The following is a 72,089-nucleotide window of genomic DNA, read 5'->3' on the forward strand; positions in this document are numbered from 1 at the left end:
TAAAGTGACGACATCTTCAACCATGACGGTAAATTCACCAAATGCACCCACGAATGTGAGGGTACAGTAACACAAGTGCTCCAAACGAGGTTTGACATACTTCACCCCCTCCCTACCCGAAAGGTCCGTGTAGCAATCCATGAACCGAAGAAAACCAGAGTCTTGCAGCATCCGACAATACATCAGATTCTCCAATATGTATTGTGCCCAGGCGTATAGCTATTGGGCGACTTCGAGCTATCAGTCCTACACTCCTGACATTTGGACGAGACCGACCGGTCTGGCAGGCCATAGAGGCACAATAGTTCAGAACCATCAATGGCATCGAATGTGCCACCCTCACCCCAGGCCACTGGCATTGGAGGCCAAAACCCCATACCACCGTCAGCCACCATGGCTGCTTCCCGCTTCGATAGCATCTCTATCGTATCAACCTCCCTAACGAAATCAGAAAAGAAACACTCAGCCTTCTTCTAGTGAGGAGCCATCATGGACAAACAAAAACTCCGTTGAGAAACAAGAAAAGTAGTGCAAAGAGGGTTGTAGGACAAACAAAGAAGAGATAGAAAGCGAATAGAGAGATGATAACAAGAAGGTCAAGTAGAGTCAATGAGGCTTGCTATCCTTTTATAGACAGCTCTCACTTGTCAGGAATGAAAAACGGTTCCAAGGAAGATGAACAAACATGGGTACAGGCCTTCAGCTGACAATTAACGAAAAAGCAAGGTAGAGAAATTTACAAGTATACCCTCTAAAAGGCAGTGCAAAATGGTGCATTAATTTAAACAAAGTGCCATGGCAGCAACCGCCATTTTAAATATCAAATATCATATCCAGGCCACACTCACAAATGGACTACATTTAATAAGATACGATGGTTAAGAAAGTGCTAATGATGTCTACCACATCCTTAGCACCCAATATCTTCCTCGTCTTTTCAACGATAACCAAATAGGATAAGTCACCGAGCTTTACACTATTAAACAACACTGTGTATCCAAAACAAACACTATTTTGACACACAGGGGGGGCTGAAGGCCCACAGTTAAACATCATTGTGATTGTCTATTGATAATTTCCTTCCTGTCAATGGGTAGGGGGGCTGAAACTCGCAAGTCCGATGCAGAATTGCCCATCGACAAAAAGCAAATTATCAAAATACAGGGGGCTAAATTATATAATGGATGAGAACTAATCAAGAACAAACATCCAACTCTTGCTCAAAGTCATTAACAGCCAAACACGTGACTGCTTGATTGAATGACTCCCAGTTTGTCAACAGGTGGGGGCTGACAGAACCTAAATAAACTTTCTTTTCACCCACACAAGATCCAAATAAGGAAAACTACCAAATAGGGTCAATATCTAGACCCAACGCACAAAGACATTCAACCATTGCCAACTTCTGAGGACAAAATGCTTATCAATAAGAATCCACTTACAGATAAGCAAGGGGGTTAATGTAGGTACATAGTGTTCACTCAGTCCTTCAAAGTACAAAAGATACCAAATTGAACGCCTGCAACAAGCTTATAACTCATCGAACGCCTGTGATGAGCTTATAACTCATCTAACACCTGCAATGAACATACAATTCATCACACTTTCGTGATGAACTTGTACTCGACACGAGCCAAAACAGATTTTAGTTAATGAAAACCTGCGATGAATATTATATGTGTGCGGTTCAATGATGAACCTTGGACGCGTGCGACTTCGTGACAAACCTCAGATACATGCGATTCTGCAACGAATTTCAGAGGTGTGCAATCTTGCGATGAACCCAAGACCATTATAGAACCGTGGGTCGATGTGAACCGGAGTTCAATAATCGATCACACATGAAACTTTAAGTTGCATGTGTGATAAGTGCCATGTAGGTTAGTGAAAGAACATGCCCGCCATATGATGACGTAACCAACGCCACGTCTTGTTAAGTAGGATGTGAAAGAAAGTAGTACGCATGGATTATGAGGATCCTCAGGTGAAAGGAAAATCAACCCTTGAGAGATCTCATAAGACACATGGTGAAACCCTAGTAGTGCTCCTTAATGATCGACAATAAATCTAATATTCTCTTTCCCAATAGGAACCGAGCACTTTTGGCTCCTTCCTTTTGGGACCTCAGGATCCCTCCTTATAAATGAGGATCCTCCTTTTAACAAAGGTTATTCATTCAGCCATTGATTCACTCAAACATTGGATTCCCTGTTCATCCTAACCAGTCGTCTTATTACTCCCTCTTGCCTTAACCTCCCAATTGATTCCCTATTTCCAATCTTCCTTTGTCCTTTAAGGAGACCACTCTCACATAGCCTAACCACACCTCACCTACACCAAGAGGTAAGTCCAAACCCTATTGTACCTATTGATACCCCTGCACCTACTGTGAATGACCTTGACATTCCTATTGCTCAAAGAAAGGGAGTCAGATCATGCACTACCAAACACCCTGTTACCCAGTATGTCTCTTATGATCACATTTTCCCCTCATACCATGCCTTCCTATCTGTAGTTGATTGCATCCATGTACCCAAAAATGTTGTAAAGGCCTTAAAATATCCTGAATGGACAAATGCTATGAAGGAGGAGATTAATGCCCTCCATAAAAATCAAACTTGGGAATTGGTGGATCTTCCAAAAGAGAAAGACCCAGTGGGGTGTAAGTGGGTGTTTATAGTTAAACACAGAGCGGACGGGACAATTGATAGGTACAAAGAAAGATTAGTAGCCAAGGGGTACACTCAAGTGTACGGGGTTGATTGTGATTAGAGATTTGCTCCAGTAGCTAAGATGAAGTTAATTCGAGTTCTTTTATCATTAGATGCTAACCTTGACTAGGAATTGCATCAACTGGACATAAAGAATGTCTTTTTAAATGGTGACCTAGAGGAGGAGGTGTACATGGTTCAACCCCTAGATTCTATGCCAGGGGAAGTGAAAATAAGATGTGCAAGCTGAGAAAGTCTCTTTATGGTTTAAAGCAATCTCCCAGGGCTTGGTTCAATAAGTTATATATGGCAGTTTAGCAAGTAGGATTCAAGCAATGCCAGTCTGATCACGCACTCTTTGTAAAGAAATGTTGAGAACATGTTGTTGTATTGATAGTGTATGTGGATGATATCATCATTAAAAAAAATTGGAGTTCAGAAATACAAAAGTTCAAACAATTCCTTGCATCTAAAATTGAAGTGAAAGATTTAGGTCCTCTAAAGTATTTTGGTCCTCTAAAGATTTAGGCATCTTCATTTCTCAAAGGAAGTACACCTTTGAACTGTTACAAGACATAGGCAACCTAGGCGCAAGGCCAGCAAATACCCATATGGATGTTGATCATAAATTGCGTGATTGTGATGGTGAACCTATGAAAGATGTGAAATAGTTCTAAAGGTTAGTGGAAAAGTTGATTTATTTGTCCATGACCCGTCCAGTCATTGCATATTTAGTTGGGTCCTAAGCCAATTCAAGCACTCTCCTAAGAAACCACACATGGAGGTAGTAGAGAGAGTCCTTAGATACTTAAAAACGTATTCAGGGATAGGTCTACCATTCAGTAAACATAATCACCTAAAGGTGGAAGTCTTTATAGATACTGATTAGGCAGGTGTTGTGGATGACAGAAAGACCACAAGTGGGTATTATACATCTGTGGGAGGAAATCTAGTGACCTGGAAAAGCAAGAAACAAAGTGTGGTAGCAAGGTCAAGTGCTGAAGTGGAGTATAAAGCTATGGCACATAGGGTAGCTGAAGTTCTTTGGCTAAACAACCTTCTTGGGGAGCTTGGAGTTGATGTTCATAATCCTATGCCGCTTTACTATGACAACAAGGCAGCCATAAACATAGTCAGCAATCATATCCTACATGAGAGGACCAAGCACATTGAAGTAGACAAAAACTTCGTAAGAGAAATATTGGAAAAAAAAAGTGGAATTTGCATCCCATATGTCAACTGCAAGGAACAACTTGTTGATGTCCTCACAAAAGGATTTCCACTCTTGGCACGAGTTATGTGACAAGCTGGGCATGATAGACATATTCCACCCAACTTGAAGGGGAGTGTTGTGAGGGTTGTTTATTTTGTTATTTTACAATTGTTGGTAGCATTTTGTTTGCCTAAGATGCTATCAGCTAGTGTCTTTTATTTCCTTCTTACTTTTTTATTAGTAGGGAGTGCTGCTAGGGGCATAATTGTATTTTTCTTATTCTTTATATTAAGTTAATATAAATTATAAGCTGGGTGCCGCCAGCTATAGTTTTTTATTCCCAATCGAATCTCTCTCTCTCCCTTCTCTTCTCCTCTCCTCTCTCTTCTCTTCTCTCTCGTCTCTCTCTATCCAGGAAAGATTACACTCTTGTCATTGGCTACTTATTCATAGTCACTCTTCCAACCTGATGTCCAAAATTCCCTCCTTTTTAGTGATTTGCAGGAGGAAATGTATATGGAACTTCTATCTGTCTTTTATGATGATGTGGGTAGGATGGTGTACAAATTACAAAAGTCCTTATATGACTTGAAGCAATCACCTAGAGCATGGATTGACATGTTTAGAGGAAAATTAATTCGCTTTTCATATACACAGACTCAACCAGATCATACACTCTTTACCAAGAGGAGAGGATCAGTTATATCAATGTTGATTGTATATGTGGATGATATTGTGGTTACAAGGAATGATCTCAATGAGATTGATGAACTAAAGAAGTCATTATAGTAGGAATTTGAAATTAAGGTTCTAGGTAAGATAAAGTATTTTCTAAAGATTGAAATTGCAAGATCCAAACACGGAATATTCATTAGAGGAAGTATGTGTTGAACTTACTATAGAAAACTAGGAAACTAGAAGTTAAACCGGATAATACTCCTATTGATTAAAACCACAAGATTAACACTCATATGGTGAATTGGTAAAGGATGTGGAAAAGCATCAAAGGATGGTGGGATGACTCCTATTGATTAAAACCACAAGATTAGCACTCCTCCCCAATAGTGGTCGTAGTACGACAAGTAGAAGGGAAGCCCACAAGAACACACAAGTAAGATCGAGGAAGCCCTGGGATCCTTCGCTCTCGATGGGGGTCTTAAGGTTCGCGAGTTCTCCAAGTCTCTGGCAGGGCCGACATATACCTAGTTCGTCAAACTCACTACCAAAAGCATTGACTCATGGACTGAACTGGCCAAAAGATTCCTATCAAAGTGGTTCACCTTGGAGAGGAATCTAACAATGGCTGACTTACGGAACACAGAGTAGCATGCAGGGGAAGATCTCCTAGCATATGTCCTGCGATTTCAGAAGTTGACCCACTCCATCTTCGACGACCATGCTGCAGAGAAGAGCTTCGTTGAACAATGTGTACACAGGATGTAGCCTACCAATATAATAGGCATAAAAAAATGTGGAAGTGGACACGTTCAGTCAACTATGGAGGTGCACAAAGAGATCGGCGCACACGGTCAAGAACACTTCGGCCCAATCCGTGTTGATGCTGGGGTAGTATGGAAGAATGAAGCCTACGCAGTCGATCAGAAGCCCCGCAACAACAGAGGGCCCAAACAAGGGCCTTATTATCGAAACAACCCCCAGTGTAAGAAGAATAACTTATCGATCCCTCCTCCTTTCCCTACACCAAGGAGGAGGTAGTAATGATCCTAAATAAGTTAGTCAAGAACAAGGTGATCAACTTGCCGCCACCACCACCGGGAGTGGACCCGGAGAAAGACAGGCGCGGGGGAGGATGGTGAAACTTCCACCAATCGCCACAACATTACCTAATGGATTGTTTTTCCCCAAGAGGGCTATTCATACAAAAGGTAAAATTGGATGACTTCAAGAAAAGGAACCTTGCATAGGTAGAGCTTGGAGCTTCAACAATTTTTCAGTAAGCAAGGAGCAAACACCTCGATGAGGAGACAGGCCATTAGAGTGCTGGTAGAAGCATTCAAGAGATCATTGGAACCCTACTGACCTGATCGGACCAGTGTAGAGTTCACACTAGACAACATGCTGGCTACTAACCCCCACCATAATCGACCCTTGTACATTATTGTAAGGGTGGGGTGTTTTGAGATGAGAAGGTCTGTGGTTGATCTCAGAAGCTCTGTCAACCTAATTTCTATCCACATATTAAAAGTGATGAATATAAAGAAGGAGACAGTTAAGGGTTTGCTATGGAGGTAGCTGACTTTAATGGCAATGCATCCATCACAGAGGGGTCTATCGAGCTGCAGGTAGCGATCAAGCCGTTATCCATCATATAGGAGTTCTAGTTCATCTCGGGGAAGATCGCCTACCATACCCTATTGGGGTGACCACTGATACATAGTCTAGCTCTAGTTCCATCAACGTGCCATCAATGCATAAAGTCCAAGCACAATGGATGCATGATAAAAATTCTAACAACCAAGGTCCCTTTTGACAAGTCAAAGGCTTACCTGCAAGATGCGATCTACTACACAGAGCTAGCTGATGAAGGGGGAACAAGGATAACCAAAGTAGAGGGACTACAGTTGTTGAATCTTGTGCGGAACAAACCCTCAGCAATGCTGGAAAGAAAGAAGAGCACCAGATGTGTATGGATGACCGACAATGACTGGAAAAGCTATTACACTACCATCATGGACTACGAGGACAGTGAACCATTGGTAGCCAAGAGGGTCATTCTTAAGGCATGATCTTATAGATTATAATTCATCTATTGATATTTTGATCATGTTAGAGAAGAGAATCTTATCACAAGTTATAGTTGCTATCACTGAACAGTTTTTGAAATATATATGCTTTAGCCATATGAGCGTATCCCCAATCATCTTCGAATTGCATGCTTTAACAATTGTAACTTTTCCTTAATAAGACCGTATCTACGAATGACATCGTAGTAGTCTCTTCACAAAAAGATGCATCACAACCTGAACAAGTACCACAAACGTTAAAGGTATGATGATAAAACACACCAAATACATAACTAATGATGGAATCAGGAAATATTGAGACTCACTCGCGATAACAAGAATAAAAGGAAAGAAAATTTAGAGTATTGCAATGAAATACGGGCACCTCTCAAGTATATGAGGGATTCCATCGATACGGTGGAAGAACCCTTAGAAGAGATCGAACTTCCTATTATAACACCATTGTGTATCAAAATACCCGAGAGGATACATCAACCTGCCAATAACCTCCACCATGTTATAACACCTTGGCCCTTCCACACCTGGGGGGGGGGGGTATATTTGATAGGCAAAATCCATTCACCTTCCTAGGGATACTGCTTCATCATAGTGGCCACTGACTATTTCACTAAGTGGAAGGAGGCTATACCCTTAAGAAGGATCTATGCAGAAAATATAGCAAACTTCCTCAAGCAACATATATTTCATCGATTCAGAGTTCCAATGAGGATTTTGATACACAATGGCTTGTCCATTAAGAATCAGGAAGTCCAAGACCTTTTGGGACAACACGGAGAAAGACTGGGCACATCTACAACCTATTACCTACAAGAAAATGGGCATGCAGAGGCTACTAACAAAACTTTACTGAGAATGTTGAGCAAGATGGTGGCTAACAATCAGAAGGATTGGTTAGAAAAATTATGAGAAATCCTCTGGGCTTATCATCAAGAAGTGGTGCTACCAGCAGAGATACAAATGGTCCCCGCTCGTATAGCTTTCACAATGGGGAAAAGATTCAAAATAGAGGACATGGATCAGCTGCTTTGCGAAAGGCTAGAATGTGTTGACGAGGACAGGGAAAGAGCATTACGACAAATCAAGTACAAACAAGCCTTAGCTGCGAACTTTAACAAACTAGTGAAGCCTAGAAAATGTAAAGGAGACAAGGTCCTTAAAATGGCACTCCACAACAGGCAAGGAAAATCCATTGAAAATTTTGCTCCTACTTGGGATGGACTATATGCGATCCAAGAAGCTCACCCCTTCAGCTATTATGTTCTAAAAACTGCATGCACCGAGGAGGAAGATGAAATGGTGAATGGTTACTGGTTGAAGCCATATTTTGAATAGAATTGTATAAGATGTGCTATGTCTGTCACATATATTTCTCTTGGCGATGAATATATTGAATATGTTGTATCCACTTTTAAATGAAAATTTTACAAGTTCTTGTATGTTGCATCTCACATAGTTAGCCTGGAAATGACATGCGATGAGTTCCTGATGCACATACTAATGACTTATGTCTTGCGATGCACTTTGAGTTTTTACGATAAAGTTTTGTTGTACTCATGTATTCTGAAAATGCGATGAAGTGATGATTCTTTGTCAATGAATATTTTGTTTGATGCAATTTGTGTGCTAAGTCTTGACTATGCTTCTCATATATACAACTATACATATATACATATATGCATTTATTCCTTGGCTAGTTTCAGGATGCCACGGCCGGTTCCACAATGTCGCATGCTCCATGCGAAGCCCCTAGCAACCTAGGCACGCTCATATTCATTCCCTGGCCAGTTCCAGGATGCCATGGCCATTTCCACGATGCCGCATGCTCCATGTGAAGGCCCTAGCAACCCCAGGCCCACTCATGCTTATTCCTTGGCTGGTTCCACAATGCCACATGCTTCATGCGAATGTGCTGGCAACCCCAGGTGAACTCATATTCATTCCTTGGCCGGTTCCAGTATGTTGTGGCCAGTTCTAAGATGTTGCATGCTCCATGCAAAGGCCATGGCAACCCTAGGAGCGATGACAAAACAGGACAGAAACAATTAATCAGCCCTCAGGGCTAGTTGCCTTCCCAAACATGGTTGTGATGAAACTCTGACTTATGCTAATTATCTACATTATGACTGAACCACAACTATATCGCCCTTGAAGGGCCTTGTTTTCTCAAGGGACATTTGACTCTTGCGTGGAAAACAAAACCGCATTTTCCTACAAGGTTCCTATGAACATGCCGTTTATCCAACTATTTACATTATGTTATCAAGATAATTCTTTCGAATTTGATGATATTAAAGATATCAGAACAACACTTGGTTCCTTTTCTTTAACGATTTGCGTTAAAGTACAGTATACTTATGCCGATATACATTTGTGATAAAGTTCACAAAATACACGACTTTAAATGTTTGGATCTTATTATTTTCAAAATAACATTTGGCACTTACACTGAATCTCCAAACTAAGGGGTACACGTGATTTGTTTTGCTGGTGCACGTGATGCGATAAAGTTTTGTTTCAAGGATTTGATGCTTTCGATTTTGGGCGAACATGGCTCACTATCAACACGAACGTTGTATCTAACAAAACCACAGAACTTCCTTAAGTTTCAAAACTCTTTGATGCGTGATAGAGCCTTACTAGATGTTATTGCCATGACTCTCTCATGACTGATAATACCTAAGTTCCAAAATGATGTACTACATGCTAACATTTTTTACGGTTGAATTTCTGAGAGTTCAAGCATAAACTAAAGGGTATCATGTGTGACAATGCTAAGAAACAGTAACGATATAGTTCTTTAAGTCGCTAGACAATATAGACAACATCAAGTATAAGTCAAAATAAAATCCTTTTCTCGTCATTACAAAAGCTTCAGTGATTTACAGGATGAGAAATTATAGATGTTTACATGGCGGACCAGCTTTTTCTCATTTTATCTATGTCGTCTAGGCCCTGCTTTCGTGCCTCGAAGTCCATCAATTCCTTTTCCTCTGCCTCATATTGGGACACTATCTTCCGTTGACAGCCACACCCTTCCAATAGGGCTTCCAACTTCTCAGTAGCCTTCTATGCGAAGGCAAACATATTTTAGAGATCAATCAAAAATAGATTGTGGTCCCTTGAAACCTGCCTTCCTGGGCCAGTAGAACGAATCACTCTTCAATATGCTCCATCTTGAAACCGAGAATAGTAAAAGACTCGCAGGTCCTCCACCATTGAGCAAATTCAAACCATGAGAGCTCATTGCTGGGCTGATTCATGATGCAGTCCATCATCGCCACAATGGTATTCAATGTTGTCCCTACAATCACTGGGGGAGGTCAGCAGATGGCAGCCAACCGCTCCGAATGTTGATCAAGGCAAACTTGGCAACTGCGCTCGACATGGAGTACATGTTGTGCTTGCAAAGACCCTGGATACAGACAGGGTCTACGGTGTCATAACCCAGGGAACGACGTCATTCTTGGTGCAATATTCCTTAAGCTCCTCGTCATGTGACAACGCCTCAACCGGTGACACCGCCTTGAAGCATGTAGCTTCACTCTCAGGCCGGACCTCCGGGTCAATGGGAATGTCGGCCTCAATAGTCACCAATTGTAACCCCTTCCTCACGATGAACTTCTAGCATTATCGTCTCACGCGGTGCCCCAATTAGCACCTCAGCCGTAGTGGTTTCCTGTGCCTTAGCATTGGTCTGCTAGGACATATAGACTGGTGGTTTAGGTGCACCGCTGATCGATGGACCTTCCGGAGTAGCTGCAACCTCATGAACTGGTTCAGCATGTGCATCCCTCAATACCTCCGTGGGAACTTCCTGCGCGATGGCAACTAGAGCAACGCCATCAACACCGGCACTTTCAGTAACCTCCTGGCCCTGATTGGGGGGTTGCGATGATTGTAATTCACATACCAACCACTTGATAGTCGGCAAGACTGGTACGGTAGAAGGATTCACATCAAAAGGGACCTGCAATGAGCAAGACTTCAGGCGATCAATACACAAGATAATCGCAATACAAGAGCTAATACAAACAAAGACATTACATATACCTTTTCACCCACACTGTCCTTGCAAGGGACTTCTGGGCCCTCTATGCCAAGCTGAGTTCCATCTGGCTCCACGCACTTCAGAACAAAAGATTGTAAGTGGATTAGTAACGAGAGCAGAAAACTAATCACAATCAGAACAATGCAAATACATCAGTACATAAGTTCTTACCAAATCAACCTTTTCAGGCCCCCTCCTCCGAGGACGGGGATCCATCTTCTTCACACATCCACTTGAGAGACAGACGGAAGTGACTTTCTCAGCAGGTATGACCACTGCCAATTGCATCGATTCTGTATCAGGTGCGTTGTTCATCTCAAGTGTCAGGGCAGGAGGATCGTGCCTAACCTCTTCCTGGCCTTGTGGTGGCAAGTGCTTACCTTGACACTCCTTGGCTCGCGATGAAGCCGCGTCTTAGGCAGGGGCATGCGGCACAGTTGGCATAGAGGGCTCAGGTACGCGGGACACCCTCGCTGTCCTAGGCCTCTTCGCCATAGGAGGGTAGCTGCTCTCACCTTCCTCAACAATGAGGTAGGGGCACGCGACACAGTTGGCATAGGGGGCTCAAGTGCGCGGGACACCCTCGCTGTCCTAGGCCTCTTCACCACAAGAGGGCAGCTGCTCTCACCATTCTCAACAATGGGTCACTTCCCCTCACGCTTGGTACCCATTACCCTTGGCGAGCCTGTAGGAGGGCTGACTAGCCCCTCCCCTTGGTTGGTTGCATGACCCTCAGGAGGAGCCAACACATGACATCGACAAGGGTTTCATCACATCAACATCTGAAAGCCCCCAAATAAGGCACAGAGATAGGCGAAGTGGAGGGATTTGCAACCCTGGGCCCTCGCATTCCTGCGATAGGGAGTCGTGCACACCTGGGAAATGCCAGTCATGGTGCCGAGTCCAAAAGATGACTTCCCCCGAGAACTGCAGAAACTGAGAACCCATGTCATCATAGCCAAATTTCCAGAGCACCCTATTTGGATGGTAAACGGCCAATTGGGCTTCCCCATAGCGATTAAGGTACACAATGACACCAGGCCAAAGTATCAATCACGCTACGGCTGCAACAGGGTGCTCAATTCCCACGGTGCACTGCTGGTCTCCATCTTCAGGGACTAGGGTGCCGATGCAGAAAGACATTGAGTGGCACACAACTTGGGAATACGGCCTCCATACAAATCACTCAAGGGAGGATAGCTTCAAATCAATCTCACTTATTTTGAAGTGCTTATGCCTGCTGGCATGGAGTCAGTGCTTTCCCATGCAAGCATCGATCACACGCTCTTTAGTCTTGTCCCCTACCATAGTTTCGATGGAAACACGGATCGGGGAGAGTGGACGAGGTGCGATGCTGAGATCAAAACGCTTACACAATAACATCACAGGAAAGGTGCACAAATGTAACTGATTCGCCTCTTAAGCTCGGATCCATCATTTGTTGGACAGTGTCATCCATTTGCCCGTACAAGTAGCCCAAGAACATGGAAGCCAAGGGGAGCTGTTGACCGCTAGCCGCGATAACAACAAGTGGAATCAAAACCACACGCAACTTGTAATCAGGCAACCCAGGGAAGAGGAAACGGGAGGCAACGTACAAAATGAAAATGGCAAGGTGGCACTGGCTATCCACCCCCGTACCATCACATCCCTCATGCCGTGGGACTTGAACCAGTACTCCAACCACGCCTCCAACGGCATCTTTTTCCAGGCAGTTGACTGATCTACCTGAGCTTTAAATGCAGCAATCTCGTCGAAAAGCTCATCACAGATCTTCCTCAAATCAACAGGAATAAACTCAGGGTGTTGGAGATGCTAAGAAGACACTAACCCACCAATGGGTAATGCCAGTAAAGCGACGACATCTTCAACAAGAACAGTAAATTCACCAAACACAAATGTGAGGGTACAATAACACCAGTGCTCCAAACGAGGTTTGACGTACTTCACCCCCTCCCTACCCAAAAGGTCCGTGTAGCAATCCACGAACCGAAGAAAACCAGAGTCTTGCAGCATCCGGCAATACATCAAATTCTCCAATATGTATTGTGCCCAGGCGGTATAACTATTGGGCGACTTCGAGCTATCAGTCCTAGACTCCTGACATTTGGACGAGACCGGCTGGAGTGGCTGGCCATAGAGGCACAATAGTTCATAACCGTCAACGGCATCGAATGTACCACCCTCACCCCTGGCCATCGGCATTGGAGGCCAAAACCCCTTACCACCGTCGGCCACCATGGCTGCTTCGCACTCCGACAGCATCTCTATCGTATCAACCTCCCTAACGAAATCGAAAAAGGAACACTCAGCCTTCTTCTGGTGAGGAGCCATCATTGACAGACAAAAACTCGATTGAGAAACAAGAAAAGGAGTGCAAAGAGGGTTATAGGACAAACAAAGAAGAGACAAAAAAGCGAATAGAGAGATGATAACAAGAAGACGAAGTAGAGAGTCAATGAGGCTTGCTATCCTTTTATAGACAGCTCTCACTTGTCAGGAATGACAAACGGCTCCAGGGAAGATTAACAAACATGGGTACAGGCCTTCAGTCGACGCTTAACAAAAAAGCAAGGTAGAGAAAGTTATAAGTGTACCTTCTAAATGGTCGGACAAAATGGCGCATTAATTTAAACAAAGTGTCACGGCAACAACCACCATCTTAAATATCATATCTGGGCCACACTCGCAAACGGACTACATTTAATAAGATACGATGGTTAAGAAAGCACTAATGATGTCGGCCACATCATTAGCACCCAATATCTTCCCCGTCTTTTCAACGGTAACCGAATACGATAAGTCACCAAGCCTTACACTATTAAACAACACACACAGGGGGCTGAAGGCCCACACTTAAACATCATTGTGATTGTCTTTTGATAATTTCCTTACTGTCACTGGGCAGGGGGGCTGAAACTTCCGAGTCTGATGCAGAATTGTCCATCGACAAAAAGCAAATTATCAAAAGACAGGGGGCTAAATTATATAATGGATGATAACTAGTCGAGAACAAACATCCAACTCTTGCCCAAAGTCATTAATAGTTAGTTTGTCAACAGGCAGGGAGGCTGAAATAACCTAAATAAACTTCCTTTTCACCCACATGAAATCCAAAGAAGGAAAACTACCAAATAGGGTCAATATCCAGACCCAACGCACAAAGACATTCAACCATTGCCAACTTTTGAGGACAAAATACTTATCGATAAGAATCCACTTACAAATAAGCAAGGGGTTAATGTAGGCACATAGTGCTCACTCAGTCCTTCAAAGTACAAAAGATACCAAATTGAACGCCTGCAACAAGCTTATAACTCAGCGAACGCCTGTGATGAGCTAATAACTCATCTAACGCCTGTGATGAACACAACTCATCGCACTTTCGTGATGAACTTGTACTCGACACGAGCCAAAACAGATTTTAGTTAATGAAAACCTGTGATGAATATTATATGTGTGTGGTTCTACAATGAACCTTGGACGCGCGCAACTTTGCGACAAACCTCAGATACATGCGATTCTGCAACGAATTTCAAAGGTGTGCAATCTTGCGATGAACCCAAGACCATTACAAAACTACGGGTCAATGTGAACCGGAGTTAAATAATCGATCACACATGAAAGGAAAGTCAACCCTTGAGAGATCTCATAAGACACATGGCGACACCCTAGTAGTGCTCCTTAATGACCGACAACAAATCTAATATTCTCTTTCCCAATAGGAACCGAGCACTTTTGGCTCCTTTTAGCGAAGGATATTCATTCGGCCATTGATTCACTCAAACATTGAATTCCTTGTTCATCCTAACCAGTCGTCTTATCACTCCCTCTTGCCTTAACCTCCTAGTTGATTCCCTATTTCTAGTCTTCCTTTGTCCTTTAAGGAGACCACTCTCACATAGCCTAACCACACCTCACCTACACCAAGAGGTAAGTCCAAACCCTGTTGCACCTATTGATACCCCTGCACCTACTGTGAATGACCTTGACATTCCTATTGCTCAAAGAAAGGGGGTCAGATCATGCACTACCAAACACCCCGTTACCCAGTATGTCTCTTATGATCACATTTCCCCCTCATACCATGCTTTCCTATCTATAGTTAATTGCATCCCTGTACCTAGAAATATTGTAAAGGCCTTAAAATACCCTGAATGGACAAATGCTATGAAGGAGGAGATTAATGCCCTCCATAAAAATCGAACTTAGGAATTGGTGGATCTTCCAAGAGGGAAAGACCCAGTGGGGTGTAAGTGGGTATTTATAGTTAAACACAGAGTAGACGGGACAATTGAAAGGTACAAAGAAAGATTAGTAGCCAAGGGGTACACTCAAATATACGGGGTTGACTATGATGAGACATTTCCTCCAGTAGCTAAGATGAAGTTAATTCGAGTTCTTTTATCATTAGCTGCTAACATTGACTAGGAATTGCATCAACTGGACCTAAAGAATGCCTTTTAAAATGGTGACCTAGAGGAGGAGGCGTACATGGTTCAACCCCCTAGATTCTATGCCAAGGGAAGTGAAAATAAGATGTGCAAGCTGAGAATGTCTCTTTATGGTTTAAAACAATCTCCCATGGCTTGGTTCAATAAGTTTCATATGGCAGTTCGGTAAGTAGGGTTCAAGCAATGTCAGTCTGATCACACACTCTTTGTGAAGAGATGTCGAGAACAAGTTGTTGTATTGATAGTGTATGTGGATGATATCATCATTACAAGAATTTGGAGTTCAGAAATACAAAAGTTCAAACAATTCCTTACATCTAAGTTTGAAGTGAAAGATTTAGGTCCTCTAAAGTATTTTCTTGGAATTGAAGTTGCCCACTTAAAAAGGGGTATCTTCATTTCTCAAAGGAAGTACACCTTTGAACTGTTACAAGACACAGGCAAGTTAGGTGCAAGGCCAACAGATACCCATATCGATGTTGATCATAAATTGGGTGATTGTGATGGTGAACCTCTGAAAGACGTGAAATAGTTTCAAACGTTAGTGGAAAAGTTAATTTATTTGTCCATGACCCATCCAGACATTGCTTATTTAGTTGGGGTCCTAAGCCAATTTATGCAATCTCCTAAGAAACCACACATGGATATAGCAGAGAGAGTCCTTAGATACTTAAAAAAGTATTCAATGGCAGGTCTACCATTCAGTAAACATAATCACCTAAAGGTGAAGGTCTTTATAGATGCTGATTAGGCAGGTGTTGTAGATGACAGAATTCCACAAGTGGGTATTGTAAATTTGTGGGAGGAAATCTAGTGACCTGGAAAAGCAAGAAATTCCACAAAGTGTGGTAACAAGGTCAAATGCTGAAGTGGAATATAGAGATATGGCACATGGGGTGGCTGAAGTTCTTTGGCTAAACAACCTTCTTGGGTAGCTTGGAGTTGATGTTCATAATCCTATGCCTCTTTACTGTGTCAACAAAGCAGCCATAAACATAGCCAGCAATCCTATCCTACATTAGAGGACCAAGCACATTGAAGTGGACAAACACTTCATAAGGGAAATATTGGAAAAAAAGTGGAATTTGCATCCCATATGTCAACTCCAAGGAACAACTTGCTGATGTCCTCACAAAAGGACTTCCATACTCTCGGCACAATGAGTTATGTGACAAGTTGGGCATGATAGACATATTCAGCCCAACTTGAAGGGGAGTGTTGTGAGGGTTGTTTATTTTGTTATTTTACAGTTGTTGGTAGCATTTTGTCAGCCTAAGATGCTGTCAGCTAGTGTCTTTTATTTCCTTCTTACTTGTTTATTAGTAGGGAGTGCCGGTAGGGGCATAATTGTATTTTTCTTATTCTTTATATTAAGTTAATATAAATAATAAGTTGGGTTCCACCAGCTATAGTTTTTTATTCCCAATCGAATCTCTCTCTCCCTTCTCTTCTCCTCTCTTCTCTCTTCTCTCTTCTCTTCTCTCTCGTCTCTCTCTATCCAGGAAAGATTACACTCTTGTCATTGGCTACTTATTCATGGTCACTCTTCCAACCTGATGTCAAAAATTCCCTCCTTATTAGTGATTCACAAGAGGAAATGTATAGGAACTTCTATCTGGCTTTTATGATGATGTGGGTAGGATGGTATACAAATTAAAAAAGTCCTTATATGGCTTGAAACAATCACCTAGAGCATGGATTGACATGTTTAGAGGAGAATTAATTCGCTTTTAATATACACAGACTCAACCAGATCATACACTCTTTACCAAGAGGAGAGAATCAGTTATATCAATGTTGATTGTATATGTGGATGATATTGTGGTTATAAAGAATGATCTCAATGAGATTGATGAACTAAAGAAGTCATTATAGTAGGAATTTGAAATTAAGGTTCTAGGTAAGATGAAGTATTTTCTAAAGATTGAAATTGTAAGATCCAAACACGAAATATTCATTAGAGGAAGTATGTGTTGAACTTACTATAGAAAACTAGGAAAATAGAAGTTAAACCGGATAATACTCCTATATTAAAACCACAGGATTAACACTCAAATGGTGAGTTGGTAAAGGATGTGGATAAGTATCAAAAGATGGTGGGATGACTACTATATTTGTGCATGACCCATCCATATATCTCTTATGTTTTCAGTGTTGGGAGTCAATATATGCATGCTCCTTAGGTTCAGCACTGGGTGGCTATTGATAGGATTCTTGCTTACTTGAAAAAACATTATTGCAAAGGACTATTATTTGTTGATCATGGGTACTTGAAATTGGAGGCCTATACAAATGCATATTGGGTAGGGTTCCTAGGTGATAGAATATCTACATAAGGAGTTTGATCATGTCTATAAGCAGAGTACAAATCTATGGCACATGATGTCTTAGAACTTATTTGTATTAAGTCCTTGTTAGGTGAGCTTGGGATTGTTACTAAGGAACCTATGACGTTGTACTTTGATAATCAAGTAGCAACCAACATCATTCATAATCCGGTCCAGCATGATAGGACAAAGCATAATGATGTTAATAGGAACTTTATAAGAGAGGGTAACAGCTGGAAAAATTTTTATACCATATGTTTCTCCTACCTCAGAGTTGGCTGATGGGGAATTACAAAGAGCAAACTTGAACATGGCATACACAAGTTACATTCCCAAATTGAGAGGGTGTTGAAAATTCTATTGTTATTTGTTTGCTTAGTTTATTTATTTTGTTTAATTAGCATGTTGGGATTACTATCCTTTAGTTAGAAGTTGTTTAAGTAGTAGCTTATTTCCTTTTTATTAGTTGTTAGTAATAACCACCCTGTCAAGGATATATTTGACATTGTACTCATTCTTTTCTTAAGTATAGAACGATAATGGGAAAGAGCAACCACTATTATTGGCTTCTCTTCCCTTTCTTCCTTCTTTCTACTCTTCTTCTCTTCTCTCATAAATTCTCTCCTTTCTATTACTATTATAGTTTTATTTTTTTCCTTTGGTTCTTACTCCTAGGAATCAAACCTATTCTAGTTATTGCTCTGAAGGTTGATTTTACTAAGTTTGATCTTATTGAGAATCTTGCATTGTGTATCTCAAACAAATGATTACGTCAAAAACAAAAAAAAAAAAGATATGACACTTAGACCAAGGACTTGATGCTTCTTTCCTCCTTGATGAGTTTTTATAGCACCAATCTTGTTGTACTAGTCCAAAATCTTTTTAGCACTTATAGTTTGTTCATTTTTTGAGTTCTTTGGAGTAATCCTCAATTTTGGAGATAGTGGTGATGGTATTGATGAAGTTTAACTCATTCAACTAAATCAAGCAATGCTTCCACTTTTTCTTTAGCAAGATGCTTCTAACAAATTTATCAAGGCTCTAATCCAACCTTGCGAGGTTGGATATAATCATGAGGCTAGGTCATCAGAGACGTGTAGATGCATTTAAATCTCGCATGTTCCGTGCTCTAGATGCTGCCTCGCGAGGTTTCCTATTGGCTTAGTTTGGAAAGAGTACAAATATAAATATGTACAGTGCAAATACATATAAAGTAATACAAAATGCAAGGTTTTACACTCTACAAATTTGTATTTATACTCCTTCCAACCTGAGCCTAATGAATTCTGGTTGGCTTCATGAAATCATGTTAATTACTTTGTCCTTCAGTTACACTCGGCTAGGCAGCATCACTCTATCATGAATCCTACGAGTACGAGGCTGTTATCTTGCTCTGCTAATATCATTGTGAGATCTCAGTTTTGTCATCTAACATCGGCCTCAGCATATGTTAATTACTTTGCTCTGATTTGCTATCATGTTTATGATTCCAATTTATTGGTCAATTGTTTTTCCGATATCATATCTTTTCCATATGATAGCCGAACCTTTTTACCTTTCAACCTTCAAATATGCATCCATTGTCTTACAAAAAGAAAAATCTTTAATAGCTTTTTCTTTGATAAAATTTTAATAGCTTTTGAGGATAACTTGAAATTTACTGCCAAAGAGATAATCAAATATGGTGTATCATCACACAGAGCACATTCTTTAGCATCAACATTTATTATTTTTCACAAGCCAAACTTTGATGTCTCACTCCTTCAAAGTATAAAAAAGCCAAGAAAAGAAGATGACTAGCTAGGTTTTGGAGCTGTAAAATGTGTCTTTCTCTTTGAGGGCTTTCAATACTATCCTTATTGTTTCAGATTCTTGTAGGAAGATTGAGATTGAGTAATCTTTGAGGCTGTTTGACTCTAAAGCAGCCTTTGCAGCACGGGCAACGGCCACATCTTTGTTGGAGCAGCGTTTCCCACTTTCAAACGGTGGAAAGCCATTCACTCTAACACGAACTATGCCTCTCTTTTCCCACACACTGTAATCATAATAGGGTTCCTTCCATCCCATCTGCTCACAAAGCTCCTTAAGCATTGTCTTTGGATCCCTTCGTACTTTGTCTGGATTGATCAGTGGCTTCAGAAGCTTCACAAACACCTGCCAAACTTAGCAAATGAAATGAGAACCAAACAATTGTTAGGTTTTCCTTTTTTGTGTTTCATAAAATATTCGATCGCCCCGTTCGATTTTCATAGGCTCAGTTTGGAAAGAGTATAAATACAAATTTATAGAGTGCAAAATCTTGTATTTTGTATATATTTTATATATTTGTATTTGTATTCTTTCCAAATTGAGCCTTAGGCTGTGCTTGGTTGCAGTGCAATTTTATTTGCACTAGTACAAATGCATGGGAGTGAAAAAAATATATATATGCAAATTCTCATTAAATTTTGTTTTGGGTTTTTTCTTTATTCTGCCTCATGTCTTGATTTGCTTCATTTATAATGCAATCAAACAAAATAAGTTAAAATTTAAAACAAAAATAGGTCAGAATTTACACTCAAATCATTTGCACTGCCACAATTTTGCATCAGTATAAATTTATTTAAATTGAACCCAAATATCTGTAAATTAGGTTAAATGGAAATCCGCCTTGACCCAATCCTATTGAATCAGATGACAGTTCATCTGGATCAGGTTGAGGCTGGTCATTAGGTTGGCTCGGGTTAAGGCTGTTCCACACCAAAGCTCCGATTGCCTAACCTGAAAATTTTGAAAAATTAACAAATCCCACCTGACCCAAGCTGCAACTATAGGCCCTAAAATAATGGAAGTGATGGTAATAAGACAAATATATATTACCAAAATGCACTCAATAGTAAAAATTAGTTTTGCCTCCAAAAGTTAAATTCTAAAATCAATAATAGTACCCCCATTTATAAACAATAAATACAATCTTATTAACTCAAATTATTTTATTTTATTTTATTTTATTTTATTTTATTTCATTTTATTTATTGAACCAGTTCTCAATTGATCATTCTCACCTTCACATTATTGAAGAAAAAAAAATGTTTGTTCAGAAAGTATAAATCAGGGCATTTTTATCCACGTAGAAAACAAGAAGAATTAGAACGCCTTGCATCCTTAAAACTCATGCCATATTAGTGGGGATCAGAATTAGGGATGGCAATTTTATCCACAAAACCGGATCCCCGATCCAATTTGCCCCGAACGGGGTGGATTTTTCCCAATTAGAAATGTATACGGGTCGGATTCGGGGATTTTTCTTTTGCCCCGGACCAGGAACGGGGCGGGGATGGGTCTGCTTACAAATCCTCGTACCCGCCCCGACCCAGTTACGAATTATAAAAATACCCTTAAGTTAGGACGGTTTTGAGAATTTGTCTTTTGAGTTTTGAGTTTTGACGTTTTGCCTTGGTGCCTGTTTCTCTTCACAGTGATTACTGATTCACTCTTCGTCTTCCTTCGACCTTCGCACATAGAGACTTTGCCTGCCAACCGGAGAGAAGAGGAACCACCGATCGCCACCACCGCCATAGCACAGAGGAACTGCCGACCGCGGGGCGCCGCAGTGATTCACTCTTCGTTCTTCCTCTCTCCGTTCGTCCACTGACCGCTGGGCGCCGCCACCGCCGTAGCAGAGCCCGAATTGTACATAGAGTTTTCATGGATCTCGGTATCCCGTGGGTCATCTATACTAACAGATTACAGAGCCCGAGTTGTTTACTTGGATAAGAAATTTTTTGTACTGATTGACATGTCTTTGTGGGCTTCAGTGTTATTAGATACTATTTCTGTCGTTTCTCCTACTTCTGCATGTTTTAGTTTCTCCTATAATCTGCTTTAGAAGATCGAAGAAAACCATATAAGTTGTAAAACTCCACAAATTGTTCGAAGAAAAAGAAAAGGATGAAAGTAAAAGGCGATGAAGCCCAAAAGAGGAGAGAAGTTTTCTCTAGTTAAGTTTCCACATCGGGGCGGGGATATGTAGGGGATTACCCTTCCCCAAGTTCAATGGTTGCGAGGCGGGGACATGTCGGGATTCCCATCCCCGATGGGGCCACGGGTAGGGGTTGAATCTTTACCCTGATACCGGGGATGGGGCGAGGACTGGTTAGAGGATTTTAGCCACGGGGTGGGGATGGAGAGGGGTGCCCCGCCCCCGTTGCCATTCCTAATTGAAATAAGTAACTTGGGTAAATCACTGAAACCTCCCCTGAAGACAATACAACTTTTATGAAAATAAGAAAGAGAAACTTTCCAATCAGTACCTTGTATTTTAGCTCTAGTAACAATGTGGTCTCCCAACTTTAAATTCCACAATCCAGTGCCCAAACTCTCAAAACGCGATAATCCAGTACTGTTGTTAACGGACTTCCATTATATTAATTTTTCTCTGCGAGTGGGAACTACTGTTCACTGTTCTAACATTTTGAAGAGATCAATTCTCCCTACCGGCACTGATAAACAAAATATGATGCCAGAAAATCTGAAATCAATGAGAAAGCGTCGCCAAAGAGCATCATAAGAAGATATTCTCCATTTATGTGGGAAAATATCGCCGGAACATATTGCATTTGCTGCCATTAGAAGTTTTTTTAATCCTACCCTCATCGGAGAAGATGAACACCAGTTGTCGACGCCGAAGAAGACAAACAAGGTTTTTTTTTTTTTTTGTTTTGCTATTTTGTTTCTATAATTTTTCTATGTAACTTATTATAGGGGTGATGGTTGACGGAGGATGGTCGATGGTCCTTCATCAACCGTCCAACATCAGTTCGTCGACGTCCTAGGGGATAATCAACAAGTGAGTGTTGAACTAGATCCTTTAGAATTTCCTTCTTTCGATAAATCTGAAAATGAAGATGAAGAAGACAAGGAAGAGGATGGAAGAGAAAAATCGTCTGGCTTTGTTTAAGAGCAACTACATCAGGAGGAAGAGATGAGTGAGGAATTGTGGCAAACTCAGGTTTTGAGGAACCGATCAGGAATTTTCCCAAAGAGAGAGAAAATTGAAAGTTGCAGCTTTACCTTTAAGCAATTGATATAAAGGGAAAGTTTGAAAAATAAATCAATTTAAGAAAAGAAATCGGGAGGGTTTGGCACAGTGATTCATATGTAGAGAAAATTTGGAAAATAAATGTTTTTATTAAAATAACTAAATGGGTATTTTAAACATTTTCATGCCTCTTTTTAGATGATTCTAACAGAATGGGTCTACTTACAACTATGTAGGAAAGTTCAGGGGAGGTAATTGCAATTACCAAACTTCAGAGGATGTTTCAACAACAACCAAAAACTTCAGGGGAGATTTGAGAAATTTACCCTAAGGTTGTATTTGGTTTGAAGGAAAAAGTAGGAAAAAAAAAAAGGGAAAAGGTAGAAAAACCTTTACAAACCTTACCATTACCAAAGCCATAAATAATTTCCCCTTCTAGTTTAAGAAAAGAGATAAGGAGGATTTGGCATAGTGATTCATATATAGAGAAAATTCGGAAAATAAATACTTTTTATCAAAATAACTATATGGGTATTTTAAACATTTTCATGCCTCTTTTTAGAGGATTCTAACAAAATGGGTCTACTTACAACTATATAGGAAAGTTCAAGGGAGATGATTGCAATTACCAAACTTCAAGGGAGGTTTGAGAAATTTACCCTAAAACTACATTTGGTTTGAAGGAAAAAGTAGCAAAAAGAAGGGTTTCCCTGCCGTGTATATGTTTCAGCAACTATGTAGGTAAACCAGAGGGGAGATCCTAGTACACGACCAAAACCCTAACAGAGGTATAAGTAACTTCCCCTTCTAGGTAGCAGGATTGATATAATACATCTAATTCCATGCTAAGCCTGTAGGTTTTCTATGAACACCCCATTGCATGGGAATCATCTATTTCACATTAAATGGACTAATATCCAATAAATAAGTGGTGTCTTAATACATCCAATCATATTTATGATTAGGGTTTTAATCAAATTGCATTGGGATCCAACCACACCCAAATCCGGTTTAATTATTGAAAATCTATATATGTTCAAGTCCAATCAAATCTAGGGATCTCTAATTAAATTCAAATTTGTTTTATTAATTTTAAAATAAGAATATACTTAAAGAAGTTAATTAAAAAACTAATTACATTTTAACTTATATAATAAATTTAAATAAATATAAAATATTGAAATTATTAGTTATAAATTTTTCATAATAATAGGCTCGATTTAGGAGTACAAATAGAAATATATAGAGTGCAAAATCTTGTATTTTGTATTATTTTATATGTATTTGTGTTGTACATATTTTATATTTCAATTCCTTTCAAACTGAGCCTTAAGAGCTCATTTACAGCCCTATCTAATATTTCATAATAAAATTGTTTCTCATCACTCCTTGTGCCCATTATCTAATTAATTATCTTAATTTATGAAATTATATTGCTCGAAACATAGGCAATTAACCCAACACACATTGATACAGTGAGTGAGACAAACCTTCCATGCTTTCTCGAGAGAGTAGTCACTATCCAGGAAAACAGCTCCAATAAGCGATTCAACGAGATCTGCAAGAACCTTTAGTTCACTGACAAGTCCCCTCCATTGATCACGCTCCGGATTATCATTAAGTTCTCGTTTGAATTCTTTGAACTGGATGTCACAATAAAAAGAAATATTGGGGTTTAATAATTTCATACTGCAAGAGTTGCAGCAGTATTGGAGATCAATTTCTTTCATTTTTTTTTGTGTTAATTGTCTTCATCAGAACATTTCCAACCGTACTATTTCCAAGCTCTTCGTTTCATACTAATAGATCCATATTTATTCTCTAATAAACAAATAAACAAATAAATAAATATATATATATATATATATATCATTAGAAACTTCGTGGGTTTTTATTGTCTCCCATCAAATTCATATTTACTCTAATAAAACCATTCTTAAATCTCTCTCTCTCTAACCTTAAGAGTCAATATAATATTTCTAACATCTCCCATCCCCATTAAATCTTTATTTTCCTCTTTGTATTATATATATAGATAGTGTAAATTAGATGGATTGGGTTAGGTGATGGGTCAACTTAAATATGAATCTTATCTTGGACCCAAATTAATGTCAAAACCCCCCAAATTGACTCACTAGTACATTGGGGTGAACCAATCTAAACAAATCATTGCTCATTTCCTTGGGTTGTCAGGTTTTTTCTTTGTTTTTTCTTTTTTTTTCGATGAATAGATTTTTCTTTGGTTTTGTTCATTGGGTTCAAGTTTTTTTCTTTGTTTTTATTAATTTAATTTAATGCAAATTTATTTCATGAATTGTTGCGGTTCAAATAAGTAGAAAATATAAAATACTTTCATGAACCATTATTACTTCATTTATCTCCCTTAAAAAGTATATTTTTTTATTTTTAAACAGCATTCCGTGCATCGCACGGGTCACCTTTGGTATAGAGAGAAAGGGAAAGCTGTAAACAGCGATGCAAATATACATGAGAGTGCATAACTCTTAGGAGGATTTTTTATTAGAGAGAGAGAGAGGGGGGGGGGGGGGGGGGGCATATGAAAGGGAGGGGAGGGTAGTGAAGCTGTGAAGGTACTGGGTAGATCCCACCTCGTACGGGATTGTTTAAAACGCAGTGCTTGGTTTAGAAAACAAAATGTTTTAGTGTGTGATTAAAACACTGGTGTGTTCAAAATTCACAGAGGGTCTCCGGGCTTTCCTTTCATTTGTGACAAACACCTATGGTTTTTAAAACTGGATCGGACCGGAAAAACTGGGAATCGGTCATCTGATTAGTTTCGTTTTCCCCCAAATCTATTTTTTCCCCTAAAACTGTTGATTTTGGTCAGCAAATCGCTGAACCGGTCGGTTAACTGTTTGAACAATTTTGACCATTTTTCAATATTTTTTGTTAGAACGGGTCAGTCATTCAGGTTGAACAGTTGGACTATTCGAACTTGTAAATAGACCCCTGACCGGCTCGATCACCGGTTCGTTTTTAAAAAGCATGCAAACACCTGTCCTAAATTTTCGTTTGCGACAAACACCCATCATGAATTTTCAGATTCCAGCCCTTTGCCCCCATCGTTAGTACTTCTTTGGTTAATTTCATAAAATATTCTTATATGATTGTCATGTGTATGTTTAAATATTTTTAAAACCCCAAATTGATATTGAGACTATTTTATAGAAAATTGATAAAATACTAAAAAAACAAAAAATAAATAAAGGAAATTTAAAAATTTGTAAAATATAGGAAATACAAAAAAAGAGGAAAATAAAACTAAAAACAAAAAAAAATCAGAAAACACAACAAAGAAAAGTGGAAAATACAGAAAACACTGAAATTACAAAAAAAAAAAAAGACAACAAAAGGAAAATTGAAAAATAAAGAAAAATACAGAAAATTGTACATAAAGAAAAAGATGAAGATAAAGAAAAATAAATGGAAAGTCTATGATGCTAAAAAGACATGGTACTAGAAGAATTTTGACCAATCAAAAGACACCCATTAATACTGATAAATTCTACCAGATAAGTTAATATGATACCAGCTGATTGATCACAAATTTTTTGGATCATGTCTTTCTAGCTAGTATCATAGTCAAACCCTAGAAAAACACAAAAGAATATAGAATTTAATTGGGCATTTTCATAATTTTATCTTACCACTAAGTCCATTAACAAGAAAGGTGGGGGCAAAATGTGGCTCCTACTTTATATAGCTTCCCTGCCTTTTCCTTCTTTTCTCTGCCTTTCCTTTCTTTTTCCTTCATTTTCCTTCAAACCAAACACAGCCTAGAGGTAGCGCGATAAATGGATCAGATGGAATTAGACATACCAAGATTCAAATTTGGTTTGTTAATATTTGAATTCAAATCAAATATTATCCATCAGATTTGGATACAATCAAATTGAAATTGAATGTTGAGTAGCAACAATTTAAATTAAAAATGATCAAAACATAATATATTATTAGTAAAACGAAATTAAAATGACTTTAATATTGCATATCACGAACAAAATGAATTGAAAATAACTTTCATGGAAAATAAACCTATTACTAATAAAAATACAACATCAGACCAATCACTAATAGTAAAACATAAATAAAGACAGAGATCAGATTAAATCAGATCTGATAGAGGTGGATCATATCAAATACGATAGGGGTAGATCCATATTCCATCCTATTACGAATGGATCAAAATCATATCATCCTTAACCTTTTTTTAAGACTTACACACAAACCAAAGACAATAATGGGCAATATGTAGGCCTGAGACCACACCTTTCTTGTATAATATGCCATGGTAAATAAAGATGAAAGAATAAAAATGAAAATTCTTGTATAATATTCCATGGTAAATATCTTATTTAACTTTAAGGGTAAATTGTAGAAACCTCCCATGAAGCTTTTAACTGCTGTCAAAACCTCCCTTGAAGTTTAGTGATTTGATAAATATCTGAATTCGATTGATTATTTAATTCTTATGCATATTTATTTATACATTTTTATATAAAAAATATTTATTTTATATATTTATTAATTATCTAAAATAATTAATTAGTCGAATTTGAATAGAATCGAATATTCGAATATTCGAATATTTGATGTCCGTCGGATATCGAATTTTTTAATTGGATTTGAATTTGGATATTACCTAATTTGATTCAAATTCAATCCATTTACACCCCTAATCGCAAATAGACCCCTTTCTGAAAGAATCTTCTAATAAAAGGCACAAAATGACCAAAATACCCATGCAGTTACTATTGAGGTTGGTTTCTACAGAAAAAAACAATACAAACTTTATGGAAAAAAAAAAGAGAATTTAAAGTTATAGATATACCTTTGGGTGATTGGTATGAAAGTCAAATTTGAAAAGCAAATCAATTTTAGAAAAGAAATTTAAAGAGTTTGAAGTAGCGATTCATAAAATAATTAATCAGTAGAATTTGAATAGAATCGAATATTGGAATATATAATTGAATTTGAATTCAAACATTGATGTTTGAATATTCGATGTCCGTCGGATATCGAATTTTCTAATCAGATTTGAATTTGGACATACCTGATTTGATTCAAATTCAATCCATTTACCCCCCCTCATTGCAAATAGACCCCTTCTGAAAGAATCCTCTAATAAAATGTACAAAATGGCCAAAATACCCATGCAGTTACTATCGAGGTTGGTTTATACAGAAAAAACAATACAAACTTTATGATAAAAAAAAAAAGAGAATTTAAAGTTATAGATATACCTTTGGGTGATTGATATGAAAGTCAAATTTGAAAAGCAAATCAATTTTAGAAAAGAAATTTAAAGAGTTTGAAGTACCGATTCATATGAAGAGAAGATTTTGAAAATAAATATTTTTGGTCAAAAGTAAGTACCCGTAGGTATTTTGACATTTCCATGCCTCTTTTTAGACGATTCAAACTTGCAATTATATCAGAAACTTCAAGAGAGGTTATTGCAATCACCAAACTTGGGAAAAGTTCAGCCACAAGCAGAAACTTCGGGGAGGTATCATCAATTAACCATTTAGTTCAGCCATTTCAGCTGTTATCAAAAGCCCCTTGATGACTTAAAAGATAAAGCAAATAGATCATCCAATTCAGCCGTCAAATGGCCACTTGGATATAAGACACGGATAGATAAGAGTTGAAATCCATACCCAGTTGAATCCAAAAGGTAGTTCAGGTTCAGAAGAACAAACGCAAACAAAATAAAAGAAAGATCAAAAGATCGAGATATTTACTCTGCTATGGAATTTCTTTTCGTTGTGAATCAGGTATTTGTTTAGGTCATGAAAGATGCAGACGCACGCCAACTTCTCGTTGTCAACGATATCCTTCCGTAGGAGTGTGAGTTGGCCTTGATTGAGCTCCCTCCCTCCGTCGGACTCCACAAGCACGGTAGCAATCAAACAACTGATGACTGCATCTCCGAGGAACTCCAGCCGGTGGTAATTCAGGCTTCGGTTAGAGGACCCATGGGTTCTTGCCTCGTCTAGGAGATCTGGGTTCTTGAATGTGTATCCGATGAGCTTCTGTATTTCGCTGCGTGCAGATGAACATTTATTTTTGCCCATTTCTTCTTTTTCTTTGGAGATTCAGAGGTGAGACCCAGGAATTGGTTTCTGCAGAGGATTTGCTCTGAGAAGCTCCTCCTCCGCTAGCTTTCCCACCATTGGCGAAAGTTGGAGAGAGCAGAAAGGCTCTCTGGTGGTTGTAAGGCAGCTATAAAGCTTGGCCGAGGACCCACAAAAGAAAGTGTGGAATAACGGCAAGTGAAATCTTTAATACAAGGCATGAGATTCCTCTCAAAGAAAAGATAGACAGCGGAGGGAAAGCTCTTATCTCTATTCGCTGTGTTTACATGTATACTGGTGATGGATTGTCTGCGTTTAAGCTCAAAAGGAGTTGTTCCTTTGAGTCCAACCGAATATTGCCACGTTAAAAGCTCACAACGGTAACCCGTTCTATTTATAAATTAACCTTTATTCTTTGAAGTCTCCTTTCCAAAGCAAAAGACATAAAGGGTTTCTGTCGGCATGACAACCCCTGTTAGTGACTCCCACTGTTGAGCAATCAATTGTTAGCTACAGTGGCAAATGGGCATTCGAACCATTGTTTTAAAAACCGACCATTAGAACCGTTTTGGCCACCGATTTCTGGGTTAACAGTTCGATTGCCCGGTGCGAATGGATAGACCACTCTAACAATAAAATTAAAATAAAAAACAATTAAAACCGTTGAATGGGTCAAACGGGTTGACGGCTCAATTGTTCAGATTCATTAACCAATTCAACGGTTTTTTGCTAGAGACCGAGTTTGGGGTAAAATAGAACCGGTTGCCTAGATGTTTTGTGGGTCAAACGGTTCGATTGTCTAAATCAATGGCGATTCAAAAACATTGATTCGAACAACTGGATAGGGGAATGTGAATCTAATTTGCATTGGTTTTAATGTGCATACCAGAGGGAGGAAATTATGGTTTAATTTTGCTTCACATTTGACTTTGTTTTATTTGTTTATAACAAGCATAATAGGAAGTAAAATGATGTAATCTCCAAATTATATGAAAGAGTTTCTAAAAAAATTACATGAAAAGTGAAATAAGTCCAGAGGAAGGTTACTTATTCAAGGGGAGTAAGGTAGGAAGCAAATTCAAGTGGTCCCAAAATTGGCATTGTAAAAATAGAAACAAAAAGGTTTTCAACAATGCACTATACTTCCTTCATGATCATTGAAAAAGCTAGGACGAATTTCTTGGGGTTTCTATCTTTTTTTTCTTTGAATAAATCTCTTAGGCTTGTACGTCAAACAGAATCATTCATGTCCAAGGTTCAAAATATCGATATATCCATGTGTATCAGCAGGGACGTATCAGTACTTAAAATAATACATTTTTTATGTTTTTTTGGTTTTTTTTTCAAAACTTGGTTTTTAAATCTATTTTTAATCATATTTTTCATTAAAAAGAGGCCAATTCTTGAAACACCAATAAATAAATGTATCCTAAAGCCACCAATGCGATACGATACGCCCAATACAGGGCATGTCATATTGAAATTTTGAACATTGTTCAAGTCAGATGGAAGAATCCATCTAAGGGTGAAGGTTAATTTTGAAACAAAGAAATTAAGGACATGCATGGGCAGTGTGTGATTGGAGTGATTGCAAGACACAATGATGGTAGGGTTTCATTCCTCTGAATAAGGATGATTGGCTCGTGTTCAATCAACAAGATAGAAGCATGGGTGGTGGTCCTCCAAGTTCAAGCCTTCAACGGAATTCCAGACTAGTTGTCATCAATGGCTTGAGAGTAATTGAAGACCATTCTTAGAATATTAAAACTATTCTTGAAGAATATTCTATAGTTTGTCAAAACTTTAGTTTAATTACATCCCAGTGTATGTATTTTGAGAGGACAATAACTTGGCAGACTAGTTGGGTAATTTGGAACATAGTAGGGCTATCGCTTGTACTAATCGTTCAAGTTGTCATTTCAATTAATTATCTTTGATTTTGTGATGTTTGTGGTAGGGCCATAGGGCTACCATCACCTCGTTGTGTGTAGTATTTGCTTTATTACACAGAAAGGAATCATGTGGTCTCCACTTTCCATGAGAAAGAATAAGGTAGGAGAAAGTGGGAAATGTTGATCCTATGTGTTTTGATTATAAAAATTCATTGAGAGTATTTGATAAATTCGATAGTCTTAAGTAAGAAGGGGTGAATTGGATGTAGTTTAAAACTTTATATAGTTCAAATTTAAATACCTTTCCTATAAATTTGAAGACAAACCTTTGATACAAATTGTAGTGGAACAAAGACTTAGTCAGATTATTTAACAGTGGACACAAGTGAATAATCAATATGAGCAACTCACTGTTGAAGTATGTAACAACAAACAAGTAAACAATGTAATCATAATAACTACAGGGATTAGCACTTGAATAAAGATAAAAAACAATATTCAAATGTAAATGCTTAAAATACAAAGTAGTTGAAATAAATGAAACAATAATGTAAAGTAAATGTTAAGGATTCTTAGTGGATTTTGCATTTAAATAAAAGAATGATCAAGTAATAAGTTCAATATAATTGAAGAAATGTAAAGGTAGATAAAATGTAAAATGGCAGCAGCATAAGATATGTGTGCTAAAGTTGCAACTAGAGATTAAGGATCACCCACAAGTAAAGAACTAAGAGGACCAACTACAAGAGAATAATCAACTTGAGAACCAAGTTGTTAAAAAAATAGTACTAAACCTCAGGGAGTTAGTGCAATTAGTAAGGCAAGTAGAATTAGTCGCTTAGTAACTACATATCTTGTAGATCAATAAAAAATAAAGTAAAATGAAATAACTAGAAGATAACCAAATGCTCACACTTTTGTAGTTAGCTAAAGAATTTAGTGGAGTTAGTAGCAAAGCAACTATAGAAACTTGAAACAAAATTTAAAAAAAAAATGATAGGACAAGAGAGCACAAAGAAAGGCACACAACAAACCAATTGGTTTGTTAGGACAAGAAAGCACCCAAAAGTCCTATACCTCAGACAGCCTTTGAGGATTTCCACTAACAAAGCCTTATAACCAATAGGACTTCCAAGTGCTTGCATTAACTTGGCAGAGCCTACTAATGCTTGCCCAACCTAACTTGGTAGAACTTATGAGTGTCTACCTAAACCTAACCTAATAGAGCTTTTGTATATCTACCAAATATCAAATGTTACTCAAACTAGAACACCTACATGCACTCAAAGATATTACCTGTATAGCAGAGAATAGCAAGATATAAATGTCTCCAAAATAGGCAAATAAAAATACAAGCATAAACTACTTAATTGGAAGAGTATATATAATTTCAAAATGCCCAACTCTAAGAAGAGACTCTCAATAAGTAAGTAAAAATGTAAGAGCTCAAAGGCTTCTTAGTTTTTCTCACCTCTAAAAACTATTAAAGCTCAAAAATATTTTTCAAAAAGATACTCTTACTAACTTGCTCTCAAAAACAACAAAAGATAATTCACACTAATAGCACAACTTGTTCTTGATTAAATGATTCTTATTGTTTTAAATCAAGATAAACACATTTATTTATAGAGGCTTTGAGAGAAAGTAACCATTTTCTGGCCATTAGAGGGGCTTCTTGTACTTAGTAAACATTCAAAATGTCTTCAACATGATAGAAAGCTTACCAAAGATAGAAATAATCGCTTAAGCCTTCAAAAAATAAAATTCATTAAAGTAGTCGACTACTAAAATCTAGTAGTTATCTACTAAATGAAGGGGGAAAATGTGCTCTAATTCAATCAAGTGATATGTGTTTTAACTCAGTCTGTCAGAGTAAGTTGACTACATTATTTTTGGTAATGGACTACTCTTCATAGTGTGGCCATTTTATAGCTCAATTATCACAAGTTATTGATTATATTTAACAAGTTAACATTTTCATGCCTCGGTTGTCATGAATAGTTACTTATGCCTTTTAGGGTAATTTATTATATCGCACAATCAAATGTTAGTACCATTGACCCTATATACTTGATATAGTTGTACACTTATCTTGAGTTGTACAATCAAATGTTCCACTTGACCCTATATGTGGATGTTTGTTTCACCATTGACCCTATCTTGGAGAATGTTTGTTCCACCATCAAAACATATACCATTGACCCTATCTTGGAGAATGTTTGTTCCACCACTTATATCGCACAATCAAATGTTCAACTATATCGCACAATCAAAGGCAAAGAAGAGTAGTTGTATCAAATGGTGGAACAAACATTCTCCAAGCTACCTTGAAAAAGAAGAAGATATCAAGTTCCAAAGATTACAAATTGTTTTCATTTATTTAGGGCTTGATGTTATCATTTGCAAAATGCATAATATGGGCTTAACTAACCTAATTCGATATATCCAAAAACTTATAGACCAATGGTCATGGCTAGGCGTTCCCTAAATTTTTAAAGTTTTAACTATGAAATTTTTTTGTGGATATGCCTAAGAAGTCAACTTTTAGACCTTAGAAGTCATTTGCATAAAGTTTCTAAGGTTGGATATAACCATCAGTCAACTGCCCATAAGGCAAATAGTCCACTACCCGTGACAACCAAGACAGGTGTTGTCGAGTAGTCGACTACCCATGAAGTAATAGTTGACTATCTATGAGAGTTAAGCTTGGTGTCGCATTGACCTTGGTTAATAGTTGACTAATGAAGTAAGGGTATTTGACTATGTCTATCAATCGAGAGATTATTGCTTTAAGTAGTCAACTACCAAGAGGTAGTAGTCAACTACTAAAGAGAAATGATTCTCTCTTTCAAGTAGTAACCTACTTGAACTTGGTAGTTGTCACCTACTCCTGACAAGGTTGAAGCAATCAACTACCTAGTCATGTCAATTAACTACTTCATGAAGAACAAGAAGCTTTTTGATTGTTTGAAGGCTCAACGTCTCCTTTCTCTTCTAATAAGCCTTTAACAATGTTGGGAATATGGTCTAAACATTTTTTAGAATGGTTTAATCTATTCCCAATTACTTAATTATAATTCTCATAAACTCTTTAAGCAAATTCATGTTATTTATACAATAGTTCGAGATGAAAATCTCAACAAAGTGCATTGAGATATATTGTGAAAAGTTAAAAAGAGAGCGTTATCAAGTGAGCAACTTTGTTTAAAGAGATTTTTAGCTAAAATAGTTTCATTTTTGGAGAAGAAGCTTAATAAAGTTATTTGTGTTATACTAGTTCTCTCCAAGAATCTTTAATTTCTTTAAGTGCATAGCCCATGGTTTTTTATACTCATTCTTGCATTTGAATAGTTTGATTTATATCTACATTTCCACTTAGTAAAGGCATTATCTTTGATTATTTGTTTATCTTATCATTATATTTATTGTATTTAACCAATTAGTTGTTTCTAGCTAATAGTTGTTAAGTGTTCAAGGAGTGAATGCTACAAAGGTTGATAGCACTTGTAAGTTTATCCACTTGAAGGTCTTGTTGGAACCTAAGAAGTATAATAGGTGTAAATTGTTTGTATTCTAATTCAAGAAGAAGAAGAAATTTAGATAGTGCAACTTAACTTTTCCTAGCCCATCAAAATGATACTTTTATTAGGGCAACATTAAAAAACATAAGATTACAACTTTACCCCCCATTAGTAAGAGATGGAGTAACTTAAAGGGTAAAATACAAATACATCCCCTAAAGTTTTTGACAATCATAAAATCCTTCCCTATAGTTTCACTTTAACAAAAACCTCCCTTCTATTTTTGAAAAAATAGACAAATACCTCCCTTCCATCAATGACTAAGATGGAAAATGTGTATAGTTACATTGTTACCCTTAGATCTCATCTGATCAATATAGAGCCAACTCCGTCTATGTAGAACAATTTACAGAGAGTATACAAAGTGATACTTCAAATCACTACTGGAATTTACTACTGATATCCACACACTAGTTTTGATTGTTTCCATTGAACTTATGGTTCACTTCAATATGAGAACATTAACTCATTACAACATCATGCTAAGAATTTAGAGGAAGATCCTCTTTCTCCATAGAGAATTATATGAGAATATGGGCTGATGATAGCCAATTGGAATTATTCATTTCTTCTTTCCCCGTGATTCCATTTGCCATGAAGAAACTAAATGGAGACCGCATCAAGTCTATCTCCCACTACAGAAAATATGCCTTATACCGATGGACCCAATCCATCGGTATAGGTATATTATCCATCGGTATAGCCCTAAATGAGCTACTCTGACGGTCATTCGATGCATCTGGTAAGATAGCATTGATATAGGTGTCTACACCTTATACCGATAGCTTGCTAAATCGTCGATATAGGTTGAGGCTATACCAACAGAAGTAGTCCGCCGGTATAGGTTCAGGCTATACCAACAGAAGTCCGTCGGTATAGGTTCAGCTATACCAACACAAGTAGTCTGTCGGTATAGGTTCAAGCTATACCAACACAAGTTGTCCATCGATATAGGTTCAAGCTATACCAACACAAGTAGTCTGTCGATATAGGTTCAGGCCATACTAATAGAAATAGTCCGTCGGTATAGTTTTTTTTTTTAATTATATTTCCCTACAATCCTGTTTGCCTAAAATGTCCAGCACAAAGAGAACACCTGTACATTAAAGAATGATTTCTCTAGATTCCTATTCAACCAAAATGACAAACATAGAAAGAACAACTATACATAAAAAAAACTAAATTTTCATTGAAACCAAAAAATATGTTTTTAACATCGTCCAAGCAATAGTTTGATAAACCACCAACTTATTTTCTCCAATATGCTAGAACCAGCAAAAAGCATGCCCATGGCTTTGAAATTGATTTTTCAAGCAACAGTAAGAGTTCCTCTTCATGAAGTTGAGTTTTCTCTACCTATAGAAATGAAAGGTAAAATGAAATAAATAAAAGAATGGAAAAAAAATCCTTAGATAGTTAAAGCAAGCAGCTATTCTTGAAACACCTAAAGTAAAATAAAATACAACAAAACAAATAAAGTAAAATAATTATTATAAATATCACTACTTTGATTTCCATGAGGATGATGGCTTGAAGTCGAAGAGTTTCGATGCCCATTTGGTGAGCTTCTTTGTATCATAGTATGACTCAGGTAAGGTATTCCCATCTGGCAATGCATCTCTTAATATCTCCAATAACATAGAGAATGATTTATTACTCCACCCATGAAGACATTTTATGTGGTACAAATGCACAATGAATGACAACTTTGTGTACTTTGTGCAATTTGGGTAGAGATTTTGTTCAGCATCTTTCAATAACTCATAAAACCTATCTGTAGTGCTCCCCCCTCTAGGTTGTCGAACACCTTGTTCTTCCATGATCTCCTATGCATTCTCTCCTTCAATATTGACATCTCGACCTTCATCCACTGTATGCATTTGAAAAACATCTTGTAATAAACCAGGTATGTCATGTTGAAACTTGCCATCTTGCTCTGTAAGGCCACTAGTAAAATAGAAGCACTTGAATTCTCTCCATGAAAAATCCATTGAGCATGACCTTTGAGGAAGCCATTAAAGATTAGATGACTAGAAACATCTTCCTTACTATGCCAACGAAGATTGACGCATTTGACACAATGACACAAGATTTCCCCATCTTTAGATGACCTCTCAAATGCAAAATTGAGAAAATTAAAAAACCCCCCTAATGTATTCTTCACTTTGTCTTGATTGATCGTTTATCCACTTTTTATCCATTTGATGGGAGTAAACTGAAATAAACAAGGATGGTAAAAGGTTATCCATTGGTAAGGTTAGTAATCAATAATAGAAAAAGGAACAAATGCATGGGGTGATGGTCATTATCATCACTGTAAGAATAGTAACAAGTTGAAGGATGATCAAGATGGTCACAAGAATAATCAAATATACAACCCCCTCCACAAGTGAAAGATTGTGGCTTCAACCCATAGGGTACTTTTGCACTTCATTTCATTGAAGATACAGTCTGCCTAAATGCCTAAATCTAATTAAATGAATCTAGGACAAAGTTATGATATACCTAGATCCAATCCAAGTCTAAACCTCTTACACATCCTTTAAACCACTCAAATATATAATGCATATTTATTAATTTATAATAAATTAATAAATTTTACCACCACTGAATTGCATTTTTTGGTAGCCTAACAAAATTTTACTACCTTTCAAAATTCAAACACCTAGTGGAATTTCATCTAGAACATGCCTTGGAGCTTGTGGACTTAGATCCGGGGCCAAACCCTGCATTGGAAGGAGCCTCGTGCACTGGGCTGCCCTTTCTAATAGGCCATGTGTGCAACCCTATAGTCCAGATTAGTGTCAGCCTATACCCAACCTTATATTATATCTTTTTGATTGCTAATCTTGTATTAGACATACTCCAATTCCAATCAATTATAACCATCTAAAGTTACAATATTTTTAATATAAAAGTTGCTTATAAAAAAAGGTTCTATTTTGAGAAAATGGGGTGGAATTTTAGGCTGAAATCTTTTTTCCATGAACAAAGGCTGAGGTGAAGAATATGGAAACTCCCATTGAGCCTCAAACTAAATTACCATGTGGAAGATATGAAGATCATTTACAGAAGTTTGCTTAAGTGACTAAACAAGCTGACTAGCAAACCCCCCATTACTGGGGCAATGGGGCCAAACTAGAGTATTTTCAAGTTCAAGAGTATGCTTGAACTTCTTAACAAATTCCCTGGTTATTGAAAAGTTTACACCTAAGCTGCAATTTGTGATCCATATGCAATGGTAAAATCTCAGCCTAGCAAGTAAGAGAAAGAGGATTCAAGTCTACAGCAGGGCAGCAGCCAACCTGTGCAAAAGATGCTGAAGATTAGTTCTGTATCGGGTCCACTCATTCCAAAACTCAGTAGCCCTAACCAACATCTGGTGATGACACTTGTTGTAATATGTGATATATCTTTAGTAGCCTAGGTTGGATCAAAATGCACGAGGCCTGAGACCACACCAAACTCTTTGAAAGAATCTTCTGTTTAACGGAAATGGTTATGCACAGCCTTTTCCAAGGAAAACTTGAGTTTGTGTTCTGGACTACCAATGGTCTACTGTGTTCTTGTTTTACAAAAGTATGAAGCTTTTTAGGGTGGTTTTGTTTTTCCTACTTTGAAAGGGAAAAACTATGGAATAAGAGATTATATTTGTGAAAGAAAATATTTTGTATTCCAAGATCCAATAATAGCTTTGATGTGGACACAGGACACCCATCCCTTGGGTGACTCTCCACTCAGCCTCAGGCAAATGAAAAGGTTGAGTTCATAGTTTGAGGTTTGTTTCACCAAATCTGCTAATATGCTCCTTGGAGGATGTATACACTCACTGTGCTTTCTATATTTGTGGCAAGTAAAACAAAAAGGGTGGAGTGGAGGCTGCTGGTTTAATGGAAATAGGGAATAGGAGGTGTCTACTTCGTAGTTTTGCTACAAGTGGGTCTAGTTTACAGTGTGGCCTGGTGGGATCCACATTAGTGCTAGAGAGCATAAACATGCCCAAGACCCTAGGTCCAACTTAGCATTTTGAGGGAAAGATTGGAACATAAGATGACTTGTTTGATACTCGTCCCTAGGTCCAATTTAATCATTGAAGTTCCAAGCAATCCACTAGATCTCTCAAAGCCCTTTTCACATGTCTATATGTTTGGATTTGGCATTCTCATTGATAATGAGTTCATTCCTTTGTTTCCATATATTTTACATATTAGCAAGATTATTTCTTTGAAATCTCCTTCTTTGCATTGTTTTAATTTAATTCAATTCCAATTCTACTATTATTTATATGTTTTTCCATGTGGATTCACAACATATTAGCTTGACTAGCAAAAAGCTATAAACTTTTAGTCTTTGCTTTATAATCACTACGAAAGTATAAAGCTTAAGAAACTGAAAAAAACACAATCTATTCATGTTTGCTTATCAATTGGTTCAATATAAGGAAATACCTACCAGAAGTTTGGCAAAGAATCTGAAGTCATTATATAGAAAATTTGATGGTCCTAAACTCCTTCCCCCAAGGGAAAACTGACCTAAGGTGTAGATTATTTGGATGTGAAAGTGAAAATTTTCCCAACCTATGGTGCAGCGTTCCCATCTTAAATTTCCTCTTCCACTCAACTCTCATTCATGTGAAAGTGAAATTTCCCAGTAAGTCGATGAAGGATGGAGGGTGAATCAAACCAGATGTTCCAACTCCTAGAAACTTGCTTAAGTCCATATATGGATCTATTTTATACCATGTGTTCCTAACCCGCAGCTATGAAACCTTGTGGTTACTACATATAGATATCTTCAGTAAGATCTCCATTCAGGAACGCAATTTTGACATCTATTTGCCAAATCTCGTAGTCATGGTATGCTGCTACAGTTAGCAGGATCCTAATGGATTTAAGCATAGCCACCGCAGATGTTTCCTCAGAATCGATGTCCTCTTTCTAAGTATACCCTTTCACAACCAGACAAGCCTTGTAGGTGTCAACCTTACCATCGGGGCCCTTCTTTCTCTTATAGATCCATTTGCAACCAATTGCTTTTACCCCGGGGTCGGATCTATCAGAGTCCAGACTCCATTGGTTTCCATTAAGTCCATCTCAGCTCTCATGGCACCTACCCACTTCAAGGAATCTATGTTCAGCATAGCTTTCGTATAAGTCGCGGGATCCACCTCACAAATCACAACTTCCTGACAATGATTGTTCAGGATGTAATCATCCTCCAAAAAATGGGCATTTCAGAGAACATCTTCTATTCATCTAGGTCATAGAATAGGTAACCCATAGAACCATTGGAGTAGCCTACGAATAGGCAACGACTGGTCTTGGATTCTAATTTGTTCGCACTCATTCTTTTAACGTGTGCTAGACAACTCCAAATCTTCAAGTGTCTTACACTTGGTTTCTTTCCGATCCAAAGCTCATAAGGAGTCTTCGGAACTGATTTGGTTGGAACCCGGTTCAACATGTATATTGTAGTCTCTAATGCATAACCCCAAAAGTATGTGAGCAACTCTAAGTGCAAGAGAAGTGACCGGACCATATCCAATAAAGTCCTATTCCTCCTCTCTGAAACACTGTTTAGCTTTGGTGTAGCAAGAGGAGCTAATTGTGATACTATCCCGTTGACCTTTAAGTAGTCCCTGAATTCATCAAAGAGATACTCGCCACCTTGATCCGATCGAAGGGTCTTAATTTCACTCTCTAACTGTTTTTCGACCTCTTGTCTAAATTCTATGAACTTTTCAAATGATTCAAACTTGTGCCTCATTAGGTACATGTAACCATACCAAGAATAATCATTGTATACATGTTGGTTACGAGTCCTAACACTCATGAGACCACATACATCAGTATGTATAAGTCAAATCATGCATGTACATCTCAAGATTACCATTAAATGATTGTTTCGTCATCTTACCCTGAAGGCAAGGTTTACAAGTGGAAAGATTTTCTATAGTTAGAAAATCCAAAGGACCATCCTTTACCAACCTTGTGATATGATCTATATTAATATGGCCAAGTCGGTAATGCCACAGACACCTGGGATTAACTATATCACGGATTCTTTTCTTGGGGATATCAACCGACGTAGTTTCGGCTATGTTAGTTTCCAGAGAAGGATGAAGAACATAGAGACCATTCTCAAATTCTCCATATGCAATGAATTTGTTATTTCTTTTGATAGTAATCGTAATACCAAAAAAATAGAATATCCACCCACACATAATTTTGAAACAGAAATCAAATTTCTTCTCAAATTTTATACCTAAAGACAATCTTTAAGTGCAATAGATCCTTCTGCAACACTTGCAGAAGTCCCCAAGTAAAGAGTTACTTCTCCGTCACTCAGTCTTCTACTTATCCTAAACCCCTGTAGTGAGTTACACGCATGAGTCGAAGCCCTAGAGTCAATACACCAAGAAGCAGAAGTTACCAACAAATTGGTTTCTATGACACTGGATTCGAAATTACCTTTCTTGGATTCTAGTTATTAAGGATAGTTACTCTTCCAGTGGTCGTTCTGTTTGCAGAAGTGACAAGCTTCATATGCTCTGTCCTTCTTCTATTTCTTGGGCTTGGTGACCTTCTTCTGGGGCTTTCTCTTAGCCTTTCTCTTTTTCTTGCCCGACTTGCTAGCTTCAACAAGCATAGCAAGAGGCTCATCCATCTTTATCAGTTCTTCAGCCCTCTGCAATATATTATGGAGTTCCTGAATGTTGACATTTAGCTTGCTCATGTTATAGTTCATGATGAACGGATTGAAGGAAGGAGGCAGAGAATTCAGGATGGCGTCTACCTACGTGACATGGTCAAGCCCGGATCCAAGAACCTCAAGTTCATTAATATAGCCCATCATCCAAAGACAATGGTCATGAACCTGTTGGTTCTAGGACATTTGAGTGGTAATGAACTGTTTCAAGACCTTTTGACGAGTAGAACGGTTCTTCTCTTCATACATTGTCTTTACATTGTCCAATATGTCATTGGCCAACTCGATCTGATCGAACTGCCTCTATATGGGATTGTCCAGGGAGGCAATGATATAACACCGGACCAGGGAATTCTTCTCTTCCCATTCTTGATTGTCCCTCTTGCGAGCCTCAGAAGCCCTATCTCCCAAACGCTCTGGGGCAGGGTTTTTAGCCACCTTGTCCAACTTTTCAGAAGTTAGGATCAGCATAAAGTTACGGTACTAGTCAACATAGTTTGGTCCTTTCAGTTTGTTGTCATCCAACAGCTTTACAAATTGTCTATTTGCCATTTCTGATAAAAAGAAAATATTAGTCCACAACCTAATTTGATTCATGTTATCTACATAGATTGGATTTTAATCTATGTTCCATTTCCATTTGTTCATCTCCAAAATTTTCCTCCTATCTCAGTGACGGAGACTGCGAATTGTCTCTGGAAATGTGGGATATCACAAAGGGTGCATGGAGTCAACTGTTTCAGCTGCATAACCCCTCCACCTTTCTGTGAAGGATCATATCCACTCATCATATGAGCTTTCCCGTTGGCCTCTGTCAGACAAGGTTCATTGCCATTTTAGGTTAAACCTTTCTGTCCAATGAGTGTTCACCCATCATATTTGTGAACACCAAGGTACCGTAAGAGAGTCTTCCATTTTAGGATAGGCCCCTCCCACATCGGTCTATGACGCCCCTATCATCTTATGAAACATTCCAACAGATCCAGTAGAAAATGAATAGTCCAATTTTATGGTGTGTTTCCTCATTACTTGAAAGACCCATCTTCATGCTAATGATGGAAAGCCTTTAGAGAGTTCATCATATGAATCTCCCTATCACATGCACTCATATTTCAGGAGGGAATGAAGTTATTATGCCCTATTTTAATTTAGGTCAAACCAGAGTGGCTCCCACTGACTTTTATAAAGCTAGATTTCGGTGGGCCCTAAACGGCTAGGGTTCCGCCCAGATCCTCTTTAGGTGAGGTGTGGGGCCACCACTGCAATGATGTGCATTCTGCCATGGTGTGCGCAAGAGCCACTATCGTATCTGCATGGGCTAAGTGCTTATGGTCCATGAACGTTGCACATCACACATCCATACATCACATGCAAAAGTAGAATTGATCCAATAAATTAATATCTGTAAAACACATTATTAAAGCCCAATTTAATCCATAATATTACTGATTAATATTATCTAGGTATATGGGCTAAATAGCATTAAGCAGTTTGGCCCATATAGCTTTTCTGCAGTTAGTGGGCTTTAGTAGTTTTAATTCCTTAAAAATGGGCCTTACAGGTGTGGGCCGAATTAAGTCTTACAATTAAACATCAATCCCTTGACCCAAGAGTGGGAAATTAGGGCTGAGAACAGCCCCCATCGAACCACAGATTTGGTCTAACCAGTTTGGTCCAATCTGGTTGGTCTAAGGTTTGATTTTTAATTCAATAATTAATTCAAGAAATTGATCTGAAATTAAATAACTGATTAAAGACAATCAAAAAATAGAATTAGGGTTATTCGCACATATGCTACCTGCAAAACAGATGTTAGATCTCAATTTGCAGTTTCACAAACTACAGATCGCAGATAGCGATTTCTCCATCTACAAAATCTCCTTCTCCTGCGCATTCAGCTTCGATCTTGAAATAAAATAATTAGAAAAACCCTATTTTTCTATTAATATTACATCAGATCGAATTTATAAACATTCAGTCTAGAAATTAAAAATTAATTACAGACCGAAAAATAAAGAATTACAAATCACAGTTTTCCTGTGCCATTAAATAATTCGACCTCCACTGTACGAACAACCCATAAATTAAGAAAAGTATAAAGAAATATTGTAAATATCATTCAGATTTATAAAGATTTAATTTCAGATCAATAGCCCTTAATCTGGGAACCGATTTCCCAAAAAAACAATTATCTGTAGAAATCGGGTAAAACGCCTTCTGCCTATTTGCACAGGTTCAGATCTGGTCTATTTCGGTTCAAGATTTGAACATGGCTCTGATACCACTGAAGAGATGAGAGATCCATCATATGGATGGCCGAACCCTGCAGGAAGGTAGGGCGAAATTTCAAAAATTTCTCTCTCTCCCATGTGGGAATCATATTTCCTATTTTAGAAAATCTACATTTTCAAAGATCAATCTTGAACCTAAACCGAACCGGATCTGAAACAAAAAACTAGGAGAAGGGTGTACCTGATACGGAGTATCAGTAACTCCCAACAAAGGTGTTCACACCCAAGGAAAATTCCAAAGACTGCTCCCACTGAAGATGACACAGCATAGGGTGGAGCAGAATAAGCAGGTGATTCTTCACAAGAACCGAATCCTTCTACAAGAATTCGATGGAGGGTGAGTGAGCACGACTTCATATCAGTTTTTCTCCAAAAACTGATATCAAGAACCCTTCTTGATTGCTCCTACAATGGAGAATGAACTGGCAATAGCGGCAGCAAGAGGAGGGCACAAGAGCAAAAGATGGCGCAATCTTACTGTTACTATCTTCTCTCTTTTTGTGATCTGAGATCTAATTGTTGTTACTGGAAGTTCGCCCTCCTCCTTCTTTTATATCCTTGAAGAGATCAGCTCCTAATCCCATTAGGAGTTTCCTAATTCAAATCCTTATTTGAATTTGGACTCTCTTTAAGAGATAGGGATAAACCCTTATCTTATCTACATATTAGATCAGCCCTCATAATCTTATTAGGAGTTTCTTAATCCAAATCATTATTTGGATTTGGACTCTCTAAGTGGATAAGGATAACTCCCTATCCTATTTGCTTATCTAAATCCCAGAACCACCCGTCTTTAATTAATCAACTTAAACCAATTCGAAAGGGGCTTAAGCCCATTAAGTCTATGTGCTAATTCGACCTCCAAACTGCTGTCCAGTTGGGTTTCCTTGTATGGTGTGGGACCCAAACATTGATCTACACATCAGCCACATGGGTTCAGCCTAGCCTCTGTTACAAGGCTTAGTTGAATTCACTGTAAGGAATAGTGAACCCCTGAGCCCATCACCATGGGCTCTTAATGGGCCCAACACTTACACTAAGTGGTCCCTGGGCCAAACCACCTTATAAAAACACAGGGACTGTGGGCAGATGCAAGATTAGCCCATCAGGTATTAACCTCAATGGTCTTACACTTGACCTCTCAGCCCATAATGATCAAACACTGCCCGACAAGAGAAGACCTCTCCCTCAGCTGCAAGAAACAGTGTTGCACTCTCTACTAACATGGATCCTGGGAATTAAAACATTTTGCAAACATTTTGAAACCATAATATATATGTATGTCTCTATATAAATATATTTTGCAAAACAAATTTCAACTATTGAAATCAATTGCTGGTAGTTTTGGTTTCCATCAGAGAGAGTACATCTCCGATCATTACCTTTATCCGACAAAAGGGCTGATCCTATCACTATGATCACCAACTCAGATGAATTATTGGACTATCCCAACATACCTAGGTTTTGACCCCCTCTAAGGATCTCACTGATTAGCATATCAAAGATAGCCCAGTCTGACACCTAGTGAAGTATCATAATCGAGTCTCCATTTTTGCCCACCAGACTCCAATGTCCAGGGCAATACTGGAATTCTGGTCTGGTTCAGGGTTTCAAGAAAACCCACACTACATGTACCTCAGGTCTCACCCTAGCAACTGAGACAAGCCACCCCAACCAACTTGGCGGCACATCAATGTCAGACTTGGCAGGATAAATCTCCTCAGATCTATCCAATGACTGTAAAGATTCTAAACTAACACGAGTCTCATATGTATCCAGTTTAAGAGTATTACACAGAGACACACCATAATAACATTAATCAAATATGTACTTTATTCATTTACAATAAATGTGATAATGTACATCATTTTGATTGGAGCTAAGGGCATACGTTGTCTAACAGCTCCCACTTGCACTTAGGTCCAATCTGGTATAAGCCGGAGTCTCAAACTTTCCATGTGTTTCTCAAACACTTTCTATGTTAGTGGCTTAGTCAATGGGTCTGCCACATTCTCCGTTGATGCTACCTTTTAACATCAATCTCCCTTAGATCCAGTGTTGTCACACAACAGTGGAATGGGTGATGTGCGGAATTCCAAATTACAAAATCAACACCTTTATTCATTAGGCAGCCTCAGTTATGGAAATGTGTTCGGCTTGGGTTGTGGACTGTTATTCTTACTACTTAGGACCCGTGTTTGCTGATTTTCAGCAAAACAACACACAATCCTATCATGAAGATATAACCAGATGTAGACATTCTACCATCTGGATCTGACTGGTAGTCGGTATCAGTATACCCCTGGATCTATAATGATCTACCATCGAATGCTAGGCAAAACTCTTTTGTCCTTCGAAAGTAATTAAGTATGTTTTTCACAACAGTCCAGTGCTCCTGCCCTGGGTTGGCTTGGAATCTACTTACTATACTCACTCTTGAGCGATGTCTAGACGAGTGCACAGCACGGCATACATGATGCTCCCCACGGCCGAGGCATAGGGAACGTCCTTCATGCCCTCAATCTCCTCGGGAGTCTTCGGAGACATGCCCTTGGAGAGAGTGACTCCATGCCTGAAAGAAACATTTTCTTTCTTGGAGTTCTCCATGTTCTATCTCTTGACTATCTTGCCAATATAAGCAGATGGGGATAATCCTATTATCCACTTCGATCTATTTCTATAGAGTCAAAAACCTAGTATAAAAGAGGCTTCTCGAATATCTTTTATGGAGAATTGCTCTGAAAGCCATACTTTCACCGTAGTCAACATTCCTACATCATTCTCAATGAGCAGAATGTCATCTACATACAGAACCAAGAATGTAACATTATCCCCACTGGATTTCCTGTAAACATAGGGATCATCTAGATTCTGTTCAAAATCAAACTTTTTGACAATAGAGTCAAACCGGATGTTCCAACTCCTAGAAACTTGCTTAAGTCCATATATGGATCTATTTAATTTACTTACCATGTGTTCCTGACCTGCATCTATGAAACCTTGCAGTTGCTACATATAAATATCTTCAATAAGATCTCCATTCAGGAATGCAGTTTTGACATCCATTTTCCAAATCTCGTAGTCATGGTATACTGCTACAGCTAGTAGGATCCTAATGGATTTAAGCAATGCCACCGGCGAAAAGGTTTCCTTATAATCGATGCCTTCTTTCTGAATATACCCTTTCGCCACCAGACGAGCCTTGTAGGTCTCAACCTTACCATTGGGGCCCTTCTTCCTCTTATATATCCATTTGCAACCAATTTCTTTTACCCAAGGGGGCAGATCTACTAGAGTCCAGACTCCATTGGTTCATTGAGTCCATCTCAGCTCTCATGGAACCTACCCACTTCAAGGAATCTATGTTCAACATAGCTTCTCTATAAGTAACGGGATCCTCCTCACAAATCACAGCTTCCACCAGGTAACTATCCTGGTCATAGCTAAAACGGACTGGAGGCCTGAAAACCCAGGTAGATCTTCTAGGTTGGTCACTACCTAGAACTTGTGGGACACCTCCCACTACCCCTGAGCTCTCCTCATCAAGAACAACTTCCTGACAATGATTGTTTAGAATGTAATCATCCTCCAAAAAATGGGCATTTCGGCTATAGAACATCTTCTGTTCATCTAGGTCATACAATAGGTAACCTACAAAGCCCTTGGGGTAGCCTATGAATAGGCAACGACTGGTCTTGGATTCCAATTTTACGCACTCATTCTTTTAACGTGTGCTAAACAACCCCAAATCTTCAAGTGTCTTACACTTGGTTTCTTTCCGGTCCAAAGCTCATAGGGAGTCTTCAGAACTAATTTGGTTGGAACCCAGTTCAATACGTATATCGCAGTCTCCAATGCGTAACACCAAAAGGATGTGAGCAACTCTTAGTGCATGAGAAGTGACCAGACCATATCCAATAAGGTCCTACTCCTCCTTTCTGAAACACCGTTTAACTTTGGTGTAGCAGGAGGAGTTAATTATGATACTATCCCGTTGACCTTTAAGTAGTCTCTGAATTCATTAGAGAGATACTCACCACCTCGATCTGATTGAAGGGTCTTAATTTCACCCCCTAATTGTTTCTCGGCCTCTTGTCTGAATTTTTTGAACTTTTCAAATGATTCAGACTGATGTCTCATTAAGTACACTTAACCATACCGAGAATAATCATCGGTGAATGTAATATAATACACGTCTTGGTTACGATTCCTAACACTCATGGGACCACATACATCAGTATGTATAAGGTCAAACGTGCCTGTACATCTTTCAGGATTACTGTTAAATGTTTGTTTCGTCATCTTACCCTAAAGGCAAGGTTCACAAGTGGGAAGATCTTCTATAGTTAGAAAATCCAAAGGACCATCTTTTATCAACCTTGTAATATGATTTATATTAATATGCCAAGTCGGTAATGCCACAGGCACGTGGGATTAACTGTATCACGAATTCTTTTCTTGTAGTTTCGACTATGTTAGTTTTTAGAGAATGATGAAGAAAATAGAGACCATTCTCAAGTTCTCTGCATGTGATGAACTTGTTATTTCTTTTGATAGTAATTGTATTACAAAAAAAAAAAAATAGAATATCAACCCGCACACAATTTTGAAACATAAATCAAAATTTTTCTCAAATTCTGTACATAAAGACAATCTTTAAGTACAATAGATCATTCTTTGAAAAATAACTCTACGGTTCCTATAGCCTCTGCTGCAACACTCGCAGAAATCCCCAAGTAAAGAGTTACTTCTCCATCACTCAAACTTCTTATCTTGAGCCCCTGCAGTGAGTTATATGCATGAGTCGAAGCCCCATAATCAATACACCAGGAAGCAAAAATTACCAACAAATTGGTTTCTACAACATAGGATTCAAAATTACCTTTCTTGGTAGGATAAATCTCCCCATATATATCCAACGGCTGTGAAGATTCTAAACTAACACGAGTCTCATATGTGTCCAGTTTAAGGGTATTACACAGAAACACACCATAATAACATGAATAAAATATGTACTTTATTGATTCACAATAAATGTCATAATGTACATCATTCTAATTGGAGGTAAGGGCATACACTGCCTAATAGTCAATTGATCCCTTTTGCAAAGGTGGAACCAGAAGATTTGGATGGTAGCATTGGGTGCCTAATATCATATCACATTAATTCTTTTGTTCATCTCTCAGGAAATGGACTGATTGGTGGAACATGGGGCAAGGAAAGGTCAGAGGTCTCTAAACTTGAATGGCATTCATGATTTGAAACTAAGCATAAATATAAGAGTACAAGTCAAGCAAATGGTGAGATGACATCAAAATCTTCATAAGTAGTTCGTAGATTGCTTTTGTTATTATTTATCAAAGAGATGATCATGAGACACCGAATTGTCCAACCACTTTGTTAATGATCATGAGACACCAAATTTTTCTCTATTTCCTAGAATGCTTATTAACAAAACCCAATATTGCTTTGGCTGAAAAATGCCACTCATCCCACGCATCAACAAAAGAATTGCTCAAATCCAATGGCCCTAGTCACCGTAGTTACTTCTTGATGGCTAAACTTCTGTACAACCCACGATCCCGGAAACTCTTGAAATTCATGTTAGAAGAAGAAGGAGCATCTAAACTATTTTTTAGTAGTGCCACTGCTTGTTCTCTAAATAGAGAATAACAACCATAGTAAATGGGCTTCAGAATTGAACACTCGTTGTTAAAGAATAATGGTCGGTGAAGAACAATTATCGAAAAATGGGAAACATTTCTTTGGCGAATGGAATATTTCAAGCGATGGCACCACTACAAGTCTCCTGATGTTAGGGTTTACACTTATTTTGCTTTGAAAAAAGACTTGTAAAAAGTGTTATTAATCAAATGAGGGCATTCTTAGCATTCTAGCATATTTTGAATGACACCTTGAAGATTTTCATTTGGATCAATGATAGGAGGGAGGTTTTTGTTGATTTTTTCAAAAGTTCAAGGGAGGTATTTATTAAAATGAAATAGAAGGGAGGTTTTTATGATTGTCAAAAACTTTAGGGGAGGTTTTTATATTTTACCCTAACTTAAAGTAAGGAAGCCCAAGCCCATTAACACAAAATAATAGAAGTATAGCCCAACAAGAAATAGTAAGACATAACATAAATGGATCGAGGCCTACACTGTTAAGTCCCACAACACTCACCCTCAAGCTGAGCATAGATGTCTATCATGCCTAGCTTGCACACCAAGTTTCCAAATCTAGCTTTAGTAAGTCCCTTAATATATACATCAGCAACTTGTCGTGTAGATGACATGTAAGGAATACATAGCTCTCCAAACACAACCCTTTCATTCACAAAGTGTCTATCAATCTCAGGGTATGTTTGGTTCATAGGAATAGAGACCTGGAATCAAAATCGGAATGGTCCATTTCGATTCCAACTATTTCGTTTACTGTAATCTGAATCAGACTCCCACTCTGGGTGGAATGGCATTCCCCATTTGAGAGAATGGCCACCCAGCCCACCCCCTCAGAATCGGATTCCCATTCTAACCGATTAAACAAAGAAGAATGAAAATGACAAAAAAACCCTCAAACCCTTGATTCCAAGCTTCCAACCCTCTTTTTCATCTCTTGTCTCCCTCCTTCAAACCCTTCAACAGTTCGGTGGCTGAATTCTAAATCCAACCTGAACTACTCCGGCCAAGTTAGTGATCATCGATCTCCCTCCCCCTCTCTATCCTACTCTTCTTCTAGAAAATGAAAAAGGTGGGCATTTTTTTCGTTTTTGTGTCTCTAAGTCAAGCTTGGAATTGATCTTTCATGGAGACAATGGCAGGATGGTATGAAGGAGGAGCATGTAGAAAATTTTGAAAGAAGCCATTTCGGAGAATCACATTGAACTAGCGAGGTTATTTTGAAAGAAGTCATTTCAAAAAATTTTGAAAGAGGCCGGTGAGGTTATTCTTTTCGATCCAACTTTCGGAGAATCACAGCTTCCTGTCAAAGCTTGTCGATCCAGCTTCGAGGATTATAACGAAAATTGCATAGTTATTCTTTTCGTCAATGTTTTGCAAGGGTCTTCCTGCATTTATTAATGGTGTCTCTCTGATGAAAGGATTTTTTAGACAAGTACTCCTATTATTCGTGTAGATAGGTCAAGAAGTAACCACATCTAGCCTCATATAAAAAAAATCTAATAAACCCCTCTTTTCTGATTAGATTAATGTGAGAGATGCTACATCTCAGTTGGGAATATAACCAGCCAAAATGAGCAAACGAGTAAAGGATTCTTTATATGTTTTTTATTAGGGGCAAAATTGGAAATCATGGTTGATTTTAATTCCAACCTCTTTATGAACCAAATAACATTAATCGAATCCAATTCTGATTCTTATCTGAACCAGACAGGTAGGGGGAATGGACCATTCTAATTTCAATTCCAAGGGATTTCCATTCCGATTCTGGTCATGAACCAAATGACCCTCAATGTGTTTGGTCCTATCATGCTGAACTGGATTACTAGTAATATATATTACAGCTCGGTTGTTAGAACAAAACTTCAACACTTGACCAAGCCACCACTCTATGTGCCATTGCTCGGTATTAAGCTTAGTATTCTCTCCATTGCCTTCATGTGTGCAACTTAAGGAGCATGCATAAATTGACTAACATGGATAGCATAGGCAATACTGGGTCTAGTGAGAGATAAATACAAAAGTTTACCCACAAGTCATTGATATCTTTTCGTGTCTGAGTAAAGGTCCACATCCATTTCCTACAATCCATGGTTTTGTTCAATAGGAGTCTCAATAGATCTGCTACCTAATTTTCCTATTTCCTTGAGGAGGTCCAAGACATACTTACTTTTTAAAATATAAATTCCTTCCTTAGACTAGGCCACCTCTATTCCCAAGAAGTACCTTAGAGGTCCCAAGTCCTTTATCTCAAATTCAAAGGATAAAAACTTCTTAAGTCTTCTAATCTCTTTTGGATCATTTCCTGTCACCACCATGCCATCCACATAAACAATCAATGTTGTCAGTTTCTCTCCATTTCTTCTATAGAATACTGCGTGATCAACACTACTTTGATAGTATCCCATAGTCTTCATTGCCTTGCAGTTTCTCTCATTAATCGACATACTTTTCCATTCATGTTATACCCCAGTGGAGGATCCATATAAACCTCTTATTGAATATCTCCATTCTAAAAAGCATTCTTGACATCCAATTGGTGCAATTCTCAACTATAGTTGGCTGCTAGAGACAATAACACCTATATGGTGTTCAACTTAGCAACTGGAGCAAAGGTCTCTATATAGTTAATTCCCTCCTTCTATATGGACCCTTTTGCCACCAACCATGCTTTAAATATCTCCACTGATCTATCGGACTTATGTTATACCCTAGTAAAGGATCCACTATTTCCCAAGTACTAGCCTTCAATAATGCACTCATTTCTTTATCCATTGCTTCCCTTAATTTAGGGTAAGAAACAACGTCAGAGTACCTAGAAGGAGTGAAAATAGAAAACAATGTAGAAACAAAGGAATAATATGTTGGGCACAAATGAGAATAATAGAAAAACTTATTTATAGGGTGAAGAGTACAAGACCGATGGGTTTCCGCAAAGCAATGGGAAAATTCAAGTCAAAGTAAAAAATAATAGGGATATTAACTGGTTGTAGCCATTCTGAGAAGGTTCAAAGAAAGACTGTAACTCACAAAAAGTAACATCTTTGGTGACAAATTTTCTCCCTATATGTGGATCAAAGCACTTGAATCCCTTTTGTGTGGGTGAATAACCCAAGAACCCCCCCCCCCCCCCCAAATTGCCCTTGGATCCATTTTGGTGCTTTTTTCATCCTTAACGTGAATGAAGCAAACACAACCAAAGACTTTTGGTGTTAAAGAAAACACGAGATCATTAGGACGTAGAATAGAGTAAGGGAGTTTCAATCCAAGTATCCTAGATGGTATCCTACTAATCAAATATAATGCAATAAGTACTGCAAGGGACCAATATTTCTTGGGAACCTTGTGCTGAAACAATAAAGCACGGGTTGTCTCCATGAGCTGTCTATTTTTCCTCTTTGCTACCCCATTCTGTTGTTGGGTGTAACTATAAGAGGATTGGTGTAATGTCCTTTCATCCTCAAAGGTGATTCCAAGAACTTCCTCACGTTCTTTCATAAGATAAACCCACATGTTCAAGAGTTCTAGTAACAAAAATTTTAACAATGAGGACATATGACCTAATCTAGCATCCCAAACGAAAAGGATTGTGCTTAGCTCATTGTTACTGCTACGACTAGTAGGGACCTTCAGAGCTGAGTTGGTATCATCATCAAGGTAGTAGAGGCCACTAGCTTCTTGACCACTCCCAATCGTTTGCCTTATCAACCGGTCTTGGAAAATACAATGAGTGGGAAAAAATGTTACAACACAATCTAGAGTTTTGGTTATTTTTGAGACAAAATATATTAGTAGTGAAATCTAAAAGATGTAGGGTAGATTTGAGAAGAATTCCCTTTCCTAGCTGGATGTCTTTCTTTCCAAAAATAGTGGAAAAAGAGCCATCAGAAATCTTTAACTTATCATGCCCAGATAAAAGATGGTAGGAAGTGAATAAAGAAGATGAATTTGTCATGTGATCGGAGGCTCCTGAGTCAATAATACAAGAGCTTGATGAAGAGGACTGAATAGCACTAAGGGCAGATGTTATACCTATCTTTGCAAATTGGGAGGAAGCAATGGATAATTGTGTCAACCGAGCCATATCTCAATTGAGGATATCTACCTCTTCGGTTGTAAACTCTAGGAAGATATTTGGTAAAGTAGTGGTCTATCTTGGATTGAAAGAGCTAGTACTATTGCCCTTAGAACCTCCATATGTAACATTTGATTTGGCAACATAGCTTGAAATGTAGTTAAGACCCTTGTTTATCTCCTTGTCCTTCCTCAATGTGCTGGTTTCAGGTGTGGATGAAGAATCTAGAAAGTATTCTTAGTATGCCTTTCTCCCCCACAATTTGAACACTTCAAGTTCTTCTTATTAGTTCCTTTTGCACCCTTAGAGTTATCGGAAACAAGTGTAGACTACTCACTATGTTGAAGTGGAACACCGATTCCCATTTCTTTCCTCCTCATCTCCTCATTCCTAATCAGGTAGAACACATGATATAGACTTGAAAGTACATTTTTCCCCAAAATTTGATGCTTTCATATGAGTGGTCCAAACAAGCTTCTTCTGAACATGTTAGCTTAACACCAATGTCATCCTTCAACAAAATAGCATTTCTTTTGTTAACACCAAGAGTAACAACATCCTCCAAAGCATCATTGATTTCCACATTATGAATCATAATTGGCCCCACATCTAGAACCTACCTCTCCATTCAACCTTTAGTATTGTTATTCACCACTAAGGTCGGCACTTCCCTTCTAAACTCTTCATAGACCTATTTCACCACCGGCTTTTGTAGTCTCCTCTAGCCGATTTGAGGTACAGAAGGTTCCTCAACCTGTTTAGCATTCAATACTTTGGGATCTTCCTCCTTAGTTCTCAATTTCTTATTCTTCTTTTGTTTACAATCCTCCTCCTGATGACCATGTTTGAAGCAAAAGGAACAGTATTTAGGAAAATTCTCATACTCGACTTTTTTGCCAATAACCATCTTTCTTAAGTCCTACCCAGACTCAATTATTCTTCAACAAGTCAGCTTCAACATAAACCCTAATTGTCGTAGTTCTAGTGAGATGGGTAGTCACATGATCCACCTTAAGAACTCTTCCTACCACTAATAAAAAGAACTTAATTAATAAAAGGAATAAGATAAATTAAAAATTAATATAGAACTAATACAAAATTATCTAACAATTATTGAATTTATAATTTCATTTTATTAATTTAAAATCAACTTAAGTCCCACTAAAAAATAAAAAGTTACATAGTTAATTAAATTTCATAAGGAATATAAATTTAATAAAAACTTAATATACTTAAATAAATTCATTTTTTACTAATTTAAAAAATTAAATAAAAATATTAGTTTTAAACATAGTTTAATTATTTTAAAATCAATTTAAATTTCATTTAAAAATAAGAAAAATTATAAAAAACTCATTGGGGTTTCTTGCAATCCTATGAAACTCTCCAATGTTTTGACCTTAACAAAAAGCTCCCCTAATGTTGTTGTCTAGCAAAATAGATTAGTGGAGGGTAAAGTTGAAACTTTAAATAGTGTATGCTAATGCATTAACAATGATAAAGGGTATTTTGGTAACTTTAATGTCTTTGCTACCAAAGAGCCAAGAGAAAAGAGGTATTTGCACTTTTTTTTCTCAAAACTATTGGGGAGGCCTTCGTCAGGGTCCTCTAACAAAATAGGAATTTTAAGCATAAGAATTCAAATGAATTATCTATGTAATGAGAGAGAGAGAGAGAGAGAGAGAGGGAGGGAGGGAGGGAGACCATGAATTGGTCGAGCTAAGCATTAGTACTAAAGTGAGAGGATTCTGTATTTCTCTTATAGACCAAATATTCTCACCGGATTTCATCAGCAAAAGTGCTATGTCGTTAGGAGCTTCGATTTGAAATCAGCAACGGATAGAATGAAAATGTTGAAACTCCTACAAAAACTTCAAGAGAAACAACTTTTTGAACTAATCGATAGAAAGAGCATAGAAAATAAACAATCTCCAAAGAAACTTAATAGATTCGTAACATGAGTAGAAAAATATAATACTAGAGTACAACAATAAAATCTGGTTATAAGCAAGAAAATTTCAACGATTTCCACATCTTTTAGTGGCTAAAACCATGAAAGCCATCCTTTTTTGGTCTTGTGTTGATGGTGCAAGAAAACATTTATCTAAGACGAGGACTGAAATTCCATTTCTTGACCGAGATACACATGCAACTTAGCAATCTTTGCAAAGGTCCTTTTGGAAGCTCCTTTGTTGTTGGTGGTGGTAATAGGAAAGTCTCCAAGAAGTCATGTCAATGGCACAATGGCACTAAAGGTGAGGATGAAGATAGATATTATAGGGCAAGTGTTGTTAAGCGCTCATTCTCTAAGTCTTAGCTAGAGTTGCGGAGAGATGCCAATGGAGAAGTAAGAGTGGCTTTCAGCCAAAAAGTCTTCCTTAGTAACAACAACATCTGCTCAAGAAATTCCTTTAACATGGGGGCATCTTATTTTAGTACCCATTCTACAAAAGGGTAAATGGGTATTTGGAAAAAATTATGCATCAGTTTAACATTTTTTTTTGTTTAAGTTGACGGAAGGGAGGTTTTTGTTGGATTTTTTAAAAATTTAGGGGAGGTTTTCGTTAAAGTGAAACTATAGGGGAGGTTTTTATGATTGTTAGATACTTCAAGGGAGGTTTTTATATTTTACCCTATTAAATTTAGGGCAAATTTCTTAAACTATCCTAAGGTTTAGCTAATTGACTAACTCTACCCCTACTATTTGACAATTGTCTTAAAGTACCCCTATTGTTTTTGAGAATTGAGTAGCTCTACCCCTATCGTTAACATCTGTTAATGTTCCATCAAAATCTGTACACATGTGACACCACGTGACATATAAATATTTTTAAATCCCAATATTACCCTCCATCCCTCTTCTCTTCACTTCCCCTATTCCTTTTCTTCAACCTTCTCTTCTTTGATAGCAACACCACCGATAGGAAAATGTGATTGAAGCATCATTCCGTAGGCCCAATGATAGTCAAGAACCCCTCCCTTTGTAGATTTCTGGCTAATAAAGTCCTCCATGGCATCCAAAATAAAATATGCAGGATCAACAGATTTGGCAATCGCTAGAGATATTTCCATCCTTGGTAACACCAGAGACTCCTTCCATTTTGCCACCAAAAGCCTCAATAAGTTGGGGGAATCCATCTTCTGGAAATAAGACCTAAGAGCTTCCGTCAAACCCAAATTCGTAGTTCTTGTTTACTTGAATTTCGCAAGGGTAGCTTCCTTCTACTCCTGAACATGGGAAATGGCGGTTGATTCACGCTCTGGAATCGATTCATCTTGTTGTTCCAAGGCTTCTAGCGATAGAATTGATTTCCACAAATGTTAGCTGGCTTGAGAGAATGTTTAGCAATGGAATCCCTATCTCTTGCTAACTTCATTCATCTTCGAGAGAATGATGAGTACTCAATTGAGATCAGAACAAAAAAGAAACCCTTTCCTAAGCCCAAATGGATGAAAGAATCAATATCGGGCAGGTCGAAGTACGCCAAGATCAAGAAAAAGCTCAGGGAATTAAAGCTCCACACTATTTGTGAAGAAGCTTGTTGTCCTAATCTGGGTGAGTGTTGGTCCGGTGGAAAGATAGGAATGGCCACTACCACTACCATGATCCTTGGTGACACTTGCACTTAGAATTCTGTACTGTCATAATTTGAGAGAGGGCGTGCGTGTGTACCAGCAACACAGCCGTCGCTAGTGGACGGTGGAACAAGGGAGAGAGAGAGTGCTATTGCTGGCATTTCGATGACAGGGAGAGAGATGGTGTACCAAGTCGAAAGAGACAAGGGAGCTACCGCCATCGAGTTACTTTAGACCCAAACGAAACAATTCCGTTTGGTTTTTTGTTTGGTTTTCATTGCCCTTCTCAACAGTTGGGTTTTATTTTGAAAAACTGAGAAGCAATGAAGGGCAAATTAAATATTTTATTTTTTTTTCTGTTACATTTTAATGATGGCAACAATTGTCCAAAAGTAGGTTTCCGAGAAAGGATGCGATGAGAAAGGATAGATAGGAAGCGAAAATTTATTTTCTCATTTTTGTCACACTATGTTTGGTTGTTGAGACCAGTTATCCCACCCAAACCCAGAAATTACTTGCAGTTTTGATTCATGAGGTTTCAAATTCCTCCTTTTGCTCATCACAATTGACAAAAAGGTGCAGCCCAAATAAATTTGACAGAGAAATAACAATAACGCCTCTATTTGGGAAAGAACAAATTGATTTCTTTATGGGAAGGAACAAAATCAAACCCAGATAAATTTGACGGAGAAGTAACAATAACGCCTCACATAAATTTTAAGAAGAAATGGCAATCTCAACAAGTTGATTTATTTATGGAAATCTAAAATCATCGAAGAGAATATTCTATACCTATGAATTCACTAGAATGTTAAATCCAAAAAAAATGAAAACCTACTCAAAACCTACATTTGTAGTTAACCCAAAAAACCATTCCCTTCACAATCGGAACCAGCAATTAGAAGCTGCTCTGTTTATTCAAAAACCTTGCAGTCTCAACTGGAAACAAAAGACTCGCCGGAGTCGGTTTCTCATCGAAAAAATGAAGAAAAAAAGACCTTTCTATGATGGAATGGTTAGGGCAAGTCTCATTCCAGAATGGAACTTGCTTCCATCGGAATCTATTTTGCCAAAAAAATCCTAAAAGACGATGATCTGATTACTTGCCATTTGGAGATCTGAAGCTCGATTGGAGAGAGAGAGAATGAACGACATGGGAAAGAGAGTTCACGACGGTATAGACGATAGTATCAAGAGGGAGAATGATGAGTATTGCGGACCGAAGGAATTCCAAAAGGAGGTGACCATGCCGACCAAGCTGTCAGCATAGAGGGAGAACGAGACTGTAAGTACAAAATCGGCAAGCGGATCGAAGGAGTCCGAAGTGGTGGCGGGGACGAAACTGGCAAACGAGTTCTCAGGCTCTTTGAAACAGTTTGAAGAACAACGATAAGCGAATGTAGAGAGAGGAAGTGCGATCTCAGTGAACGTGGCGACACCTTGCCTTCGATGAAGAAGAAGACTTCGCCAGAGAAGTTCTAACCATTGTAGGGGTGTGGTTCTCGATTGGGAGACCAATTCTCGTGGTCTTGATGTTTCTTTCTCACTCTCATCGCAAAGGTTTCGTTTCTCACTGGGGTCTCACCGAACCCCACATCCCAAATTTTGAGAAGAGATTTCTCCTCGCATCTCACCTTTTCGTACAAAACAAACATGAGAAAATAAGAATCTTAAGCGAACATTCCTATTTTTTCATCCCGTCGCACAAACCAAACAGACTATAAGTAAGAGAAAACGAATAACCATTCTATTCATCAAGTTAAAAGATTCCTTTTAAGTGATAAAGATTTAAAAGGAAACGAACAGCCCTCTCGAGTCGCGTATTCTTCGAAGGTATAAACCCTCCAAGGGTTTTTTCGTTTTCATCATAAAATAAAACCCTCGGACACGGGGGGCCTTTTCTTAACATCGTCAAATTCGACTGCAACAACCCCAACGACAAACCCTAAAATTCCTGAAAACCCCACCTCTTCTTCTTCAATGTCTTCTTTTTCTTCAATTGAAACCCTAGAAATTTCTACAGCTGCAACTTCAAACCCTTCCTCACCTCCTGAAACCAACGCCCTAGAATCACAAACACAAATGGAAACCTCAACCCCTTCAATGGAGAGGAAAAACGATGGGTATGAAAATCCCGAGGTTTCAGAGCAGCGAGACGTGTCAAGAAGTGAAGAGGTCGGTGAAGGGGGAGGAGATGGAGATGAGGAAGAGGGGGAGTGTGGTTTCTGCTTATTTATGAAGGGAGGTGGATGTAAGGACGCATTCATTGCTTGGGAGAAGTGCATTGAAGATGCAGAGAAGAACAAAGAAGATATCGTCGAGAAGTGTTTCGAGGTGACGGGGTTGTTGAAGAAGTGCATGGAGGCACACTCCGATTATTATGAGCCGATACTTCGGGCAGAGAAGGCGGCAGAAGAAGAGGCAACGAAAGAATTGGAGCGAGAAGCTTCTTCGAGGGAATTGGAGCGAAAAGCCGATTCTGAGGAATCGAAAAAAGAGACTGCACCACAGGATAAGCAGGGAAGCTAGGAGCTTTTCAATATATATATATATATATATATATTTTTTTTATTAAGGACAAGCAGGACACCTATTTTTTATTTATTTTATTTCAACCCTTGATTCATGGGCATGAGCGGCACGAGTGAAGGGACTTGACAGAGATTAAATTATGGAAATTGTCGGATCCTTGAGGTAACTAAGAGATCGCGAGCTTTTTGATTGTTCAGTCACGTTCCTTAATGTTGTCTTTGGGGAATAAATGGATAAAGAATTTTGTTGCACTATATTCATATATAAACATGAATTTTGCAAGTATGTACATGTACTTGCTTCGGCTCAGAGAATTCCTGCTATTGTTTATGCATACAAGAGGCTTTTAGTTTAAAATATGACATGTGATTTGTGGGAAACACCTGTTTTTTTTTCTCCCTTTACTCAAAGAATTTTTTGAGACACTGAAATTCATCTCTAAACATGAATTTTACAATTATGTACTTGATTCTACTGAGGGGATTCCTTCTATTATTTATCAATGCAAGAGTCTTTAGTATGAAATATGATATGCGATTTAAAGAAAACAACCTTTGTTCGTTAGTTGAAAATCATCTTGAAAAAAATTAATCCTGAATATTATGATTTGTTATAAGACGGGGAGTCCAAATATTTATGAGTTTAAACGTTAAGCTATTTTCAAGAAAGATGATTTGGCTGTTGGTAACATAACAAATGGACAAATGGAATTGCTTTGTAATGTCTCAATGCTGATTTTCAATTTTTTGTTTATTTGTATGGAGGTATGCGAATATTGTCCCACTTTAGATGGGGATATCAATCAGGATGGAATTTGACCATGGTTGACTTACTTTTACTAAATATTAATAAAAAAAATAAAATTTATCTTCATTATCTTTGTTTTTCTATTTTGACCATTGAGTTGATTGATTGAAACCTTGAGTTGCTAGGAAAATGCTAAAAATTTAGATGAAAGATTTTCAATGCTTTTGGAAGATAATGGAAACTCTAATTTGGATTTCAAAGAGTTTGGTTTCAACTCAAAGTTGGACTTTGGTATTAAAATGCTTAGTTTATTTGAAAGAGATGGGATTGGTGATAGAGGAGAGGTAGAGTTGGAAGCAGATCAGTTCTTTGAGAGAAATGTGGTATTGTAATTAGAAAGAATCAATGAAGATTAAAGGGCTTGGAGGGATCTGAAGAAAAAGACTTGCACTGTAAGAAGTGGAAGGAAACCTGCAGGAGAAGTAAAGAGATCCCTATTTAAGTTGCCAAAGAGTTTGCTCATTTATTTATTTATTTTTTCATTGTAGGGTGTTCTGTGTCTCTTTGTTCAATTTTAGTGGGAATTGGTTGTTATTGTTGGTATTTGTTGTTTGGTTGTTTCGGGGTTAGGGGCTGGTTCTGGAGGTGAAGTTTGTTTCTTCTCTTGGGTGGCTGCTGGTCACCTTCCTTTCTATTCTCTTTTTTTTTTTCTTTTAATAAAAAATTTCTTTTATTATCAAATGAAAAAAAGAATTCCCACTATCGTTTTCAGTATCTCCTCCTATGAGCTTGCCTTGCTTTCAAACACTATAGCATTTCTTTCACCCCTGATTGCCCAAAGAACAGCCACAGAGACCACTTGTGTGCCACTCTGTCCTCTTTGCTCAAACCATCTAGGTATCAGCAACCAGAAAATCCTTCACCATTTACTGCAAAAGGGTTTAACACTTTCATCCAAATCTAATAAGAAAAATCAGTCTATTGATAAAAAAACAAGAAAAATCAGTGTGGCAGCAGACGATTTACTGATTCCACGCTCCCAAGACAAAGCACACAGCATGTGATTTGCAGTTCTACTCTTGTTTTTTTATTTATTCATCAGGTAAAAAATTTTTATGTAGAACGATTTGTACCAAGCACCCCTAATCAATTCAGCACTGTTCCTTTATCCTTTAAAATCAGATATACGGATGTGATACTCCCCCCTAGGTTTAAACTTCCCCAAAATAGCTGGTTTCTTTCTACTTCATATCTTGTTATTCCATGTTCTTTCCCCTCTTTACTAGGTTTCCCTTTCTGAGATTTTTGCCAACACAGTAATCCGCATGAAAAAGGCCCACTAAATTCTACAACTTTGTAAAATTTGTCTCTTTAGCTCTTGTTAGTTTATTGTAAAAGGGTTTTTCTGAGAAGGCAAATCCATGCGCATTGAGAAGATCTGTGGGAAAGTTGGAAGGATGATAGTAAACTGGGCATCTCAGCAGTCCATTCTTATTTTCAAGTTCAATCATTGCTTAGAATGATAATTTTGTCTTGTAATCTTTTGTTTTAGGCTGTTCATGGGCATGGGACTTTTGAAGTAGTTTCTTGGTGAAATCCTCCTTCTTTTTGAAAGATGAAATTCATTAGAAAGAGAAAGAGAAGCAAGGGAGGTAGTGGATGACCTTCTGTCCTCTCTATCCCAGTTTTTCTTGACCTTGGAAGTCCAACAAAGGAGTCTCAGTCACCTCCCAATCATTTGAGTTTCTATGGAATTGAGGATTCCACACGACTTTAGTATTATGAACCATAAAATTTTCCTCCACCTTTGCTTTCTTGTTTTGAGCTATCTCAAAGAGTAAAGGTAAAGACTCCATGAGAGGCATGATATCACACTACTTGTTATTCCAGAACTTAACCTTTTGGCCATTTCCAACCTCATATTTTATGCCCCTGCTGAACTGTTGGTATGATTTCTCCACACCCTTTCACACCGGATATCCATAAGAGGAACCCACTTCACCTAGGTTCCAATCCATGTTCCCTTATCCAAATTTAGCCAAGATCACCCTCCTCCACAAGCTTGCTGGCTGCTCATTAGTTGATTTTATATCTCTCTATTGAGCTTATGGTAGGGGTGATCATTTTCAGCCCAACATGGAAATTTCTGGGCTTTGGCTTTCGGTTTTGTGTTAATTCTGGCTCGGCCTAGGCCCAATATTTTAGGCCTGGTCCACACATATTTATATATTTTTATATATGTTATATTATAAAAATCATATAAAAATCATTTCTTATTATACATGTATAAACTATACGTATAAAAATAATTTCTTATTATACATGTAAAACATTAAAAATTATACATATATAAAAAATAAAAAATTACATATAATATAAGCTTGATTAGTCTCGTGGACTTCATGATCTGCGTTGGGCTTGAGCTTGGTTTGATTAGCAAATGAGCCTATGTATTGGGCTCAAGCATGGTTTGAAGCTTGGTTTTGACTGTGAGCTGAAACCCCTAGGGTTATTTGCTAAGACACCTTATAGTTTTGCGTATCCACTAAGACGGTAAGACCTACCCTTTAGTTTGCATATTACTAAGACACCTCCTTCTACCTGGCAACCATTTTACCTAATCCACCTACCATTACAAACTGTTTCTATATCCGTTTTGAACATGTTTTTTTTTTTAATTCTGAAAATATCCATAACAAGAGCCATGGGTCTAGCATCAATTGTAATGGGTCCCCTTTTCTTTCAGTGGCCATGTGGATTTGACATGACAGAAAACCAGTAATAAGTAATAGGGACCCATTAGACTTTTGACATGTTGCCATTGGAAAGAAAAGAGACCCATTAGAACAGATGCTGGAGCCATGGCTCTTGCTAGGGGTATTTTGGAATAAAAGCCATACCAAGACAGATAGATACAAATGGCTATTGACAGTGGGGGGATCAAGTAAAGCAGTTGCAACGTAGAGGGCGTGTCTTAGTAATACGCAAACTAAAGTAGGTATTAGTAAATACACGAAACTATAAGGGGGTATCTAGTAAATGATCCTAAATATTATAATTTGACATCTGTTGTACATATTATCAAGGATTAAAATATTGATACACACTGATACGGTGCTCATGTTTGGGTATCAGTGAGTATTGATACTGACAATATTCTTTTTTTTTTGTGTTTTCTTTATTTTATAGTATGACTAATGAGAGGGTCTCATAAGAGGTTTGATACCTTTTAAAGTTTTCAAAATATTTGTGTATCGGTGTATCCAAGTGTATTTGGATACACAGACACTGATACAATATGCCCAATATGGGCCGTATCGTATCAATATTTTAATCCTTGCATATTATATATAATATTTTATATTATATAATGCATAAAATAAATTTTATACATATATTGTATAACATATAATATAAAGTGTTGTATATATTTATTTATAAATAAAAGTCGTAGGTTCAGAACCAGTGCCCAGGCTATAGCCCTTAAAACAGGTGCTAAGCCTGACCTGGCCCTTGATCACTCCTAGCCTATGATCATATTTGTAATTCTTTATTGCTGCCACTAATCATGGCATGGGTATGAATATAATCTTCCCATGCTTCTGTATTAGTTAGTAACTTAGCATATATGATATGGGATGCACTGAAACACCCATGATTTGGAGTGGTTCTCCACTTCCTCTTTTCATCTTCTTCCTTCCTTCTTCCCTTCTACTGCTATTCATCTCAATTTTCGCATCAATTAAAAGAAGATTTATATTTGCTTATTAAACAAGTTGGTATCAAAGCAATCGATATTGGTAGATTTCCCTATTTCCTAGGAGAAACTCATATAGACTTAAGGGTTAGCAAGCTGCATGGAGTATTGAATAAACTGATCATTGCAACACCAATCATTTGGTTCTAAAAGAGGTATTGAAGGTTAGCTGTCGATCAATAGGAGTTCTTGAAGGATTGCTAATAATCCAAAGATAACCAGAGAGATTTTCCTTAGAGATTTGGAGGACTTTTAGTATTTGTACCTTGGCATCTTTGGAGTTTGGACTAGAATGGATAAATCTGGAGGTTTGATTTTGGTTTGGAGAAGATCTAGAGTTTATTGAGGTACCAGTTCACAATTCTCTTGTTTTTTCCCACCATTGGTTCTTTTGGTCCTTGTATACAGTTCTTGTTTTTTCTTTGAGATTCTTCTTGGGGATTATGTTTTTTTTTTGATCAGCAAATAAAACATTTATTAATTAATTAATTAGTGATTAAAGTACAAGAGTTTAAAATTTCAGCATTGTAGTGACCCAGGTTACAAGACAGTACAGTTTTGTCCAGAATGAAGTAAATCTGTCTTCTCCTTGTTTTGCTAGAACATCTGCCAATCCATTTGCTTTCCCTTTTTACCCATCTGAAACTTGAATTAAACCTCTTTGCAAGTAGGTCAATTTCCCTAAAGACAAATCTGAGCTTCCAAGGTGCTGAACTGATTTGCTTAGCCCAAGATATGACCAGGAGTGAATCTCCTTCAATTTCCAGTTTTGTTACTCCAATCTGCTCAGCCAGTTTCAAACCTTGTAGGAGAGCCAATGCATCAGCCTGAATTAAGTTCCCAAAGCTGATTGGTCGTGAGAATAGTGTCACTACTGCTCCTTGATGATTTCTGAACTCTCCTCGGCTTATCAACAGAACACTCATCAAAATTCAGCTTTAGTTTATCTGGTGCTTGTGTTTTCCTATCTGATCCATTTTTTCTCAAAGGTTACACCAAAGCCCAAAATAAATTGTGTTCCTAAGGGTTCCGTGCTTTGCCAAGGTGTCAGCTCATTAGCAGACTTCTTTGTCCATTTGAAAGTTTTGCCCAAGCTTCCCTAGCTAGGCAAGAAATTTCCCTCATTTGCTGCCTATATATGCAAATACCCAAATTGTTTGTTTGCAGCCAGCCTATTTGTAGTTTAGAGTTTCCTTCAACCTCAAGATTGTGAAGTCCCCATTGGTTAGCTAGTCTCAAGCCTTGAATTAGAGCCAAGATCTCATCTCTTAGTGAATCACTCAGGCCTGTTGATCCTAGATATAGTGCAATCAATCTACCCTCATCTCTTAACACTCCCCAAACTCCAGAGGGACTTCGGTTAACCAAGGTGCTTCCATCAAAGTTAAACTTCACCCTTTGTTGTATTGGAAGAATCCATTGTTCCCAGATCACATTCTTTGTACTTGTAGAATTTGGCACTACAGACCATCCTCTAGAGATGTCTACAACTGAGTAGTCTTTGAATAGCTCTGTTGATTATTGATCAAAAAATAAAAAGCTCTGTTGATTTCAACCAATGTGCAACTACGACCTTGATAGTTATGCAATCAACTACTTGCTCCTTAGATCCTTCAATCTCTTGGAAAATTCTATTACTTCTTTCTTCCCAAAAAAGCTTGCCACATCTGGGGGAGGAGTCCACCTATAACCAAAGAGAGCCGTGAAACAATTCCAAACAAAAGAAGCATAATAATAAGATAATAATAGGTGTCTTGTTGTCTCACCACACAGCCCATGCATAAAGCTACAAACATGAGGTGACATGAAGCAATTTGGCCTTCTTTTTTGAAGCTTGTCCAAAGTGTTGATTTTCTGGAGCATTGCCTCCCAACAAAAAGCCCTTATTTTTGGGGATACAAGGTTACACTAGACTTCCTTCGTTGGAAAAGGATTTGCCAAATTAGAAGACTGAAGAAGAGCAGTGAAAAAGGAGGAACAAGGAAACCAAAGGGGGCACTGACCAAATCTTGTTGTGCAAACAAGAGTGATCTAGAAACACAGAACTGAGAAGAGATGTAAGATCATCCACCATCCCCATTTCAGACCCAATTTTCTTCTCAAATCCAAGTCTCAAGAATTATCATTCCTATAGATAGAGGATATTACTCTTCCTTTATTTTAGAAGAGGAAATAAAGAGTTGGAAATCTATCTTTAAGGGAGGTATCCCCAAGCCAAGTGTCTTCCCAAAAGAGCACTTTATTACCTACACAAGTATCATACCTTATTTATGGAAGGCAAGGTACCATAGATTGCTTTCAAAGGAGAGGACCGCGATGCCCTAGGAATAAGACCAACATCCCACCCATTATCTACCATGCTGTGAATACTCACAATTACTTTATGCCACAGTTTGTCTTGTTCCAAAGGCAATCTCCACAACCATTTTCCCAACAACACTAAGTTTCCAAGTTTGAGATTTTCTATACCTAGGCATCCACTATACCTACTTCTAGACACCACCTCCCATTTTACCAAGTGATCCTTCTTTGCGTTCCTTGGTTCCCACAGGAAATCCCTCATTAATTTCTTCAGTTGATTTATTACTTTTACAAGGATTTTGTAGTAGATAAGAAGTAAACTGGTAGGTTAGTCATGGTTGACTATTAAGGTTATTCTTCCCCCTAAAGAAATGAATTTTCTCTTCCACCCTACAAGCCTTTTTGAGAATCTTTCTAGAACTGGGTAGCATAGTTGTGAAGGCGACGCCTAGGCGACAAGGTGACCTTTGAGGCTCGCCTTGCCTAATCGCCTAACAGTTTTCTACTTCCTACCATAAAAAAACTTTTTTGTTCATTCTTTTTTGATATTATAATTATAAAATAGACATTAAAATAAAATAATCATTTTGTGTGTTTATATTACTAATTTCTTTTTATTATTTTCTTATTTATTAGGGTTTAATCAACACAAACATTGCTAAATGCTGCATTGAACCCTCAAAGACTTAAAAACCTAAACCAATAAGTAAGGAAGAACTAAAAGTTTTATCTAATCAGCACATTTTCCCCTTCCATATATTCTTCTTCTTCTACTACTACCACTACTACCAATACTTTTTATTTTCTTCTTTTCTTTTAACAAAAATAAGGGTTCAGCCCCTATATTTTTTGAATTTTATTTTCCTTCTTCCTTTTCTTCTCATGAATATGTTGATTTTCTATACTTAAATATGAAATTTATACTTTTCTCATGAAAATCATGAATAATTACTAAAGAAATATGGTTGTAGTACCTAGAGAACTACCCTAGGATCTATCTATGTTTTTAAATAAAAAATCCATCACCTAGACGACGCCTAGGTGCCCCCTAATTGCATAGCCTAGCCTTGGCGCCTTGAAAACTATGCTGGGTAGCAAAAGTTTTTTAGAGTTTGGGTTCCTCCCAACGGAATCCCAAATACTGTAATGGCCAATTTTTACCTCACAACCCAACAAGCTAGCAAGGTTTTCCATCTCTACCTCCTCTTTATTTATTCTAGCTACACAACTCTTGCCCCAATTTACCTTGAGATTAGGGACCCTTTCAAAGCGAGTTACGATCCTTTTAAAAAGTCAAATTAATTAATTCCTCTCTCTCCCCTTCATAAAAAAACAAGGTCATGCACAAGTTGTTAATGTGTCACCATCACTTCATTTCTCCCAACTCTCCGACCTCTAGTTAGAGTTTTATAGTCAACCCTTAAAATCAACTCACTTAGAATATCCACTACTAAAGTGAATAGAAAAGGGGTCAGAGGATCTCTCTGATGAAGACCCCTTTTAGCTGGAAAAAATATCCCTAGCTACTCCATTAACTAGAATGGGGTAGTGATAGGAGGAAATACAACCTTTAACCCACTTGCACCATCTCTCTCCAAAACCCCTAGATTTCAACACGTCTAGTAAGAAGACCTAGTCCACCATGTCATAAGCTTTCTCTAAGTCCAATTTACAAACCAATGCCTTTTCTTTTCTTCTCTTCTTGTAGTCCATACATTCATTGGCAAAAAGGATTTGATCAATTATTTGTCTCCCAAAAACAAAAGCACCTTGATTTGGAGAGATCAAGGGAGGAAGAACTCTTTTGATCCTCTCAGCCAACATCTTAGAGATTATTTTATACAGGCTTCCCACTAGGCTTATGGTCTGAAGTCCTTTGGTTGGTTTTCATTCGCCTTCTTTGGGGATCAAAGTGATAAAAGTTGCATTTGCACCCAAGTTAAATTTGCTCCTTTCAAAGAACTCAGCAAAAAACCTCTAAGATCATCACGAATAATTTCCCAACAATCTTGATAAAAAGCCATCATGAAGCCATCTGGACCTAGAGCTTTAGATCTCTCCATAGAAAAAATTGCTTCTTTCACCTGTTGGACTTAAAAGTATTTCTCCAACTCCTCCATCAACACCCTAGGACCTCTTCTCCACTCAAAATTTTCTAACCTTTCTCTTACCCTACCTAGGCTAACAAAGATGCCTTTGAAATGGTCCACAAAAGCTTGTGCTATATCCTTTCCTTGGTTAAGACTTGTCCATTCCATTCTATGGGAGACAATATTTCTTCCTTTTCTACCATTTGCTATGAAGTGGAAGAAACTTGTATTACCATCACCTTTCCTTAACCACTTGCACTTGAATTTCTGTCCAATTAATCTTCTATTCCTCAAGATCTCTTCTAATTCTTGTTTTAGCCTCTATCTCTCCTCTTTCTTCCACTTGTAGTCCTCTTTCCCCTTCAAACCCATCTAAAACCCTTATCCTATGCGCAATTCAATCCTTTCTTTCCTCTCCCAAAAACCTCTTTGTTCTACTCCTTAATCCTAACTTTCAGCCTTTTAAGTTTCTTATAAAATCTATACCCTTTTCACCTGAACTCCACTTGATCCTCCTTCCAACCATTCTTTTAATTTTATATTGAATTTGAGGTGAAATAGCCATAATATTTTGAATCTAAAAGGACAAGAGCCTCCTCCCACTCTTTCTTGAGACAACCTAATTGGATAGTGATCTAAAGTAGTTCTTGGTAAGGTTCCAGCTACCAACCCCCTCCAACCTTCCTCCCAATCTAAAGAGAAAAGTAACTTATCCAGTTTGCAACAAATGAGTGCCTCTTGAAAGTTTGACCATGTAAAATTAGCTTGTAACAAAGGCAGTTCCCTTAGTTCATTAGAATCCACAAATTGTTTGAATTTTCTCGTACTGGAGGTAATTCTATGGCTAGGGTTGTTTGTTTCATGTATGATCTTGATCACATTAAAGTGATCTCCTAAACACCAAGGACCCTCCCAAAGGCCTCTAATTGTTACTAATTCCTCCATGCCCTCTCTCTCCCTATAAGAATTGGATCCATACACATTGGTCAAAACCCAACCTAAACCATCTTCTTTTCTCTTTAATTTGATTGAAACTGTGAATTGTCCAATCAATTCCTCCAGGCATTCCATGTCCTCATTTCTCCAAAACATGATAATTCCTCTTGAAGAGCCCAAGATTGTGAAAAAGCCTTGCGTATTCCTCTGGAAGCCCAGATACTCCTTGCCCATCTTCTATCCACTTCAGACAATTTAGATTCTTTAATCATCACCATGTCTGGCTTCTCTATTCTCAATAAGTCTATGATGTTTCTCCTTTTTCTTGAATTCCCAAACCCTTTATGTTCCATCTTATTATCTTCATGTAGAACAACATAGAGTTTACCCTTTGCAAGTTTGTTCTTTCCTTCTTTATTTCCTTTCTTCCCACATTCCCTTTGTTGTAGTCCGCTTCAGACCTAAGCCTCTCCACCTCGCTCAATTTCTTTTTTTTTCTTCTTTTCTTGTTTGACCCTATTGTCATTGTACTTGGTTCATATGGTTTGTCCTGGTTCATCCCTTTTTACTCCTCCCCTTCTTTTTACTCTTCCTTAAACCTATTCTGATTCCTGCCTTTCCCCCAATCTCCTTTAATTCCTCTGCTAGCCTAGGATTTGGAATATCACCCTCCTCATCCTCAAGCCACTATTAGACAGTTTTGTATGCCCTTAGCTTCAATCAAAATGATGTACTTTATGAGTTTATTGTAAATGAATAAAAGTGCATATTTGATTCATGTTCCCTTGGTATGTTTCTGTGTAATACCCTTAAACTGGACACTTAATGAGACTCGTGTTAGTTTAGAATGTTCACAGCCAGTGGGTCGGTCTGGGGAGACCTATCCTGACAAGGTTGACACTGTGGTGCCACCAAGTCGGTTGGGGTGGCTTGTCTCAGCTGCTAGGGTGAGACCCTAGGCACACAGTGTGGGATTAATTGAATCTTTGAACTGGACCAGATTTCCAGTATTGCCCTGGACCTTGGATATTGATGGGCAAAACTGGAAAGTTACACCCGACCCCTAGACTCGATTATGATACTGCACTAGGTGTCGGATTGGGCTGTCTTTGATGTACCAATCAGTGAGATCCTTAGCGGGGGTCAAAACCTGGGTATGTTGGGACAGTCTGAGAATTCATCTGAGTGGGTGATCATAGTGACAGGATCAACCCCTTTGGCGGACAAAGGTAATGATCGGGGATGCACTATCACTGATGGAAACCAAGACTACCGGCAGTCGATTTCAATCGTTGAGATTTGTTTTGCAAAATATATTTTATATGAGATAAAAGTATATATATTATGGTTTCGAAATGATTTGCAAAATGTTTTAATTTCCGGGATCCATATATGAGAGTGCAACACTGTTCCTTGCAGCCGAGGGAGAGGTCCTCTCTTGTCGGGTAGTGTATGATCATTATGGGCTGAGAGGTTAAGTGTAAGGCCATTGAGGATAATACCTGATGGGCTAATCTTGCATCTGCCCACAGTCCCTGGGTGTTACAAGGTGGCTTGACCCAGGGACCACTTAGGGTAAGTGTTGGGCTCATAGAGCCCATCTGATGGGTTTCAGGGGGTGCACTGTCCATAACAGTGTATTCAGCCAGGCCTTGTAACAGAGGCTGGGCTGAACCCATGTGGCTGATGTCTAATCAATGTTTGGGTCCCACGCCATACAAGGAAGCCCAACTGGGCAGCAGTTTGGAAGGCTTGATGAATACATAACCCTAAATGGGCCTTAAGCCCATTTCAAACTGGGCTAATTTGATTAGTCTTTAAGGGGCGAATTCTGAGATAAGATCAGCTGATAGGATTGGGCCCACACCCTATCCACTTAGAGAGTCTAAGATCTAAATGAGATTTAGATTTGGAAACTTCCTAATTAGATTAGGTGCTGGCTGATCTAATCTACAGATAAGATAAGGATTATCCCATATCTTAAAGGGACTTCTAATCCAGATATGATTTGGGTTAGCAACTCCTAATGAGATTAGGAGCTGATCCCTTTAAGTCTATAAAAGGAAGAGGGGGCGGCAGCCTTTAGACACAACATCCAATAGACTCAAGTCTTGTCTTCAGAGCTGAGATCACAGAAGAGAGAATTATGCACCCTGCAAATACTCTCTAGCCGCCTCCTTCCTGTAGCCGCCGCCTACAGCTGTTCGATCTCCATTCCTTAGGAGAAATCAAGATTGGATCTTGATTCCAATCTTTTGGACAAAAGATTGGTAGGAGTTGTATTCACAAGCCGTCCAGGTGATTCTTGGGAAGAATCAGGTTCTTAGGAAGGACACTGCTGATTCTGCTCCACCTTGCACTACGCCATCTTCAGTGGGAGCAGATTTTGGTTTCTACCTTGGGCGTGAACACCTCCATTGAGAGATTATTTCTCTGTATCAGGTATTATCTCTCTCTCTCCTCCTTTTGGTTCAAATCTGGTTCAGTTTATGATTCAAAAATGATCATTGAAAATATGATTTTCTAAATAGGGAATTCGATTCCCAATTGAAGGGAGAGAAAAAAATTTTTGAAATTCGCCCCCTTTATTCCGCAATCTTGGGCGTCCATGTGATGGATTTCCTATCCCTTCAGCCACTCTACCCCCAATTCCTCCTTTACCAGGATCCTAAAAATGTCCATTATAATCTCCTATATTCTTCCCCATTCGTCCTTATCATCCTCCTTTTCTTCTACATAACCAATCACCACTGTTTCTTTAGACAATTCACTAGCATTGGAAGATTTTTGAGGAGGGCTGGCCTCACCTTTGGACAAATCTGCACATGGACTAGAAAAATCATTTGTAACAACAAAAACCGTACAACACGATTTACCTTGGGAGGGAAGAGAACAAACAAGAAGAAGATGTTGATCCTGGTTGCCAAGACAAGGGTTATTGTTGGGGGTTAAATCTTTAGAATAAACTCCTGGACTTTTAGCGAGGGGAAGGAGACATGTATTCTTGCCATGCAACTGTGAGTTGAGATTACATTTTCCATTAAAACCCTGTAAAAGATGCTTGTCTACAATTGGTTCTCCCCTCCCTTCCATTCCAGGCTTATCCTCACCTAAGAGAGCATTCCCCCTTCCCAAGTCCTGATTTGACTTGGCCGAAGTCTCGTTTTTGTGTCTCACTACTTTCATCTTCAATCAAGTTAGTCTGGCTTCATTTTCAACCACAACATTAGCTTTGCGTTTACTCTCCACACTTCCTATGCTGGATTCCTTGAAAGAAGAAGCTTCATTG

General features: G+C 38.2%; 2 protein-coding genes across 3 annotated transcripts; both read right to left on the bottom strand.

Moving 5' to 3' along the window:
* Positions 1–9,466: 9,466 nt before the first annotated feature.
* Positions 9,467–12,289, bottom strand: LOC148852668 (uncharacterized). Its single transcript, XM_088947087.1, has 3 exons — positions 10,909–12,289; positions 10,740–10,814; positions 9,467–10,656 (listed from the first exon to the last, which is right to left on the bottom strand). The coding sequence occupies exons 1-3, from the start codon at positions 11,050–11,052 to the stop codon at positions 10,387–10,389; spliced, it is 489 nt and encodes a 162-aa protein (XP_088803213.1). The 5' UTR covers positions 11,053–12,289; the 3' UTR covers positions 9,467–10,386.
* A 6,866-nt stretch (positions 12,290–19,155) lies between these two features.
* On the bottom strand, positions 19,156–28,921 carry LOC148852669 (ribonuclease 3-like protein 3). Of its 2 annotated transcripts, XM_088946885.1 has the most exons (3): positions 28,304–28,921; positions 24,029–24,181; positions 19,156–19,672 (listed from the first exon to the last, which is right to left on the bottom strand). In XM_088946885.1, exons 1-3 carry the CDS (start codon positions 28,634–28,636, stop codon positions 19,319–19,321), a joined length of 840 nt encoding a protein of 279 aa, XP_088803011.1. In that variant the 5' UTR covers positions 28,637–28,921; the 3' UTR covers positions 19,156–19,318. The 2 variants fall into 2 exon arrangements, with proteins under 2 accessions (XP_088803011.1, XP_088803012.1); XM_088946886.1 differs by lacking the exon at positions 24,029–24,181 and having other exon boundaries at positions 28,304–28,900.
* Between the last annotated feature and the right edge of the window lie 43,168 nt (positions 28,922–72,089).

Source organism: Nelumbo lutea, chromosome 5 (assembly GCF_056320005.1).
Source record: "Nelumbo lutea isolate HS-2025 chromosome 5, American lotus-T2T, whole genome shotgun sequence".
NCBI classification, from domain to species: domain Eukaryota; kingdom Viridiplantae; phylum Streptophyta; class Magnoliopsida; order Proteales; family Nelumbonaceae; genus Nelumbo; species Nelumbo lutea.

Bases quoted from the DNA above. Each gene is read 5' to 3' on its own strand.
- LOC148852668 (XM_088947087.1), bottom strand. From the start codon at position 11,052: ATGAACAACGCACCTGATACAGAATCGATGCAATTGGCAGTGGTCATA. The intron at 10,815-10,908 runs GTAAGAACTTAT...TTTGTTCTGAAG, and splicing joins GGCCTGAAAAGGTTGATTTG to TGCGTGGAGCCAGATGGAAC. The intron at 10,657-10,739 runs GTATATGTAATG...TGCTCATTGCAG, and splicing joins AGGACAGTGTGGGTGAAAAG to GTCCCTTTTGATGTGAATCC.
- LOC148852669 (XM_088946885.1), bottom strand. From the start codon at position 28,636: ATGGGCAAAAATAAATGTTCATCTGCACGCAGCGAAATACAGAAGCTC. The intron at 24,182-28,303 runs GTAAATATCTCG...TGTGACATCCAG, and splicing joins AAAAGAAATTCCATAGCAGA to TTCAAAGAATTCAAACGAGA. The intron at 19,673-24,028 runs GTTTGTCTCACT...TAAGTTTGGCAG, and splicing joins CTCTCGAGAAAGCATGGAAG to GTGTTTGTGAAGCTTCTGAA.